Genomic DNA, 72,089 nt, shown 5'->3' on the forward strand with positions numbered 1-72,089 from the left:
TCAGTCCCACTTAACTCTTTATGACTCCTTGTAGGGTTTTCTTGGCAAAGATATTGGAGTGGTTTGCCATTTCTTTCTCCAGCTCATTTTTATATATGAGGAAATGGAGCAAATTGGGTTAGGTGACTTGCTCAGGGTCACACAACTAGTAAGTGTCTGAGGCCAGAACCAGAGCTTTACCCACTGCACTTCCTAGCTGCCCTGGGTAGAACACATATGGGTTATTTTGTTTGTTTACTTCTGGGCTCCACATTTAGTAAGGACACTGACAAAATAGGAAATATACAGAGAGAATGGCAGGAACAGTGAAATGACAGCTTTGAGATAGTGCCACATGGGGAGGAATTAAAGGAAATTGGCATTTAATTCCTGGAATAATAAGATCTTTTCAGGAGTCTGAAAAACTCTTTGACCTCAGAGAGCAGAAGCAATATCAAAAGTTAATGTACAGCAGCCAATTTAAGATTAATGGCAGTAAAATTTTTCAGCTAATAAGAATTCTTGAAATATTGAGATGAGATCCCTGGGAAGGCAGACTTAGGCTTACTGAATGTCCTTCAGCACAGGGCAGGAATGTGGGGGAGGAAATCTTTCTCTGGGTTTGTTTTGCATCAGAGAGCATGATCTCCCTTCTCAAAAACAAATTCTGGATTTCATTTGGTCCAGCTAATAAGTTATAACTGTGAGGACATAATCTAAGTTCTTTAACTCATTTTTGACTCTTTGTGACCCCATGTGGGATTTTCTCATCAGAAACACTGGAGTGATTGACCATTTCTTTTTCCAACCTCATTGTATGGATGAGGGGACTAAAGTAAATAGGAGTAAGTGATTTGCCCAACGTCATATGGCTAGTGTCTAAGGTCAGATTTTAAATCAGGAAGTTAAGTCTTCCTGACTTCAGGCCAAGACCTCTTTGCTATGTCTTTACTATTCTTGGGTATTAATTCTCTTTTAGACATTTTTGTTCTTAGGTGAGACGAGGATAGGACAGCTGATAAAAATCATGGAAGCTAGTCAACCAGAACACCTTCCATGTGGTCAACTAGAAACAGGAAGGACAAATGCAACCATGTTACAATAGATGATAGCCATCCCCACTTGAATTTTATAAACACTTATTCTAGCATCATTCTCCCTATCTCTGCCAAGATTCTTGAGAGAAGGATGATTTGATTTTTGTCTTTGTATACCTAATGCCTAGCATTGTGATGGGGGGTGAACCCTGAATCTGTGTCCCCTTTAATCTATAAAAGAAGGATGATTGGGGTCTCAAGCTCTCTCCTGGGAAAAGCATACCTCTCCCAGACAATGCCCTCTTAAGTGGTCTCATTCAGTTGGAGATATTGGCCTGATATTCCTATTGAGTGGCTTGAAACTCCAAGTACTCTTTTCAACTGGAAATCTAAGCCTGGGGCATTCACAACATTGAGGGATTCTCATTCAATTTTGAATGGAAGCCCCAGTCTCAGACTGCTAATAAAAGACAATCCTGAACTCTAAATCTCTGCAGAAATTGGAAACAGAAATTAGTCTTGCCAAGGAAGCTCTGTTTTGGCAGGACTGCCTGTTAGAACTCTTGCCCACTGTGAAGATGTCCTCTTCTCAGTATTAACCTTTGTCATTTTCCTTGACGGGTTCTTCCTTACCCACTGAGAAGTCTGTCTTCCTAACAAATCTGGCTTTTCAGTGCCAATAAAATTCCCTTTTGCCATTCAGATTTCCGGTTTGTGAATTCTTTCACATTGGACCTGTGCCAACCCGAGGGGATTCTCCACCCCAATTCTCACTCCATTAGCACTGCATCAGTTGGACATAACACATAGTAAAAACTTAATAAATGCTTGCCAACTGACATTTCTACCTTCTTAAATGTCTCTTCTTGCTCTATTTGGACTACATCTGTAGCTTTATTACATTATGCCTTGTATTACAGACATTTAGAAATTTGTCATGTCCTTTTTAAAAAAAGATTATCTAATTTTTGAAGTCAGAGACATAATTTTGTTTTATCTTTGTTTCTCCAGGGTCAATCAATGTGCATGATATATTGATGTGGGAAAAATTCCTTTCTTTAAGATTCTCACCCCCTCCTAGTTAATGTAATTGCCCTTTAACTCACAAATCCTGGTCCCTTTGTATTCCAATAGAAGATCGTCCCAGGCCCACCTGGATCTGAGCCAACACTCAAAAGCCCCTCGAGCTAAATCTCCCATTATAAAAGGGACCGTTGGAACCCCCTCTATGCAGAGGTCCCAAACATGCTAGCCCTGTCAGGACTCTCTGTCCATTGGACCCTCTCTGTCCGGTGCCCTCCTTATCTCTACCTTCGCCTATTTCCTTAACTATGCTTTAACCTTGCTTCCAAACCCAATAATAAACCTCTTTTATCGATCTAGCTTTCAGGCTGATAAATGCTTTTACTGGGGACTCCCGCTGCTACTTGATCTCATTTACGAGAAGAATCCAATGCAGGGGAGCTCCATTTGACTCCTTGTACCCCGAACTTGCCACTAGATCTCAACTAAGCCCTAATTTCATTTAGGTACCCCAAATCTAGACCTCATCAATATCACAGGAGCTTAATCAATGTCTGTTAAATAAATGGATGGCTTTTTAACCAACAATTTATTTATTGTCTCTGTGAAAATGAAATTAGGTGTTATAATAAGTACAGAAGTATACTGCATCCAAATCTTGTCATAAACCTCGGATGAGGTTTTGTTTTGTTTGTTTTTTTTTCCAGTTCCTTACTTCCCTATTTTTATGAATAAGGGATCTTTTTTAGTGGGGGAGGAGAGGCAACACAAAAGAGGAAGTCAGCAGACTCTCCCACTAATATTATATTCGGCCTTTAGTTTCAATTGTTTTTTAGATGACTGATTTTGTGCCCACTAAGCACCAAAATGGGGGATGGAGAGAACAAGTCAAATGCATAGAACCAGCAGATCTTATTAAAGGATTAATTTTATAATCAGTTACCAGAAGACTGTAAATGATATGACATACTTCTAGATACTACATGAGAAGTAGGTCTCTACCAACTCTCTGAAAGATGAAAAAAAAATCTTAAGCATTAAATATTCTAAGTAGAAAAGTTAGCTCACTCTTCCAAAAGACTAGTGGCAGTGGCAGGGGTTTCAGAAGATTTGCAATGACAGGAATGGCTTTCTACCAGCTCTAGGCAACCTCTGGTCAGTGCAAGGGAAGAGAAGTGCTACCACTTATGTTACTTCCAAGTATCAGAACCAAAGATGGTTTACAATCTTTCCTTTTTTTCTATGGGAGAGGATGGGAGGGGAAAGGAGAAGGGAAAAAAGGAGGAGAGGAAGGGGAGAAGAGAGGAGAGAGAAGGACATAGTAAAAGGAGAGAAGGGAGGGCAAAAGGAAGAGTAAATAAGGAGAAAAAAAGGGAAAAGAGAGGAGAGAGAAGGGAGAAGGAGAAAAGGCCTCAGTTTAGCAATTTATATAAAATAATGTTATTTGGATAAGAGAATGCAAACACTATCAATTTCCCTTCATTCACAGAGGAAAACCGACAGAGCTATAAGAATCCTCTTCAGAGAACAGAACCTTCTACATATTAGAAAAGTGATATGGAATAACTATAAATTGACATATAAAACATTTTCAGTAGCCATCATTCTATTGGTATTACCAAAGTGTGTAATCACGAGAAAGTCATCTCAGGATCTCTGTTTTCTTGTCTTTAGATGCCAATCTTCATTGTTAAATAATACAATATTTGTAAAGTGTTTTACAAATCTTAAAGTGCTCCATAAATATTTATTATTGTTATCAATACTATTATTCCAGTCATTTGCAAAATTGTGATCCCAGTGTGGAATCTCCTTCCACCAAATTCAATCTCTATAACAGTACAATCTGTAAAGTACCTGAAAAACATAAAAGGTTAAGAAAGTTTTCTTCCTGTATCATACAATTAATCAGTGTCCAGAGTGATATTTGATCTAAGTTTACCTGATTCCAACTCAAGCAGTCTATATATCCTAACATATTACCTCTGTCTGTTGGCCAAATCAAAAATAAAAAGCCTCAACGGACAGAATTGGGAGCGTGGTAGGACTGAGAATGCTTTGAAAATGGTAAAACTTTCCTTCATGTAGTTGTTTTGTCATTAGTTTCTACAACACATTTTCCCATCTTCCTTTCCTATTGAATGATTCATTGTAGCTCAGTCCTGAGTTTAACGTGCTAGACGTCTCATGGTCTCTATTAGCTCATCAGAATGTGTGTGTGTGTGTGTGTGTGTGTGTGTGTGTGTGTGTGTGTGTTGGGAGTGTGTGAAAACAAACACACCAGTCTTGCCTATAGAACCATGAAAATGACAGACATTTCTCCAGGACCTTGATGTTCCAATTTAGTTTCTTTTTTTCCTTTTCTTTTTCTAGAACTGAGAGTAAGAGCCAGACAGCCTGAATGTCTGAGACAGTGAGGATAAGTGCAAATATAGAGAAATGTATGGACAGACAGGGATAGAAAATAATATGGCTGGGATTCAGGCATGGCACCCTCTTCTCTGAGCTAGGTTTGAATGGGAGAAAAAAAATGTTGACCTTGAGAATTAATGATACCTACCAATGGTAAATGCCCATTTCTTAAAAAAAGAAAAAATAGACTCAAGATGCAGAATTAAACAAATGTGGGGAAATGGCCAAAGTGGGAATATATTTTGATTAATTGTATATATTGGTTGCAGTGGTTTTGGTTTTCTATTTTTTTCTAACTGGTGGAGATAGTGGGGAAGAGTGAAAAATGTTTGTTAAAAATTTATTAAAAATAGAAAAGAGGAAATGATGATTTTGTCTGAATTTTATAGCTTCTGGCCAGCCAAATCTCCTACAGCTTCTTTAAAATCAACCTTACCACAAACAGCAGAGACCATTCCCTGGAGGAACTTCTATCTTGAGGCCCCATTTTCCTAACTGATGACTACCTTTCCCAGAACACTATTTCAGAAAAACCCCAGTTTTGCTTCCATCCTCTCCTTTCTCTCTAATTCCTGCTTCCTTAATAACCATATAACTCTGCCCTTCTTGAATTCTAGAAGCATGAACCTTTGATTAATCTGGATGATTTTAATTTTATTATTCCTGAATAGATTGGGTCAATCTCCTCCCTAAAGACCTATCCTCTGTATTCTGATGAAAGTGGATCTCTTCGATAAAGAGAGCCTTAATTGATCAAAGATGGACAGAAGCAGCTACATCCAGAGAAAGAACACTGGGAAATGAATATAAACTGCTTGCATTTTTGTTTTTCTTCCCGGGGTATTTATACCTTCTGAATTCAATTCTCCCTGTACAACAAGAAAACTGTTCGGTTCTGCACACATATATTGTATCCAGGATATACTGTAACCTATTCAACATGGAAAGGACTGCTTGCCATCTGGGGAAAGGGGTGGAGGGAGGGAGGGGAAAAATCGGAACAGAAATGAATGCAAGGGATAATGCTGTAAAAAATTACCCTGGCATGCGTTCTATCAATAAAAAGATATTAAAATAAAAAATAAAGACCTATCCTCCTCTCATTCCTATAACTTTCTCCCCTTAACAGGAATATGGATTCTTAATTTAGTATATTAGCTCCTCAAGGGCAAGATGTTATTTGCTTTTATTTGTATCCCAACCCTTAATTTGGGCAACTATAGTTAATTACATGCTTTTTCTTTCATGCAAAGATGTGCCTGATGGATTTTAAGATATTTGTTTTTTAATTGAAGAAAAGAAATTTACTTTTACTACAACATGAGCCTGACATGATTGTTTTCTGAATGGATCTAAGAATTTTTCCATAAGTAGGGACTGATTCAAAGTAGATGTTGAATCTTCCCAAGTAATCTCTTAGAAGAACCACCAAGGAGTCCAGGGAGGACTGCACAGATCCTGTCCTCCTCAGCTTCTTAAACTGTGAGTCATGACCCAATATAGGGTATTGTACCTGAATGTAAAGATCATAAAATTATGATTTGTTATCAGTAAATTTATTATCAGAATGTGATTTATCATAAATATACCTATTTTATGTACCTACATACCCAGGGTTATATGATAATTTTTTGGACAGAAAGGGTTACACAAGGAAAACATTTAAGAAGACCCTATCTACTACCAAGAAATACAAGATTTTTTTCAAGAAGAAATTCAGTAGGTAAGTTGTTAAAGAACTAAAGAATAGTCATGTGATTTTTTTCCCCTGTCTTTTAGATAAACAGAACCACAGAATCTCTTCTTTACAGTGAACTTCATAGAATATTGAATATGTATTGACTACATAGAAATTCCCAGCAAAGGTGACTGAGGTCCACATCACATGCATAAAATCAATTTAGTGTCACATATACTTATTTTGGGGTTGATGCACACTCAGCAGAATTATAATAACTAGCACTTTATATTATATATATAATATTATAGAGTTCAAATGTTGGAGTTTGTTCTCAGAGGACAGCCGGTTTAGAGGCTTAGAGCCCTTCGGATGTCTCCAAATCCAAAGGTTCTGTCCTTCAGCCTCTGCCTCTGCCTTCTTCTGCCTCCAACAGAGATGGAAGATCTCTCTTATCTCCTTCTGGGGGGCCCAGGCACCAATTTGCCGCGGAGAGAGGGCTTCTGGCGTAGCTCCACTGAAGTCCGTCAAAAGTGTTCTCTGCAGCAGAGTCGTTTCTCTTGAGTCTAGCGCGATCAGCCAGCCAAGAGGAAAAAATGTATTCTGCCATAGATCCTTCATCGCTGGCTTTTTATCTGCCTCTTCTGAGAGAATGGGATTATGGGTTTTCTCCCATAGTGCTCTCTGGCCCAATGACTTTAAGGGAGGTGTGAACTCTCTTGAAGTTAGAAAGTGTACTTTGTGAAGCTAGCATACTTGTGGAGTCCAATGAGTAAAGGTGGGAACACAAGCCTTGTCTTGATTAGTTCTACTTAGTACCTTGTTTCAGGTTCTGGCCAAAACAACTTCTTGTAAGATTAGATCAACTCTAATTACTTAGCAGTTAGTAAGGATTCCAACATCTCCCCCTTTCTTTTGTTTTAAAACATAGGGGGTTTCTGAGGGGGTACACATAAATCCATCAATATGGGCCAGAACTTTGTAACAGATATACATGGTATACATAAATCCATCAATATGGGAGGCATTATACATAATTTACATGAGCACATAGTAATATAACACAGGCTAGTAGTAATGTAACAAATAACAAGAATCAATCTGAAAATTTACACATGTCCATAAGTCCTAGAAACAGTCCAATAGGATTCCATTGTCCATTAGTTCATGTGCCAGGAATCTAATAATTCTTATGAGCACAATCAGCAACAGAACCACCCGATATTTCTTGGGTCTTCTCCTTTGTTTCAAGGGTCTGCTCCATCTTTCTATGATGGACAAGGCGAATGCGGCTCGTAGGCACCCATCTGATTCCTTCTCCACCTGTAGAGATGCAAGCAAATCCTCTCCCCCAAGCAGTTAGCCTATCTGGTCCCTTCCATTCACCACTTTCTGGGTCTCTCCACATCACCTGGCGATTATCTAAAGATAGTGGAGCTGCTCGCACTGGACACTGCTCTTCTGGTGGGTTATAAAACCTGTCTGCTGGAGCCAGTGCATCTTTATCAAAGATTAAAAAATTAATGGTATAGAGAACTAAATTTAGAAGTTCTCTAGGGTTACCCGTGGCTCCCCCTTTCTTTTGTTTTTGGAGGAGTGTCTTAATGTCTCTGTTTCTTCTTTCTACTATTGCTTGACCTTGAGGATTGAAGGGTATGCCAGTAGTGTGTAAAATCTTATACTGTGCACAAAAGTGTTCAAAATGTTTGGAGGTATATGCCGGTCCATTATCTGTTTTTATTTCTTGTGGCACACCCATAATTGCGAATGCTTGAATGAGGAATTCAGTGACCACTCGGGCTGTCTCTTTTGCTGCTGGTATGGCAAAAGTGAATCCTGAAAAGGTGTCTACCACAACGTGGATAAAAGACAGACGACCAAAAGATTTATAATGAGTCACATCCATTTGCCAGATTTCATTGGGTCTCAAACCACGAGGATTCTTCCCTGGAGGCAGTGTAGGAGCTTGGAAGGGAAGGCAAGCTGTACAGCTTTTCACTATGCTCCTAGCTTCTTCTTTTGTAATCCCAAACTGTAAACGCAAAGCTCGAGCAGCCTGATGGTATTTAGAATGGGATTCCTGGGCCTCCTGAAATAAAGGCGTACTGGCCAACATAGTTAAAAGGCTATCTGCCTTTGAATTTCCATCAAAAATAGGACCTGGAAGTCCACTATGTGAATGGACATGCAGGATATAAATCTTTCCTGGATGCTTTCTCACTTGCTCTTGAAGTTCCTTAAAGAGCTGATATATATTAGAAGCTGCAAATTTTATTTGGGCTGTGGCAATTCTTTGTACCACACCTACTGAATAGGCTGAATCAGATATTATATTTATGTCGCCTGGGTAATAAGTGAGAGCTAGCATGATCGCATATAATTCGTTCTGCTGAGTGGACTGAAAAGGAGTTCTGACTACTCTTTTTACAGTTAGATCATGAGAGTATACAGCACAAATATTTTGTTTGGCTGCGTCTGTAAAAATGGTTGGTCCTTCAAGAGGAACCTTAGAAACCTTCTCCTCAAAAATCCATTGCCAATTATGCAGTAGTCTGGTTATCTTTAATGGAGATCCATGTGCAAAATTTGGAGCCATGGCCAATAAAATCTGCCACTCTGGGATGGTTTCACAGCATACATTAATTTGTGCATTTGTATAGCTTATCAAGATGTCTGTTATTGCATTTTCTCCATTTGTTCTTATGATAGCTGTCTGCAAGCGTCCCACAAAGTCAGCGAAGGGTTCATTTGGCCCTTGTGTTATTTTTGTGAAGGCCCCCCCTTTGTCGTCTTTATTGTGAAGAGAAGCCCACGCTTTGATAGCATTATCAGCAATTTGCTGATATGCTGCTACAGAATAACCAATTTGTGCTGCGACATCTGCATAAGGACCTGTACCTGTTAGTAGGTCACAGGTGATTGCAGTATGAACTCCACTTTGAATATTTTGTTGGGCTTGTATCCTACAGAGCTCACTATATTCAGAAAGCCACAAGTAGTTCTGTCCAGGTTCTAGGCATATTTTTGCTATCGATTTCCAGTCATTAGGGGTCAAGATTTCAAAAGACAAATTTTGTAATAGCATCTTAACATAAGCTGATGTAGCCCCATAAAGAGTGCAAGCTTTTTTCAGGTCTTTGAGGATTTCTATATCAAAAGGTGAGTATCTTCTACTTTCTTGACCTGAAGAATTAAACTGTTGAATTACAGGAAAAATGTGGTGTTGAAATTCTGCTACATTTTTCCCTTCTTCTCTGGCCTTAATTAGTCCCTTTTGCAATCTACTCAAAGGAGCAGCTGGATGCTGGGGGGGAGGTGCTGGATGCCGGGGAGGAGGTGCTGGATGCCGGGGAGGAGGTGCTGGATACTGGGGGGGAGGTGCTGGATGCTGGGGGGGAGGTGCTGTTGCTGTCACTGCCCCCCCCACTACCCCTCCTCCCTCCATCCAGGAGGGTGGAGTTGATGAAGGAAAGTCAATTACCTGCTCCTCAGGTGGGGCTGAGGCTGCCTCAGATTCACCCCACCCTTGAGCCTCACTTAAGTCTCCCTGCCCTGTGGGGATATGGCCATTAATCTGTTCTTTGTCTTCCTCCTTTATCTCAGGCTTCCCCTTTTGGCTATTCCTAGAGTTTTTTCCTTTTTTCCTAGAACAAGTACGGTATTTTAAGGCCATCTGTATCGTATTATATAAAAAGAATACTTCAATGGAAACTGAACGAGGACCGTTTTCATTGTAATATGCGGAGAGCTGTTGACCAATCAATGCCCAGTTTTTTAGAGAGATTTTCTCTTCCTCTAAGAGCCAAGGGGAGGTGCGTTTTAATGTAGCCAGAAGTCTAGCTGCTTGTCCCCAAGTTACAAGTAGCCCTTGATCTTCTATCAGCTTAAGCAGGCTTTCTATAGCACCACTCCTGGGTGGGTCTGGGGTTGGGGGGGTTGGGGTGGGGGATGGAGAATCTTTACCTAGGATCTGTCCCATTTCAGCCAAAAAAGGTTGTACTCACTCAGTTCCTGGTCACTGGAGACTTCTTGTGAAAGTAGGGTCCTTGGTTCCCACGCTTGGGCGCCAAATGTTAGAGTTCAAATGTTGGAGTTTGTTCTCAGAGGACAGCCGGTTTAGAGGCTTAGAGCCCTTCGGATGTCTCCAAATCCAAAGGTTCTGTCCTTCAGCCTCTGCCTCTGCCTTCTTCTGCCTCCAACAGAGATGGAAGATCTCTCTTATCTCCTTCTGGGGGGCCCAGGCACCAATTTGCCGCGGAGAGAGGGCTTCTGGCGTAGCTCCACTGAAGTCCGTCAAAAGTGTTCTCTGCAGCAGAGTCGTTTCTCTTGAGTCTAGCGCGATCAGCCAGCCAAGAGGAAAAAATGTATTCTGCCATAGATCCTTCATCGCTGGCTTTTTATCTGCCTCTTCTGAGAGAATGGGATTATGGGTTTTCTCCCATAGTGCTCTCTGGCCAATGACTTTAAGGGAGGTGTGAACTCTCTTGAAGTTAGAAAGTGTACTTTGTGAAGCTAGCATACTTGTGGAGTCCAATGAGTAAAGGTGGGAACACAAGCCTTGTCTTGATTAGTTCTACTTAGTACCTTGTTTCAGGTTCTGGCCAAAACAACTTCTTGTAAGATTAGATCAACTCTAATTACTTAGCAGTTAGTAAGGATTCCAACAGATGCACACTCAGCAGAATTATAATAACTAGCACTTTATATTATATATATAATATTATATTTTATACTAACTAGTACATGCAATCAGTAATACAAACAGCAAATCCTCTCAGCATAAAACATTATTCAAATTCCTTTTTTTAGGAGAACAAAAATCAAAGTTTCAATTCACAAAAATATTAATAATTCAATTCAATTCACATTTATTAAATTCCCATTGAAAGCTCATCATTGTTCATTCTAATTCCTAAAGATTCCAGTAAACAAGTCTTATACCAGTGCCCATGACAAACTTCCCTCTTTGCCCAAGCAAAAACCATGAGTTTCCCCCGAGGTTGCATTCTGGTAAATCTCCATCAATCCTTCCTAAATGGGGAAAAAAATTTGCTTATACTACAACATAAGGATGATATGATTGTTTCTACCTCCAAACAAACATGTGATTTTCATACTTCCGAGGGTGGGATGCAAGAATTGTCCTTATGGTGACTCAGGAGCAGGCAGATGGCTGCAGTTTCTGTTTGGATTTTGTTTTTGGTTAATGGTGCTTAAAAATTACTTTTAAGTTCTAAAAAAGAAACTTGAGATCAAAGTTAACATCATTAGTATTTGTTGATTGTTTGCCAAATTTAGACAACACAAGTCATTAGTAACAAATTTTAAACCAAATTTGAGGGATTAACATTATATATATAATCATATAATATAAAGGTGAATTCTGCCTTCCTACAATTTGGGACTATTGCTCCTAATTTTATAATTTGATTGTAAACATTCCAAATCTAATGTTTCTTCCATCTTTTCAGATACTTGAAGAAAACAGTAATGGCCACTAACAAGATATTGGAAATTGAAGGGATGCCCATCAGTTGAGTAATGACTCAATAAACTGTGGGATATGAATGTAATAGAATACTATTGTACAATAAAAAATGATAAGCAGGCTAACTTCAGAAAAAAATGGAAATGCAAAATAAAATGTACAAAACTAGGAAAACATTGTACACAGAATCAGCATCTTTGTAAAGATAATTGACTGTAAATGACTTGATTGTTCTCAACAACATAATGATTCAAGACAATTATGAAAGATTCATAAGGAAAATGCTATTCACATCCAGATAAAGAACTAGTGGACTCCAAACACAGATCAAAGCTTACTTTCCCCATTTATTTCATTCTTTTTCATGATTTTTCCCTTTTCATGTGTTTCTTTTTACACAGCTGTGACTAATATGGAAATATACTTTACATGATAGAACCCCTATAATCTAAATTAATTTTCCTACCATTTTAGTAAAAAGATAGGAGAATGAGAAGGAAAATTTGGAATTCAAATTCCTGGAAAAATAAATGCCAAAAATTATCTTGACATGAAGTTGGGGAAAAAATAAAATACTATTTTGAAAAAATAATAATGACCATTAAGTCTTCTCCAGGTCCAGTATGCATAGTTACTCTGATCTATCCTTATTATGTCATGGTCTTCCATTCCCTTAGCTCTGTGTAAGGTAATAGATCATATTTCCCCTCTCCTATAATAAACGGGTTAAAATAGATTACCTCTGAGGTGCTTCCCAAACTCTGTATCTATGATCTAGGATACTAAATAACATCCATTTTTATTATCCTGAACTAGATTTTCTCCAGGTTATACGTGGCCTTTCTGGAGTACCTCTTATCACAGTACTCTAGGTGTGATCTGAACAGGGTATGGTACAGAAAGACAATCACCATTTGTGTTCTCAACACTGTACCTCTTTTAAGCCAGGTGAAGACTTCATTTGTGTTTGGGGCCAGTATCCCACCACGTTGTTGATTTCTCAAGCTTTCCATCCACTAAAACAGATCTTTAGAAGAAAAAAGTATAAGATGATATTTCCCCTATACTCTTCCTTGAGCAACATAAATGTCACATCTAGATTGATCCCAACCTTTAAAAAAATTTTCTCTTTTGGCTAGCTTGTGGCTAAGTAAAATTTGGGGGGAATGTATGGGAAGATCGAGAGAAGATACAAGATATTGAAATATAATCTCTTCCATTCATAACTATGGGACTTAGATGTGGGACAGGGTTGAGCAGATAAGAAACCACTGCCCTCCACTCTATTAATCATGTATTAGAATTCTCTCTTCAGAGTACAGGCAGAGACTTAGGACCCTCAGTTCTAGCCATCCTGTCTTACTGACCTCCATCCATCTATGCTAGATTCAAAACTTATTTGCTCTCTATCTTCTGGATAGGGTGCCCTTAAAATCTTCTGGACATCCAAAGAAGAAGAGATTGTTACAAAGGAGTAAAGAAACTGAATAGTTATATACAGATAAGGATTAATTAAGCAATGCATGTGATTTCAGAAATAACCTGGGCCCAAGTCTCTCAGTTACTGATGATATTGACTTGGTCTCTAAATAGTTAATATACATTTTAGATGGAGGAAAAACAGAAAAAAAAAGCTGTAGGGATTGAGACACCTATTTTCTCCTTGGTGGAGAGGGAGAGGCTTGGTAGAGAGAATCAGGAGATATTGATTTAAGAGGAAGAAGAGAAATTCTGTGAGATTCTTTAAGTTGAATGCATTATAAAGGGGAGTAATCTTTTGACCTCTCAAAATTAGATGATTTACAAGCAGCTGACATTTAACTTCACAAAATGGAGTCACTATTGTTATTTTTAATGTAACAAATATAACTGTGCCCACCTGTGGATCTAACTGGCTGCAGTTTCTCTTCAGGTATCATTTCCCCCTTATCTGACTCAACCAGATCCCACTGAACTCTGATCACAGAATTATTGAATGAGAACACTGGAAGAGCCCTCAGTAGTGACGTGCTCCAACTCTTTCACATAAGAATTTCCTAGTATAACACACCTGACAAATGAAGATTTTTCAAATCTCTGCATCTCAGATGCTATATTCTGGAGAAAGAAGTTTCCCCCATGTTGATTAGTTTCTTAGCTTTCTGAAGTTTTTATTTTTTAACTATAGAAAATTCACTTTACCAAGGATATCTGGTAATGGACGTTTATATCTGACTTCTTAGAGGTCTGTGAGCTCTCCTGAATCCAGAATAGAGGCAAAGGAGAAAATTGAGGTCTGATCTTTCAAAAATTCTGTATTTCTCCAGTCTCAATCTCCTGAGTTTCACTGGGAGAATATTTGTGCTTAATGAGAACAATGGGAATTTGAAAAAGAAGGATGGAGCCTCCTCTTTCTTGTCCTTCTGTACTATGGACCAGCCACATACTGATAACCCCTTAGAAAACAACATTGCTTTGCCCATTTATGTATATGGGCATGCCTTGTTCTGAGATCAAGAGATGAGAGAGACAGAGAGAGGCAGTCAAAGTGATAGAGACATAGAGACAGAAAGAGATAGACACAGAAGGACACACAGAAAGAAAGCCAGACAAGAGATATGGAGATACATGCAGAGAGAGAGAGAGAGAAAGAGAGAGAGAGAGAAAGACAGAGACAGAGACAGAAACAGAAACAGAAACAGAGACAGACAGAGACAGAGACAGAGACAGAGACAGAGAGAACAGATACATGGATTCTGTTCTTTACTCTCTTTAATTCCCAGGAGACCTTCTGTCTTCTGAAATCTTTTTTCCAAAGGTCTTCTCAGATCTTCCTTCAGATCTCTGATATAGTCCTTGAAGCCACTGGGGCAGAACATAAAAATGATTGCCCAGGACCCACTTTTGCTGGTAAGATTGAAGGAGGTAGATAAAGGCAAAATGGAGTCACTATTTTTATTTTTAATGTAACAAGTATAAGTGTGTCCACCTGTGGATCTATCCATGGCTGCAGTTTCTCTTCAAGTATCATTTCCCCCTTATCTTTCCCCTTAAAACTGAACAACAGTTGTGGTGAAAGGAATAACTGTCCCACAGACATGTGCTCAACTTGGCCAATCTGCAGGCCACACTTAGTCATCAGGAAATTGAGAAATCAGGGCCATTTTTTCATTTTGCTTTGTCTTGCAACTTCTCCAAATCCCAGAGAATCCAACATCTACCCTTGGCCAAAATCTCCTCTACTCTAGTGCCATTCAAGGGTTCTTTCTGCATGAACCTCTTGGATACCATATTCAAGGAGCTACATCTACCGGAGATGATTCAGGTAAGAGTCACAAGCCTGACTGGGGCAGGAGAGCAGGGAGTGGGATTAATGGATTGGTGTGAATCCTCATTATAGATAGATCTGTGGAAAGAATTAGGGATGTTTGGCTATACTAAAGTCCCTGGGGATGGGTGGGACATGAGGATTATTTTCAATGGGGAGAGGGGCTGTCAGAGAAAACTTTAAAGACCAGGTTTGTTCTGGGAAGCCCCAAGTTAGAGAATTTGAACTGAAGTGGGGGGAATATGAAGGAGACAGAATCAGCTGAAGGTAAGGAAAAATCTCCTCCCAGTCAGAGTTGTGCAGCCATGGACTAAATTGCTTTATGTAGTACTGAAATCCCTCCCTGTCACTAAAAGCTAAAGGGATGGTGAAAAAAACATCAGAAAAGGCCAGAGCTCTGCCTTCTCTCTCACTGTGCACAGGATTCTGGCTTAGGAACCACTTAGGAGGACATAATCAACTCAATGGGAGTGAGCCCAAGTATAGAGCTGAGCTGATGTGGCGGGGGTGAGTATCTCAAATGTGTCTTACTCCTCTAGAAACTACTTGGCTCCAGGATTCCACTAAACCCTCTCTCCCCCATACCAATCCATCTTGCACACAACTGGCAAAGTGGTTATCCAAAAGAACAGGACTAACCATGTCAACCCCTTCTCAATAAATACCAATAACTCCTTTTAGGACAAGATACAGACCTCTGTGTGTGGCATTTAATACTGTTCACAACTTGGTCCCAATGTCTCTTTCTTTCCTTGAGATGCATAGGGCCTATTCCTGTACTCTAAGGTCTGGATGAAGAAGTCCTTTTCCTCACACCGATCTCCATATATGATCTCCGTGCTTTTACACAGACTCTCTTCCATGGCTGTAATGTACTGCCTCTTGGCTTTGAACTCAGGTCATGGACTCCTGTTCACATGCCATTTGGGACTGAAAGTCTTTCCTGATCTTTCCATTCTCTAGTGCACTCCCTCTCATGCTTGTTTGTATCCAACTATATGTGTGCATTTATTTTGTATTGATTCATTTTATTTTTGCATAATATATATGAATTTTATATCCGTATAAACATACCTGTGAGTATTGTCTCACCTGAGAGAATGGAAGTCCCTTGAGAAGCACTTAGCCATTGCATCCCCTGCAGTTAGCTTAGACCTGGCCAACATGTCATAGACCTTCTGTCCTGCTGCCATGCCTGGGGCTCACCCCTATTTGCTACCTCTTTCACAGAGATTCATAAACACAATGATCTTGCTTTGTCACAGTGACGGGCTGACAACTTCCTCTCCATGCGTCCCTTAAGATTCTGAGCTATGGGATGCCCCAACCAAACTTGCCTTCCTGGTCATCAGACTCTCCTCTATCACATCCATCCATTCCAGCTTCTCTCTCTTCAGTGTTCCTTCAGCTTCTCTCTCTTCAGCATCCCTCCCCCCATTCCCTCTTCCTCATTTGTGCCCCCTGAAAGCCCTGTTCTATTGTTAACAAACGCTTCTTTACATCCAAACTGTGAATTCCCCTGAAATCTCTGCATACATATTTTCCATGACCATATTGTGACTTATATTCTCCCACCCCAAGGGAGCATAAACTCTGTGAAGTCCAAGACTGTATTTATTTTGTCTTTACCCTCCTAGCACCCAGCACAGGGCAGGTCAATGGTGGTTGAATTTGAGTTGGGACTTGATTCAATGGAAGACTACCTGCTTCATGGGCCTCCTGCAAGGAAGTACAGGCAGTCAGCTCTGCTCATACAGAGACTTCCCAGTGTTGGAGTCCAGCTCCTGTAGTGAAATGAAGGGCATGAGATTCAGAGGCCAAGCGAAAGAATTCGATAAGAGCTCTTCAAATTTTATTCATTGGAGAGACAAATATATATACTTGCATTGTTTATAGGCTTAAAATGATTAAATTCTAATCTTGGTTACTTAGATGTAAATAGCTGAGATACACATCAAAGTAAATTTATCATATCAATATCCTGAAGTACCTTTCTCCCAAATGCCTTTAGTCTCTATTGTGAGCTGCTTTTTCTGTCCTAAGATAGAAGGTAAGATATATTTTAACATATTTAGCATGTATTGAATTATCTGCCATGGTGGGGTGGGAGGGGAAGAGGAAGAGAAAAGTTGTAACAGAAGTTTTTGCAAGAATCAAACATGCATAATTTTGATAAATAAAAAGCTATAATAATAATTTTTAAAAGATGAGGCAGGAGTAGATGACCTTTGAAGTAAAAATCCCATGACTTGATGGTAAAGGGACAAAACTGATATCTATTCAAAGGCAAAGGAGCCAAGGTAACAGTGAGTCTATGGGAGAATTAGGACTAGAAACCAGTGTTGTTAATAACAAAGTCAAGGGCTATATAGGTTAGAATTCCTTTGTTGGTTGATGATATCCATTAAGTCCTTTGCTAGGACTTGTTTGGTGAGGGAAAAACATGATTCAGCCACTTAAAAAATCAGAATATAAAGTTAATGTAAAAAGTGTATCCTATCATTTTATGTATATGTCTCCTTTAAAATTTATATAATTTATGTGACTTCAATGCATGTGACTTGTGGAATTAAAAAAAAAAAAGAAAAAGGAAAAAAAAGATCAAAAGTGAGCCTTTGATCCATCATGTAGTAGTTTTACATTTTGCTTCAGTTGCTGATTTCTAATATTCTAATATTATTCTAATATATTTATTATATAATATAGAATACATTTAATTAAGCTAATTTATAATAACTCATAATATAATTATTATATTATATTCATATTATAAATTATAAATATAATAAAATAAATTTAAATTAATTAATTATATTATATCTAATATAATTATTCTAATATAATATTCTAATATTAACAAGTATTTCTCTGCTATTTCAAGGGAGTTTTGGTGAGCCAAGTTACTGTAAGATTCAAGATCTCGAATGGATTCTTACTTCCTGGTCCTCTACACCCAAGGTCAAGAGTTAACTCTGTGGGTAAGTACCATGCAAACATAGCAGCAAACACTATGGTTTGCCATTCCCAGACTGAACAATGCTGCTTTTGGGGAGACCTAAAGAAGATGCAATAATTGGGACATTTAAGTATGGGGAGATTGGATATTTCTTGTCACCACTGAATCCCCACAATACAAGCTGCCAGCTTCATATCATGGCCTACCTTGAAGTCACGAAATCAAATCTCCCCTCATACCTTTGTGAACCTGCTCAAGTCATTTAACTTCAATCTCTCTCAGTTTTCTCATCTGCAAAGGGGTGACAATATTAACAGCTATCTTTTAAGGTTGTTGTTGAGATGAAATGAGTTAATATGAAAAAATTCTTGGCAAAAAATGAAAGTACTAAATAATGCTATAATTATATAGCATATAGTTATAATTATGTTATTTCTTATTATCAGTCAAAAAACGAGGGCAAGGGATGACTCACCCAATAAACAGGGAACAATGTTTATCTGGGATTAAGTTCTGAGGCAAGGCATCATGGTTATCTTTGGTCTTGGTGTCCAGTGTTGGTCCTTTCAAAGCTTCCGTGGTGTAATTTAGACTCTGGTAACCCTTAGATGTCTTCAATACTAGATATCCATCAGTTTCCCCAGTCCTTGCCAGGCCACATTTATCTTAAGCCACCTTGATCCCCTCAGGATTAAGCTTTGAAGGATCATGATCCCTTTCATCAGTGTAAGAGTGGAAGCTGTGGAGTCTTGATATAAAGGTCATGAGGCAGCAGGACTGCCCACCACATCCACCAGTCCTGCTTTTTTCCCCTCTGCACAGCTGAAGCTGGGCAGCCCAGGACAGAGCTAAAGACCCACTATGGATGCCACAATCACTTTCTTGATCTACATTGGTGAGTCTCCAGGGGCAGACCTGGGGAGGGAGGGACATCATGACAGGGCCCAAGCTTTGCTAATTCTGAAGGACAGAAAAGAAGCCTAAAGATACAGAAGTCAGTGTCTGCTCAAAGGACTCTCCCTTCATAAACTGACCAAAGCAGAACCAGAGACTCAGTAACTTTGGCAAGAATTGGAGATAAAATCAGCATGAGCTAGAGGGGATCCATCTGTAACCTGAGGTTCTTTTACAGGACTGTGTCTGCACTGGGAAGTGGAGGCACAGTTGGGTGAGTTGTCCCCAGCACTCTATTTCCCTCCCCCATCTCTTTGTTCTAATAGTGAAGAGAGCCGTCCCCACAGTGATTGGGATTGGGGGAACAGGACATCAGGATGAGTGGGTGGAGTGACTCTGGATGGGGACTCAGGATGCAGAGCTGGGGGGAAAAGTACAACCAAAGCAATCTTGGAAGTCCAGACTGTGTTTCCTCCTCAGACACCATTTCCAGGCCTACCCTGTGGGCTGAACCAAGTCCCGTGGTTCCCAAGGGAGCAGATGTGACTCTCAGGTGCCAGGGCCAAAGGGGAAGGAACAGATTCCAGCTCTGGAAAGATGGAGAGCTCCAAGAGGAGAGAAATACATCCTGGCATCTGGCAGAATTTGTGCTCAGGGAAGTAGATGACTGGAGAGATGCGAGAAGCTACAGGTGCCGCTCCGGGCAGGGACCCTTGTGGTCAGAGCTCAGTGATCCCCTGGCCCTGGTGGTGATGACAGGTGAGAGGTGCTGGTATGTAACTGTCCTTGGTGGAAAGGAGACCAGTCCTGAGAAATGAGTCCAGATCTCTCCCTAGATAGTCAATTCCAAATAGTACAAACCCTCAGACTGTACTGTCTGCCTCCCCTTGTCCCCAAACTCTGGAAAGCCCTGGCACCCCAGCTCACATTTGTAAGGCATAGATATAGTTCTGAAATTTCTCCCTAAATAACACTGTGAGTTAAAGAGAATATGTACCACGATTTCCTTTTTAGAGATGGGGAAACTAAGGCCCGGAGAAGAGGTATGGTGACTTGAAAGAAAGTCACCTGGTCCTTTACTGTCATGTCCAAGATTTCACCAGGACAATCACCTTAGGCAACAATCCAGACATGTTTCTATATTTGGAGGCCCAGCCATGGGAGCTGCACTGCTCCTTTCTCTGAAGATAGATAGCATTTGAGACATGGGGCACTCACACTCTTCGAGGCTTGCTTTTGCTGAACAAAATTTACTCAGCTTCTTTTTCTTGTCTTTTAAGAACCAGACACCAGCCTGTCCACTTGTGTCTCCTATTGTTCCCTCCTGCCCTCACTACATTCGCATCTGCTTGGACGGGTGCCTCCACCACCTCCCATCATGCCCCACCTCTCTGTCTCTGTGGCTCCTGCCTGTCATGCGCTTCTCACTCATCCATCACTTTCCTACATGTGATTAAAACCCATCTGAGACCCTGAGTGACTAAGGAGGCACCAAGTGGCAATGCCCTGGCCATTGGCTCTCCCAGAGTGCTGCCTTCACCTCTCCCACATGCCTTCTCTAGCATTAGAACCCTTCCCCCCACACCAGGCTGCTGTCCATATGGTCTGTTAGACTGCAACCTGCTGAAAGAGGAAGGAGCCTCCTATTGGGAGCCCAGAGGTTTAAAGAGCATTTAAACATGGTCCTTCTTTACTTCTGTGACTGAAGGCAAGTTCCTGACCTTGTGAAGACCTTGATTCCCTCATCCATGACATAAAACTCATGGGCTGGATTGTCTAATGAGGTCATTGGAGTTCAAATTCCTGTGATGTCTACAATGTGAGCCCCCTGAAGGTAGCAGGGGTGGTGCCTCCTCAAAACCTTTGGGGCTCCCCCATCATTGAGCAGAAATGGCTGAGAAGTGAATGATCAGTAATGGCAGGATAACCAAAGAAAATCGAATTCCTCCCAGAATTGCTCCAAGGGAGCTCCCATGGTCCTGTGCTAGCCCCTGCCCACCCAGAGCCACACATGGCTGCCAGCTCTGTCGTGGCTCCCCTGAGGGTCACAGAGGGTGTAGAACAGTGACCTTTTATCATGTAGTAGTGAGGAAATAGGGAGGGCCCATGATTGGGGATGTCAGCTTCGGTCTAGCTTCTCAGTCATGGAAGTTGTTAGGAAGATAGAGCTTTGCAAACCTCAAAGCTTAAAAGAAAGATCTGAAGTTTCCAGTGATGTTGCATTAAGTCCCCACCTTAGGCCAGCAAGCCCAGAATGTAAGACCAGAGCTGGGTCCCTTGGAAGGAATGAGAAGGGCGGGGGGGGAGGGGGAGATTGGTGACCTCCTCTGTCCACGTTTTTCTTCTCCCATCACTTTGTGGTCTCAGCCTTCCTAGACCCAGAACATCCTTCTGAGGGTGACCCCAGAGCCCAGTTACTGAGCCATGAACAGGCCTACAGGATCGGGCAAAGAAACCTATCCTCCCATCAGTGCACTATCCCGCTGCTCAGCTGCTTCAGGGAATGATTTGAGTCCATAATGGTGAGAGATCAAATCACTAATTGTCTTCCTTTTTCACTTTCCAGGAGACTTCCCCAAACCTTCCATTGCAGTCTCACCGAGCCCCTCAGTATTAGCATGGACAACAGTGACCATCCAGTGTCAAATATCATCCCAGCAATCCTCTCCAGATTACAATTTTGCCCTGCTGGAGGCAAAAAGTCTGCAGGTCTTACAGTTACAGAGCCTTTCAAGGAGCCAACCTTATTTCTCACTTCCATTTGTGAGAGCCGAAGACACTGGGAGCTACGGATGTATTTACTACAGGAAGACACCCCCCTACAAAGGATCACATCCAAGCCACACCGTGAAGCTGACTGTGTCTGGTGATTAGAAATGCCCAACATAAAAATCCACAGCAAAAAGGGACAAAATAAAACCCAGGGAATTCTAAAGAAATTATTTTGGGGGGAGGCCAGAGGTGACCCTGAGATCTTCTCCTGTTCTACTAGAATTCAGTTTTAAGCTACAGGGGAAGAGGATGTCCCAGTTCAAGGCAAAATCCAAGCAAGGAATGAGAATAAAGGCACGATTGCTGTTGCCCTCCCAATACGGGATTAGAGGAGGAGGTCTAGAAATGACATCTGATATTGACCTCAGGCACCCCTTTCTCCTCAGGACCACTTCCCAAGCCCACTCTGTGGGCCCAGCCGGGCCTTGTAGTGGCCCAAGGGACCAATATTACTCTCTGGTGCTCAAGGCCCAGTCTGGCTTCATCTGAGGAGGTGACATACACTCTGTTGAAGACGGGAACCTGGCAGCCCTTAAGGAACCAGAACGCAACAGATCTCTGGACTGACTTCTCCCTCCCTTCTGTCAGACCTGAGGACACTGGGAGCTACAGATGTACTTACAAGGACAGGACAGCCTCGGGTGCACAATCAGAGACCAGTGAGGCCCTGGAGCTGATGGTTACAGGTGAGGGGTATGGGGACCCCAGAATAATTTTGAGTGTGATCCCTCTGCCCTCTGTCCAGACAGGGGTCTTACAGAACCAAGGGCAGGGGGTCTACACAACCTGATCTGTTCTGGGGCCAGTCCTGAGTTAGGGATCTTGTAAGAAATGAGATATTTCTATTGTGATCTGGGATCTTAAGTAAAAGTTGATGGTGAGCTCTGAGTTAGGAGGTAGAAGAGGCACAGAGACCCAGAGCTGAAAGGGGCCAAACCCTCCTATTACCAATGATCACATGAGGCCCTGACAGGGGAAAGGACTTGTCCAGGGTCACTTAAAAGTATGGGACAGAGCCCGGAGACAAGCCTTCTCTTTCCTGAACCCTGATCTGAGCTCTGAATTTAGGCCCAGCCTTGAGCCTGTTTGTAATGGCCCCAAAGCTCTCTCTGCCTGTCAGTCATCAGAGACATGAGATCATAGGCTAGATGAGGTCCCTGCAGTGTGACAGTTGCTTAGATTACTAGCTGGCTATGAATAGAATGATAGTAGACATCTTTTATTCATGCCCGCCCTTTACAGAGAAGATAATTTAGTCTCCGACCCAATGAATGAGCCATGGTCGCACAGGAATTGAGAGTCAGAACAGGGACTTAACCTAGGTGACACACACACACACACACACACACACACACACACACACACACACACATTTTTCCCCTCTCAGGATCTCTGCCCAAGCCTTCCCTCTCAGCCCTTCCAGGCCTGGTGGTAGAGCTTGGGAAGCATGTGACTCTCCTGTGCAGGAAGCCCCCTTAGTCAGCACTCTGGACAGCAACATTCACTCTGCTGAAGATGAGCAGCCCTCGGCCCCTGCAGAGCCAGAGGCCAGCTGGGACCTCTGCTGTCTTCCCCCTCCTCTCTGTGAGGGCCCAGGGTTCTGGCAACTACACTGGGACCTTGAAAGACAGGAAATATTTCTCTTGTAATCTAAAATTGTAGAAAAAAAGCTGATGGTGGGACCTGAGTTGGGGCTTAAGAGAAGATGGCCCAAATGAGAAGGGAGGAGCCATGATCTTTTCTCCTCAGTCATCAGATACATGGGAACACATGTGGGGCAAGCCTCTTCAAGTATGAGAGTCCCAGATTCCTGGAATTCTGGAGTAGGAAAGGACTGAGAAATCTTCTCTTTCAACCTTCTCATTTATGTAGGATATAACTGAGGCTCACAGAGGGCCAGGGAATGGGCCACAGTCACAAGCAGCCTCAGCAGCAGAGCAGGAACTTGACCCAGGTGTCCTGACTCCCAGCATCCCATTCTTCCCCTCACAGGATCTCTGCCCAAACCTTCCCTCTCAGCCCTCCCAGGCCAGGTGGTGGAGCCTGGGAAACATGTGACTCTCCAGTGCAGACAGCCACTTCAGCCAGAACTCTGGAGAGCGACATTCATTCTGCTGAAGGTGGGCAGCCTTCAACCCCTGCAGAGCCAGAGGCCTGTTGGAACTTCGGCTGTCTTCCCCCTCCTCTCCGTGAGGGCCCAGGATGCTGGCAACTATACCTGTGTCTATAAAAAGACGTTTTTCCACCAGGTGTCTGAGCCCAGTGACGTCCTAGAAATCTGGGTGACAGGTGAGGGTATAAAGGGCATAAAGCAGAAAATTGGGAGTCTGTATTGAGAAACAGCCTAGGAAAGGCATATTTGGGGCTTTTTTCCACATCATAAGGTCTCTAGAGATTGTGGGGTTCATCCCCTCTATATTTAGAAGAAAGGACTAGCTCAGGAGCTACTCCAAACTCAAGGGACAAGGCCTGAAGGAAGAATACCCTCCCTGTTTCTTAGCAAGCCCAGAAAATATCTGCTTTCCCATTTATCTCTCTCAAGGGAAGGGGACTTTGAAGAATAAAGAACTAGCCAATGAAAGTAGGAGCTAAGGCCCAGAGGAGTCTTCCGGCCCACCAGTGCCTTGCCTCCGTCACTCCATTGTAGAAGGGTCCTTGATGATTTCTGGGCTTTGTTTTGGCTTCCAGATGCATCTCCTAAGCCTTCCCTCTCAGCCTGGCCTGTCTCTGAGATAGCCTCAGGAACCAATGTGACCCTCCTGTGTCAGGGGCCTCCGTGGACTACCAGGTTTGTTCTGCACAAGGAGGGGAGCATGGATATCATTCAAGATGAGGCCAAGTTCTTTTTGACCCGTGTGACTTCCAAGCACTCTGGCCGTTACAGCTGCAGCTACCAGCTCGGCACCAATGGAAGTCTCTGGACACAACACAGCGACCCCCTGCAGCTTACAGTGAAAGGTGAGAAGTAGCCCACGAAACCCAGGGGGTGCCAGTGACCACTCCAGCCCTCAACCTCTCCAAGAAAATAAAACCAAGGACTTGATTCTAAGCACAACATTGAGGATAAGAGCCAACAGATTCTGAGACACTGAGTACCCAGAGTGTGAGCTGGGACATGAGGCTTCTCCCCATACTTTCCCATGACCCTCATGTCCCCCTCCAGGGTTTGGGGTTTCTCATCCTAAGTCTGCTCCTCTGGGCAGAATTTGTGCCAGGCTGTAGGATGTTGCTGGTGATCAGTGATATGAAGAGAAGGTTCAGGGACATTTACAGATAAAAGGTGAGAACCCCCTCAGTATGGTGATTGATGACGATTCTTTTCTCCTTCCACCCCCATCTCAGTGTCCAGTAACACCCTCCTCATCACCCTCAGTTGTGTCATTTTCCTTCTCCTCTGCTTTCTCCTGTTGGTATGCTTCTGTCATCAGTACATCCCTCGAGGTGAGTATGGAGAACAGACAGTGAGACTTCTAGGACTCCATTGCTTCCTTAGGGAACTTCTCTGATATTATTTTCTTTCCTATGTTTCTCTCAGCAGCGGATTTCCGTGGAAATAGCTTTAGGAGGTAAGAAGATTCAGCTCTTACTATGATAGTTCCTTGTTTCTTTCTTCTTATGTATCTCTGGCCCTTTGGCACTGGCTAGAGTACTTGATATGGAAAAGATGGTCAAGGAAATTTCCAGGATGAATTATGTCCTCTTTTCCTATTTCCTCTCTCTCTCCCTACAGGTTCTTCTGCTGCTCTTGTCTTTCTCAGGATGTCTGTCTGTCCCATCATCTTGAGGACCCCAAAGAGGAGACACTGTGTAAGTTATATGATTGGGAAGGGATCAGGAAAGGATACTGTGTTCTGAACTATCTGAACTATTTGAGAGGAAGGACTGGTCCTGGGAGATTGGGGAATGATGGAATCTTTCCTTTACCTCAGATACAGAAGTAGCCAAAGAGAGACCAAAGGAATCTTCGGTGAGTTAGCCCTGTCCTCCACCTGGAGGAATAACCTATCCTGCCCCGGACCCTAACCTTTCCCACAAGCTCTGGCTTCTTAATCATTTATCTATTAATTCTTCTTCTCCCCCAATTCATGGATTTTTAAATTTTCAACAACAGCACTTCAAATATTATTCCTTTTCTTTATAATCTTTTGTAGTTTCTTTAATGTAATTAAAGGCATGAGATTGAAAAAGTATTCATAGGTTTTACCAAATAGTCTTCAAAATTTTCTTGATATACAAAAAAATTAAGAACTTCTATTTCAATATTACTCACTGTTCCCTTATCCTCATCCTTCTTTTAGGTGCCTATAGATAAAGATGTGACTTATGCTCATCTGAACATAAAAAACTTGAATGAGAGGCAAACAAACCCCAAGGAGACATCCACAGAAGCCACCCTCTATGCTACCCTGTCCTTAGACTGAGAGTTTGGGTGCCTTTCAAAAGAAAATTCTCTCCCTTCTCTTCTTCTTTCCCAATCTCACATGTCCACTAGTACATCTTCCTGATTCCCATCGTTGAAAAGCCATGATGCATATTGGGGATAACCACTAGAGTTTTGTATTAAGAGCATCTGTCTATGATGATGAGAAACATAAAAGATAGATAGAGAGGGTAGATCGATGGTAATAATTCCTATCATTAGTAGTTGTGGAGACCAGGATATGGTTTCTGCACTGCATGGTATTAGAACTGGGTTTTAAAGGAAAACCAGGCAAATTAAGAAGCAGATTTGAAGAAAGACAATAGTCCAGGGATGGGGGACAGCCACCACAAAGCCCTGAAGCTGAGAAACTATTTTTTGTAAAGATAAAAAAAAAAAATCAGCTATCATGACTGGCTCCTAGAGTGAAAAGGAAATGATATGCAAAAAGATTGGGAAACAAGAAGCCACTCAAGGTCAAATCCCAGTTGTTGTTGCTTTTTTAAAGGAAAAAAAAAACTTATAACAAATAACATGTTTTTTAATACCGAAGTCTTCTGGAGGCATGGCTGGTCTTTGAATTCTTCAGCAAAACAATGTTTTCCTTGTATAAATTACCCTTCTGATTATGTTCACTTTACTCTGCACCAATTCATATTACCCACAATCCTCTGAAATTATCTCATTTGCAGTTTTATATGATACAATATCATTCCTTCATTTTCATTTGGTACAGCTATTGTCCAGTTTTTTGATGGACAATCTAGGTTCTTGTTCTTTTATCCCCCCCCCCCATAGGCTTATTTTCAGGATTAGGAAGATAGATTTACTAATGAATATTTCACCTCATTACTATTATTCTCTTCCTTACCCATTCCACCCCAATCCCTACTTATTTTCCTACTACTATATTTGATGTGTTTTTAAATGCAATTGTTTATGTGTGTGTTTAATTCTCATTTGTTTATATAAAAATAAGGTTCATTTGGTGCTCATTTAATAACTACCCCTTCCTTCCCCATGTCTATATTAACATATTCCTTCTACCTTTTCTTCTCTTCCACTTCTTAAAACTTTTAAAACAGTCTGCATCCACATACTGTGATTTCTTATTTAGCTCTATCCTTTGAATGCATTAAGCTGCTGAAGAGGCACTTCTTTCCTCTCATTTAAACATCAGTGAGGGTAGGCTCAAGATGATAGAGTGAGAACTAGCAATTGTATCTCAGCTCTCCATCCCCCCAAAAAAATCTTGTCACAATAACCAAGAAAATATGTCAAACCGAAGTCTAAGAAAACTCACAGTGGGCATTTTTTCCCAATATGAAGAGCATGGAATATTAAAACTCCATCACCATAAAATCCCTTGCAATTTCTTAAGTGAATTTGTCCATTTCTCTTTACTCTTGAATTGTTATTCAACTGTTGTTACTGGAGTTTTTGTTGTTTTTATTCTAAAATCTATTTCATTAAAATTCACCATTTTTACTTTATAGGCATATATTTAGTTTTACATGGTAAATTATTCTGAATTTCGGAGTTAGAGATTTTTTGAATAATTTATTTAAAAATCTACTCTTATTTTGAATAGAAGCTCCTATATCTTTTGTGATTCAGACTGATTCCTTAGTATCTCAAGTTCTTCCTTTATTTTCCTTTTTTTATGTTTTATTTAATTTTTAATTTATAAAATTAAACAAGTATTTTCATAAAACACTATAATAAAAATATGATTGTACATGAAATGGTAAGTCTGTTGTATACATTCGTTTTTCCTTTTAAATATCTAATGAAGTTATGTCCTTTTTTTTTTCTCTGCCTTCTATCCTAGAAAAGGCTACCATTAGACATATGTGTGTATTTATGTGTGCATATGTGTAAAATTATTTTATATGTGATCTGTTTATAAATTCTTTGGCTGCATATAGCATCTTTCTTCGTATGCCCTTTATAGGTAATTTTGGTATTTATAATAGTCAAAATGGTTTATTTTTTCTATTTTTTATAATAGTAATAGCTTTTTATTTTTCAAAATACACGTAAGGATAATTTTCAACATTTACTCTTGTAAAACTTTTTGTTCCAAATTTTTTTCTTTTCTTTTCCATCTCTTTCCTCCCTTCAACAGCACGTAATCCAATATTGGTTAAATATGCACAATTCTTTTAAACATATATCCACATTTATCATACTAAACAAGAAAAAAACTGATCAAAATGGGGAAAACAAGAAAGAAAAAAATCAATTGAATAACAAAAAAGGTGAAAATATTATGTTGTGATCCACATTAAGTTTCAATAGTTCTCTTTGGAAGCAGATGGCTCTCTGCATCACATCTACTGGAATAGGCCTGAATCATTTCATTGTTGAAAAGAGCCAAGTACATCACAGTTCATCATCATATAATCTTGTTCTTGCTGTGCACAATGTTTTCTTAGTTCTACTCACTTCACTTGTCATCTGTTTATGTGAGTTTCATCAGGACCTTCTAAAATAAGCCTATTAATCATTCCTTATAAAACAATAATATTCCATTACATTTGTATACCATAACTTATTCAGCCATTTTCCACCTGTTGGGCATCCACTCAATTTCCAGTTCCAATTCTGTATTTGGAGATCAATTTCACCTGTATCATTGAATATCCATCTTCTTCCCTGAAAGATATTGTTCAATTTAGTTGGATAATTGATTCTTGCCTGCAATTCAAGTTTCTTTGCCTTTAAGCCCTTTGATTATTTAAGATAGAAGCTGCTAGGTGCTGGGAAATCATGATTGTGGCTCCTTGGTATTTGAATTGTTTCTTTCTGCGTGCCTGCAATAATTTTTCCTTGGTCCAATAGTCCAATAGTTTTGAAATTTAGCTATGATATTTCTTGGAGTTTTAATTTTGAGCTCTCAGGAGATGATCAGTGAATTCTTTCAATGACTATTCTACCTTCTGGTTCTATGACATCATGGCAGATTTCCTTGATGATGTCTAGGCTCTTTTTTTCATCATGATTTTCAAGAAGTCCAATAATCTTTAGATTGTCTCTCCTGGATCTATTTTCCAGGTCAGTTGTTTTTCCGAAAAGGTATTACAATGAGAAATTACTTCTATTTTTTTTTCTTTTTTTGGTTTTGTTTGTTGTTTTTCTACCTTTTTTAGTTGTATGCCCAATTTATTTATCTTTTTTCTCTGTTTTATTCAAGTAAGAATTTAAAGATAGAAAATTTCCTCCTGCTTTGACTATTCAACAAACTTTGATATGTTGTCTCATTACTCTATTTTCTTGGATGAAATTATTGATTGTTTCTAATATTTGTTGTTTGACCCAACAATTCTTAAGATTATATTATTTATGTTTCAATTAATTTTGGTCTATTTTTTCATGGCCCTTTACTAGCCATAATTTTTGATGCATCATGATTTCAAAAGAATTCATTTATTATTTCTGCCTTTCTGCAGTTGGTTGTAAGGTGTTTATGTCCTAATATATGGTAAATTTTTGTTTAGGTTCCAAGTATCACCGAGAAAAATGAGTATTCCTTTCTATCCCCATTCAATTTTCTTCAGAATTCTATCATACCTAACTTTCCTAAGATTCCATTCACTTCTTTAACTTATTTCTTGTTTATTTTTAGTTACATTTATCTAGTTCTGAAAGAGAGAGGTTGAGATTCTTCATTAGTATAGTTTTGCTGTTTATTTTTTCCTGTAACTCACTCAACTTCTCTGAGAACTTTGTACATATGTGTTTAGTATTGATAACATTTAGTGCATATATGTTCAGCCCTGTTTTATATTGTACTCCAAGGCCAAACTTCCCTGTTTCATTTCCTAGTTTATCGTTCCTACATTTGATTTCCTACTTTAGTTTTCCAATTCCCCGTGATAAATGTGGATCTTTTGGGGAGGGTTATTTCTAGAAGATATTGGAGAGCTGATCAACTTTGGTTTCTTTAACATTAGTAGTTGGAGCATAGAACTGTATGATTATGATGTTGAATAATTTGTCTTGGATTTAAATATATCATTTGATCATTTCTGAGATTGTACCCTAGTACTGATTTTCTTATTTTATTGACTAGTAAGTCTACTTCATTTCTTCTAATGAATTCTTGAATAATCCCCAAATTAAAATCATCCATTCTCATTCACTTAAGTTCACTAAGACCCAAGATATTTGTTTGATTTTTTTTATCTCCTATGTGACCACATCCAACTTACCTTGATTTAAACAGTTTATATTTTATGTTCCTATGCAATATTGTTCCTCTCAATATTTCTCTTTTTTGCTCTTCCAGAGAGCATGTTATATAACAAAAAAATTTAAGTAACAAAACTAATCATTACATTAAAATATCTGAAAATGTGTGCAATGTACGGCAACCACAAGGACCCTCTTCAAAGAAATGAAGGTTGAGATATCTCATTGTTCCTTTTTAATAATTTTGGTTGTTCACTTTTAAAAGTTTTATGGTTATTCTTTCCACTTCCATAGTTTTGCTCAGTTTATATATTGTTCTCTTGGTTTTGATTACTTTATTTTCAATTAAACTAATAAATCTTGTCATGATGATCTGTATTCATCATTTTCATTCATACTCCCCTTCCTCTCCTTCTTTTTTCCCTTCTCCTTTCCCCTCCCATCCTCTCCCATAGAAAAAAAGGAAAGATTGTAAACCATCTTTGGTTCTGATACTTGGAAGTAACATAAGTGGTAGCATTTCTTTTCCGTTGCACTGACCCAAAGGTTGCCCAGAGCTGGTAGAAAGCCATTCCTGTCATTGCAAATCTTCTGAAACCTCTGCCACTGCCACTAGTCTTTTGGAAGAGTGAGCTAACTTTTCTATTTAGAACATTTAATGCTTAAGAGTAGGTTTCCAACCCCAAAGAGACTAATAGCAGACAGTCTCCAGACAGAACCCCAAAGGGGGATGTAACTGGTCCCCATCACACAAAACTCTCCTAGAAGAAATTATAAAAGATCTTAAAAGAGAGCTGGAAGAAAAAATGGGGAAAGGAAAGAGAAGCTCTGCAAGAGAGTATGGGAAAGGCATATAGCTCATTAAAAGAAAGATTTGATAAAGTGGGAAAAGAAAATAACTTCCTGAAATGTGAATTGGAAAAGGTAAAGAACTCCCAGGGAAACAAAATTTGTGAATTGGAAAAGATAAAGAACTCCCAGGAAAGAAGGATTTGTGAATTGGAAAAGGAAAATAACAGTTAAAAAAATAGTGAAAGGAAAAAAATTCCATAGAGCAAAACACCTATTTAAAAACTCAATTGGACATTTACAAAAAGAATTTTAAAAAAAAAGCTAATGAAGAAAATAACTCATTAAAAATCAGAACTGAACAAACGAATGACTGATTCATTGAGACATCAAGAATGAGTCAAGCAAAAACAAAATAAATGGAAAAAACAGAGAAAAATGTTAAATATCTCCTTGGAAAAACAACAGACCTGGAAAATAGCTCTAGGAGAGATTATTTGAGGATTATTGGACTTCCTGAAAATTATGATAAAAAAAGAGCCTAGACACTATTTTACAAGAAATCATCAAAGAGAACTGCCCAGATGTAATAGAATCAGAAAGTAAAATAGGGATTGAAAGAATTCATGGAATATCTTCTGAAAGAAACCCCAATAAAAACTCCAAGGGATATTGTAACTAAATTTCAGAACTATCAGACTAAGGAAAAAATATTACAAGCAGCCAAAACAAAATAATTCATACTGAGGAGCCACAATAACGATCACTCAGGACCTAGCTGCTTCCAAGTTAAAGGATCAAAGGGCCTGGAATCTGATATTCCAAAAGGCTAAAGAACTTTGAATGCACTCAAGAATAAACTACCCAGCTAAGCTGAGCATTTTCTTCCAGGGAAGAAGATGGATATTTAATTAAACAGGTGAATTCCATTTATTCCTAATGACAAAAACAAGAGTTAAACAAAAAAATTTGACCTCCAAATAAGGACTCAAGAGCAGCATAAAAGATAAAAAAAAATACCTTTGGAGAACTGTATTTCTGTTATGGGCATACATAAAGAGTGTGTGTATAATTTGATTTTACTGTTATAATACAAAAAAGGGAAGTAGAAGTGGAAAGGAGATGGTATCACAAAAAGGGAAAGGGAGAGATAAAAAGAGGGAAATTACATCCCAAGAACAGACAAAAGAAACCTCTCATATCTGAAAGAATTTAGGGAAGGGGAGGATCATTTCAATAGATGCAGAAAAAGCAGTTGATAAAATCCAACATCCATTCCTATTAAAACATTTGAGACTATAGGAATAAATGGACTTTAAAATAGTCAGTAGCATCTATTTAAAACTATCAGTAAGCATTATATATAATGGAGATAAACTGGAACCATTCCCAATAACATCGGGAGTGAAACAAGGTTGCCCACTATCATCATAACTATTCAATATTGTATTAGAAATGCTAGCTTTGGCGATAAGAGTTGAGGAAGAGATTTTAAAAATAGAGTAGGTAATGAGGAAACCAAATTATTGCTCTTTGCAGATGATATGATAGTATACTTAGAGAGTCCCAGAGATTCTACTAAAAAGCTATTAGAAATAATCCACAACTTTAGCAAAGTTGCAGGATACAAAATAAACCCACATAAATCATCAGCATTCTTATATATCACTAACAAAATCCAACAGTTAGAGTTACAAAGAGAAGTTCCATTTAAAGTAACTTCTGAGAGTATAAAATATTTGGGAATCTATCTGCCAAAGGAAAGTCAGGAACTATATGAGCAAAACTATAAAACACTTTCCACACAAATTGAGTCAGATCTAACCAACTGGAAAAATATTAAGTGCCCTTGAATAGGTCAAGTGAATATAATAAAGAGGACAATACTACCTAAACTAATCTATTTATTTTGTGCTATATAAATCAGACTCCCAAAAAACTATTTTAATGATCTAGAAAAAATAACAACAAAATTCATCTGGAAGAACAAAAGATCAAGACTTTCAAGGAAACTAATGCAAGAAAAATCAAATGAAGGTGGCCTAGCGTACCAGGTCTAAAACTATACTATAAAGCACTAGTCAGCAAAACCATTTGGTATTGGCTAAGAAATAGACTAGTTGATCAGTGGAATAGTTAGGTTCACAGGACAAAATAGTCAATAACTTTAATAATCTAATGTTGGACAAACCCAATAACCCCAGCTTTTGGGATAAGAATTCACTGTTTGACAAAAACTGCTGGGAAAATTGGAAATTAGTGTGGCAGAAACTAGGCATTGACCCACACTTAACACTGTAGACCAAGATAAGCTCAAAGTGTGTTTATGATCTAAGTATAAAGAAAGACATTATAAACAAATTAGAAGAACACAGGATAGTTTACCTCTCAGACGTGTGGAGGAGGAAGGAATTTGTGACCAAAAAAGAACTAGAGATCATTATTGATCACAAAACAGAAATTGTTTGATTATATCAAATTTAAAAGCTTTTGTACCAAAAAAAACTAATGCAGACAAGATTAGAAGGGAAACAATAAACTGGGAAAACATTTTTACAGTGACAGGTTCTGATAAAGGCCTCATTCGCAAAATATAGAGAGAATTAATTCTAATTTATAAGAAATCAACCATTTTCCAACTGATAAATGGTTAAAGAATATGAACAGACAATTTTCAGATGAAGAAATTGAAACTATTTCTAGCCATATGAAAACATGTTCAAGTCATTATTAATCAGAGAAGGGCAAGTTAAGATAACTTTTGAGATAGTACTACATACCTCTCAGATTGGTTAGGATGACAGGAAAAGATAATTCTGAATGTTGGAGAGAATGTGGGAAAACTGGGACACTGATTGGTGGAATTGGGAATACATCCAGCCATTCTGGAGAGTAATTTGGAACTATGCTCAAAAAGTTATCAAACTGTGCATACCCTTTGATCCAGCAGTGTTACTACTGTGCTTATATCCCAAAGAGATCTTAAAGAAGGGAAAGGGACTTGTATATGCAAAACTGTTTGTGGCAGCCCTTTTTGTAGTGGCTAGAAACTGGAAATTGAATGGATGCTCATCAATTGGAGAATAGTTGAGTAAACTGTGGTATATGAATGTTATAGGAGGATTTCAGAAAGGCCTGGAGAGACTGACATGAACTAATGCTGAGTGAAATGAGCAGGACCAGGAGATCATTACATACTTCAACAACAATACTATATGATGATCAATTCTAATGGACATGGTCCTCTTCAACAATGAGATGAACAAAATCAGTTCTATTTATTCAAAAATGAATAGACCCAGCTACAACCACTGAAACAACTCTGTGAAATGAGTGTGAACCACTACATAGAATTTCCGATCCCTCTGTTTTTATCAGCTTGCATTTTTTATTTCCTTCTCAGGTTAATTTTACCTTATTTCAAAGTCTGATTCTTCTTGTACAGCAAAATTACTGTATGGATATAGATATATTTATTGTATTTAACATATACTTTAACATATTTAACTTGTATTGGTCTACCTGCCATCTGGGGAATGGGGTGGGAGAAAGAGGGGAAAAGTTGAAACAGAAGGTTTTGCAAGGGTCAATGCTGAAAAATTACCCATGCATATAACTTGTAAATAAAAAGTTATTAAAAAAAAGAAATGCTAAGAACTAAGCTTTGAAGAAACCTGGTCCCTTTTATGAATCATAAGAGCGGAAATTGTGGGTCCTGAGTTTAGGGTATAAGGCAGCAGGGCTGGCCACCACATCCTGGGTCAGCCTTCAGTCCTGCCCTTTTCCCTTATGCCCAGGTGAGCTGAGACAGAGCTGAAGATTCACCATGGACTCCACAGTCACTTTGTTGTTCTCCATTGGTGAGTCTCCAAGGTTAATTCTCCAAGGTTAAGCCTGGGGAGGGACGGACATTGTGACAAGGTCCTTGGCTGGTTGAATCTGAAGGACAGGGAGAAAACTAAAGAGGAGACAGAATCATTGGGGGCAGAGCAGGACGCCAGTCTCTGCTCACAGGGATCCCCCTTCATATTCTGATCAAAATGGAATTAGAGTTTCAGTGGCTGTTGCAAGAACTGAGGTTAAAGTCAGCTTAAGCTGGAGGGGAGCTATCTATCACCTGGCCTTATCTTACAGGACTATGTCTGCACTTGGAGGTTGTGGCACAAATGGGTGAGTCCTGCCCCCAACATCACACTATCCACTTTTTGTTCGTTATCCCAAATTAACCCAGGAATCCACCCCCAGGAGAAGTGGGAAGGGTAACAGATAACATTGCAAGGAATAGATGGGGTGATGAAAGGAGGGACTTCAAAATATGGAGAAGGAAATGCTGGGTCTAGACACATTTATGGAAATCACATTTCTTTCCTCTTCAGAAACCCTCCCAAGACCTACTTTCTGGGCTCTCCCAAGTCCCGTGGTCCCCAAAGGAGCAAATGTGACCCTCCGGTGCCAGGGCCAACTGGGGAGTGACAGATTCCAGCTCTGGAAGGATGGAGAGCTCAGAGAGGAGAGAAATGACTCATGGTCACAGACAGACTTTGTGCTCAGGAAAATAGATGACTGGAGAGATGCCAGAAGCTACAGATGCCGCTCTGGGCAGGGTTCCTTTTGGTCAGAGCTCAGTGACCCCTTGGCCCTGGTGGTGACAGGTGAGGGGGTGCTGGGATAATACCATCCTTGGAGGGAAGGAGGGCAGGCCTGGGAGCGGAGCCCCAGATTCATCTGTTGACAGTCAATGAGTAGCAGGGAAAACCTTCAGGCTTTACTACCTGCCTCCTTTCACCAACCATACCTCCCTAGGCTCTGAGACCACTGCCTCACTCACTCACAATTTAAGATTATAAATAAGGTTTTGAAATCTTTCCCTTCAATAATTCTGCAAGTAGGAGAACAAGTATATAATGATTTTTCTTTTACAGATGGGGAAACTGAGGCCTTCAGAGGAAATAAGGTGACTTGAGCAGGTCAGAAGGTTTTTGAGTGTCAGGGACAAGATTAGAAACCCAGAGATCTTCTCCCACCTGCTCTCACAGCTTAGGCTGTTCTCTCAAAGATACACAGCAGCCTTTGGGAGAAGGGGCACATAGCTTTTACAGAGGAAATTTTACTTAGATGAACTTTTCCTTTTTCTCTATGCCCACACCGGCACATCCCACCTGCCCAGTTGTGTCACCCATTGTTCCCTTCTGTCCTCCCTACATTCCCATCAGCCTGGACAAATTCTTCCATCCACCCTCATTATGTCCCACCACTCTGCCTTTGCTCACACAGTTACCCCTGCCTTTCAACTTCATCCATTGCTTTCCTACATATGCTTAAAGCCCAGCTCAGACCCTGGCTGCCCCAGAATGCTGTCCCTGCTGACATGAAGTAGTAATATCCTAGCTACTGGTCCTCCCGCATGCTGTCTTCACCACTCTCATGTACCTACTCATTTGGGGGACCTTCTCACCACCCTGAGCTACTGTCCATCTGCCCTGTGGTACAAGCATCCTGGTGAAACAGGAATCAGATTGAGGGCCTGTGAAATGACAAGGCTGGATGGTATAATGGGTTGTTTGAGCTATAACACTCCTGTGATCCCTTCAGGAGAGCAAGGGTTAAATCTTCCCTAAACCTTTGAGACTCCCTCTTCACTGAGCAGGGAATAACTGACAGAGGATGAACGAGGACAAGAAAAGCAAAGAAAACATAATTCCTCACCACAGAGACCAGAAGTACCCATCCTCCTCTAGCAGCCACTACTCTGGTTTCACTGCAAAATGAGCAAGGGGTGGCAGAAGAGGGACCTGTCACAGTATGGGGAAATGGGTGGGACCTTGGCTTGGGAATCTGAAGATCTGTCTAACCTGCAGTCATGAGTTATTAGGAAGAAAAGATACAGTTTTGCAAACCTCAAAATCTAAGAGAAAGTTCTAAATTTTCCAGTGATTTGCATTAAGGTCCTCGTTGGTCCAGTAGGTCTAAGCTATAGGATCAGATCTGGGCCCCTTGAAGGGGGTAAGAAGAGGGGAAGTTGTGAGAGGATGACCTCTACTTCTCCTCCATCACTTATAGTCTTCCTGGGCCCAGAACATCTGTCTCAAGATGAGCCGAGAGTCCAGTCATAAAGAGGCCTGCAGGACTGTGCAAATGGGCCTGGCCAGGCAACCTCAGCCCACCCTCCCCCTTCTTGGCTCTGTTTCATGGAATGATTGGATGGGATTGGGGAGATCAGATCTCTAACTTTCTTCCTTTCTCCTTTCTCAGGAGTCTTCCCCAAACCCATCATTGAAGCCTCTGCTGACTCCTTAATATCTGCAGGGAAAACAGTGATCATCTGGTGCCAAATGCCCCAACAGTCCTCCACTCAGGACTACAGCTTTGCCCTGCTGGATGCAAAGAGCCTGGAGCCCTTACTGCTACAGATCCCTGCAGAGTCCAGGACCAAATTTTCACTTCCATCTGTGAGGGCCAAGGACACTGGGAGCTACAGCTGTATTTACTACAAGAAGACACCACCACACAGAGCATCCTATCTTAGCTCAGCCGTGGAGCTGACTGTTCTTGGTGACTAGACATGGGAATCCCTAAGTACCCACAAAGCTATGGGGACAACATCAAATCCAGGGAATTGTGAAGGGATGATTTGGGGAGGGAGGCAGGAAGGAACCTTTGTATCCTCTACTGTTCTCTGTAACCTCAGGATACCCAGGATATTGACCCCAGGATAATGGGGGTATTGTCCACACAGACCTTAAGAGAGAAAGTAAGAACAAAAACAAGATTTCTGCTGGCCCTCTCAGGGGGTTAGCAGAGCGGTCTAGAAATGACATCTAACATTGACGTCAGGTACCCCTTTCTCCTCAGGACAACTACCCAGACCCACTCTGTGGGCCCAGCCTGGCCTTGTGGTGGCCCCAGGGACCAACATCACTCTCTGGTGTTCGAGGCCCAGGATGGCTTCTCCTAAAGAGGTGACTTTCACTCTGTGGAAGATTGGATCCCAGGAGCCCTTACAGAAGCAGAGCTCAGAAACTCTCTGGACTGACTTCTCCCTCCCATCTGTGAGACCTGAGGACACTGGGAGCTACAGATGTACTTACAAGGATAAGACAGCCTCTGGTAGAGAACCAGAGTCCAGTGAGGCCCTGGAGCTGGTGGTGACAGGTGAGGGATGTGAGGACCCCAGAATAATGCTGAGTGTGACCCCTCTGCCCTCTGCTCAGACAGGAGCCTCACAGATCCAAGGGCAGGGGGCCTATATAACCTGATCTGTTCTGGAACCGGTCCTGACTCAGGGATCTTGTAAGATATGAGATATTTCTGTTGTGATCTGGGATCTTGTAAAAGCTGATGATGCAACCTGAGTAAAGAGTTAGAAGAGGCACAGAGACCCAGAGATGAGAGGGACCAAACCTTCCCATTACCAAGGATCAGATGAGACCCTGAGAGACAAAAGGACTGTCTAGGGTCACCTGACAAGTGAGTCACAGAGCCTGGAGACAAGCCTAAGCTTTCTCTCTCCTAGACCCTGATCTGAACTATAGATTTAGGCTGATTCCTGGACCTTTCCATGATGTCCCCAATGACAAGGGAGGGGCTGTGATCTTCTCTCCTGTTAGTCATCAGATGCATGACCTTAGCCTGAGTGAGTTCCCTCCAGTGTGGCAATCTCCTTAGATTCCTAGCTAAGTGTGGCTAGAAAGATAAAAAAGATCTTCTATTTCTACTCCCTCCTTTACAGAGGAGATCACTGAATCTCACATGGGCCCAATGAATGAGCAATCATCACATGGAAACTGAGAGGCAGAACAGGGACTTGACCCAGGTGTCCTAACTCCCAGCTTCCCCTTCTTCACCTCACAGGATCTCTGCCCAAGCCTTCCCTCTTAGCCCTTCCAGGCTTGATGGTGGAGCCTGGGAATCATGTGATTCTCCAGTGCAGGCAGCCCCTTCGGTCAGCACTCTGGAGAGCGACATTCACTCTGCTAAAGATGGGCAGCCCTCAGCCCCTGCAGAGCCAGAGCCCAGCTGGGACTAGAGCTGACTTCCCCCTCTTCTCTGTGAAGGCCCAGGATGCTGGCAACTACACCTGTGTCTATTATGAAAGAATGGCTCCCTCCCAGGTATCTGAGCCCAGTGATGCCCTAGAGATCTGGGTGACAGGTAAGGCTTTGTTCAAGCACTCAAGGCATAAATTGGAGGGATGGAGTTATTATTTAAAGACAGCCCAGAAAATGTGGGAGAACACATTTTTGGGCTCCTGTGGACAGCATAAAGTGGAGGTTGGGATAAGGACTGGTTGTCCTGCAAAGTTGGAAGGTTCAAACCAAGTCAAGTACTGCTCCAATTCAAGGGACAAAGAAGGAAGAAATAATTTCCTCTTTCTACGTGGGCCCAAAGAACATCTCAGGCTCAACAGCATTACTTTTCCATGACAGAGATTTTGACTAAAGAATGACCAAAGTGTCAAAGGAAATGAGAATAGGTGATCAGGGCACTTTTCAGAGATCTCTCAGCACTTGCTCCCCTGACCCACTCACCCACATTATAATTGTGGAGTTAGCCTTGAGATCTCTGCTTGGATTTCCTGATATATTATTCTAGCTTTCCCTCTCAACCTAGCCTGGCCCAGAAGTGGTCTCGGGCCAAAGTGATGCTCCTCTGCTGGGGAATCTCAAGGAGGAGTCTTTTTGTTCTCCCTGAGAGAGATGAAAAAAGATCCTGCCAAACATGGATATTATTCAAGATGGGGTCCAGTTCTTTCTGAGTAATGTGACCTCCAAGGACTCTGCTGCCACTACCAGCTTAACACCAACAGAACTCTAATAGAAAGACAATATTCTCTTGTAGCTTACTCTAGCCAAGACACATGGGAAAAGAAACAACCAAAATTTTAACATTTTCCTCCATTCCACGCCCATAGGAAAAAAAAGACTGCAACCTGGGATGTGACACTTTCTGTCATACATCCCTGTACTCCATATTCCTAAACTGGTTTCTTGGGTTTCTGAATGTAATTTCAAGGAATAAAGCCCAGAGGAGCAGCATTTTCATTAAACTTTGGAATGCTCATAGTGGTAGGTGGATTTAGAAGGCGATAAGAGGAGAAAATGCTGGTACAATGTGAGGTTTGCCTAAGGAAAGTGAATTATAAAGATTTTTCTCTCTCACCCACACTAGGTTCAGGTACCAGTGACACCATCATTATCAGACTCAGCTCTATATTTTTGCTTCTCTGCCTTCTCTTGAGGTCATTCCTATGCCATCCCTAAGAATCCCTAAGGATCCATTCCTACAGGTGAGACAACCTTAAACCATTTCATGTCTTAAAAAATAAAAATAGGTTAGAGCTGGGATTTTCATTTTCTGCTTTGTAGCCTCACCTAACTTTTCTTCTTTCCTTCCTTTGTGTCTCACCAGGATCTTGGCAAGAATAAAGGCCCAGGAGATAAATAGACTCATCTCTTCTTCCCATAGTCTCCTAATGTGTAATGATCAACTGTGATGGACTTGGTTCTTTCCAACAATGAAATGATTCAGGCCAATTCCAAAAGACTTATGCTGGAGAAAACCATTTCTATCCAGAGTGAGGACTGTAAGGAATGAATCTGGATCACAACATCTTATTTTCTCTTTTTGTTGTTATTGTGCTTTGCTTGCTTCTGTTTTTTCTTTCTCATATTTTCCCTTTTGATGTGATTTTTCTCATGCAGCATGACAAATGTGGAAATATAGTAAGAAGAATTGGACATATTTAACCTAAATTGAATTACTTGCTATCTGGGGTGGGGAGAAAGGAGAAAACTTTGAAACACAAGGTTTGGCAAAGGTGAATGTTAGAAATTATCTTTGCATCTTGTTATAAATAAAAAGATATTGTTATTTTAAAAAAAGAAATCATTAAGAAAACTGTTCTCATATTCTAGAACCAGAAAGTAAAAAAAGAAAATGTAAGAATCCACCAATCACTTCCTAAATAGATCCAAACATGAAAACTCCCAGGAATATTAAAACCAAATTTCAGAGCTCCCAAGTAAAGGAGAAAATACTTCAAGGAGCCAGAAAGAAACAATTCAAGTAAAATGGACACAAAATCAGACAATTTAGCAGTTTAGACTTTAAGGGACTGGAGGGCTTTGAATAAGATATTCTGAAAAAGCAGTTGGGGAAGGATTAGAACCAAGAATTACCTACCCAGTAAAAGTGATTATAATCCATCAGGGAATGAATCTTCAATAAAATAAAGGATTTCAAAATATTCTTAAAGAAAAGAAAAAAATGATTAGAAAATTTGACTTTTAGGTACAAGACACAAGAGAAGCATAAAAAATTAACAGGAAAGGTAAATCAAAAGGGACTCAACAAGGTTCAACTGTTTATATTCCTAAATGTGAAGGTGATTCTTGTAACTCATAAGAACTTTAACAATAATAGGGCAGTTAGCAGTATAAATAGACAGAAGGCATGGGTTCAATGTGAAAGGATATCTAAAGAAAATAAAATTAAGGACTGAGAGAAGATATACTGGAAGGAAGGGAAAGAGATAGGTAAAAAGAGATAAATTATCTTACAGAAAAAGACAAGAAAAAGATCTTACAGTGGAGAAATGAGAGGGATTGATGGAACCTTACTCTCATCAGAGCTGGTTCAAAGAGGGAATAATACATACACTCAATTGGATATAGAAATCTATCATACCCTATAGGAAATGGGAGAAGGAGATAAGAGAAGAAGGGGAAGTGATAGAAAGGAAGGCGAACTGGGGGAGGATTAGTCAGATATAAAAAACTTTTAAGGAGGGATAGGGTGAAAAGAGAGAGAATAGAATAAACATAAGAGGGATAGGTTGGAGAAAAATACTGTTTAGAAAAAATAATTATGAAAAACAATTGAATTCTGATAAAGATCTCACTCATGTCTCAAACATATAGTCAAATTTATAAAACTAAAAGTGATTCCTCAATTGATAAATGATCAAAACATATATATAGTTTTCAGATGACATAATCAAAGCTATCTACTTACATGAAAAAATGTTCTAATTCACTATTGATTAGAGAAATGCTAATTAAAGCAATTCTGAGAAACTCCCACACATTTATTAGATTGACTAGGAGGACAAAAAAGGAAAATGACAAGTGGTGGAGGGTGTGTGGCAAAATTAGATTTTAATGCCCTGTTAGTGGAGCTGTGAATTGATTCAATCATCCTTTTGAGTGTTTTGGAACTATGCCAGAAAACCATGCATACTCTTTGAGCTAGCAATAACACTTCTAGGTCTGTATCTAAAAAGAAAAAACAACAACAAAATAACTTATATGTACAAAAATTTATATATTAGATCTTTTCTGGGAGCAAAGATTTAAAACTTGAGGGAATGTCCATCAACTGTGAAATGACTGAACCAATTGTAGTATGTGATTATGATGGAATATTATTGTGCTATAAGAAAATGATGAGCAGGATGCTGTCAGAAAAACCTGAAAAGACTTCCATGAACTGATGCAAAGTGACATATACTGTGTACAAAATAATAGCAATAAGATGATCAGCTGTGAATGACTTAACTATTCTCAACAATACAATGATACAAGACAACTCATTTATGATGAAAATTGCTATCCATCCCCAGAGAAAGAACTGGTGGTCTCTGAATATAGAATAGAATAAACAATATTTTACTTGATTTATTTTTCATTCTATGATTTCTTTTAGGACATGACTACTATTTTTCTTGAGAGTTTTTATTATCATTGTGGTGGAAGATTTATGTTTTCTTTCACAACTTGACTTTTATAGGAATATTTTGTATAACTTCATATGTGGTTTCTTAATTGTAGGTGGCAGTACAATAACTTTAATAATCTAATGTTTGACAAACCCAAAGACCCCAGTTTTGGGGATAAAAGCTCACTATTTGACAAAAATTGCTGGGAAAATTGGAAATTAGTATGGCAGAACTAGGCATTGACCCACACTTAACACCATATACCAAGATAAGGTCAAACTGGGTTCATGACCTAGGCATAAAGAATGAGATTATAAATAAATTGGAAGAGCATAGGATAGTTTGCCTTGCAGACCTGTGGAAGAGGAAGGAATTTATGACCAAAGAAGAACTAGAGACCATTACTGATCACAAAATAGAAAATTTTGATTATATCAAATTGAAAAGCTTTGGTACAAACAAAACTAATGCAGACAAAATTAGAAGGGAAGCAATAAGCTGGGAAGACATTTTTACAGTTAAAAGTCCTGATAAAGGCCTAATTTCCAAAATATATAGAATTGACTCTAATTTATAAGAAATCAAGCCATTCTCCAATTGATAAATGGTCAAAGGATATGAATAGACAATTCTCAGATGAAGAAATTCAAACTATTTCTAGCCATATGAAAAGATGCTCCAAGTCATTATTAATCAGAAAAATGCAAATTAAGACAACTCTGAGATACCACTACACACATGTTAGATTGGCTAAGAGAATACAGAGAGGACTGGCGAGACTTAACTGATGCTAAGTGAAATGAGCAGAACCAGGAGATCATTATATACCTCAACAACGTATATATGTAAGAGGATGTATTCGAATGGAAGTGGATTTCTTCAACAAAGAGAACATCTAACTCAATTTCAAGTGATCAATTATGGACAGAAGCAGCTACACCCAAAGAAAGAATACTGGCAAATGAATGTAAACTATTTGCATTCTTTTCTTCCTGGGTTATTTTTACCTTCTGAATCCAATTCTTTCTGTGCAACAAGAGAACTGTTTGGTTCTGCACACATATATTGTATCTAGGATATACTGTGACATATTTAACATGTATAGGACTGCTTGCCATCTGGAAGAGGGGGTGGAAAGAGGGAGGGGAAAAGTTGGAACAGAAGTGAGTGCAAGGGATAATGTTGTAAAAAATTACCCAGGCATAGGTGTTGGAATCCTTACTAACTGCTAACTAATTAGAGTTGATCTAATCTTACAAGAAGATGTTTTGGGCAGAACCTGAAACAAGGTACTAAGTAGAACTACCCATAATACCTGTCTCTGGAAGGAGCATAAATAGGGCAATGGGCCAGTCGGAGAGTTCTTCAGAGGAAGACGCTACAAGTCGAGATTTCACTGGAATGACATGAAGACTGGAGCTGGCTGGAGGCTGAAGAAAGCAGAGGCAGAGGCTGAAGGACCAGACCTTTGGATTTAAAGACATTTGGAGAGAGCTCTTGGAACCAAGCAGAGAGATAGGTCTCTAAGCTAACCGGGCTATATTGGAGATAATAAAAGATCTGAACTTTTATCACCTGGCTGCGTTTTGAGAAGAAAAAGATTACAACACTTTGGCGCCCAACGTGGGGCTAACAGACCCCCCCCTCCCCCCTCAGTGGATTTCAGCTGGAGCTGGCTGGAGGCTGAAGAAAGCAGAGGCAGAGGCTGAAGGACCAGACCTTTGGATTTAAAGACATTTGGAGAGAGCTCTTGGAACCAAGCAGAGAGATAGACCTCTAAGCTAACCGGGCTATATTGGGATAATAAAAGATCTGAACTTTTATCACCTGGCTGCTTTTTGAGAAGAAAAAGATCACCACATTTTGGCGCCCTGAACGTGGGACTAACAGATCCCTCAGTGGATTTCAGTGGAAAAGCTACGATCCTGATTCAAGTGGAAAAGCCTCTGATCCTGATCCAGTGGAAAAGACTCATCAACCCAGAAATTAGGGTGAGTGCAACAAAGAAATTTTGTTAGAAGAGTTAAAGTAGAATTTCAGCTAAGATGGGACAGATATTTAGAAAACAGCCTGTTTCTGTTCAAAGGAAAATGTTTAGAGAGCATTGTCAAAGTTATGGAAAGCCAAGGTTTAATTATAAGTTTACAGCAAATCACTGAACTTTTACAAACTGTAAAGGACATATGTCCTTGTTTCTCTCTTGATAAGGAATTAGATCTAAATGAATGGAAATTGGTTGGAGAGGATCTTTGTCAATTCTATGACAAAAATGGGCCTAACTCAATAATTAATACATATAATGTAATACAATTGGCTATAAGAAGTTATTTAAATGATAGAATGATGAAAAGGAAAGTACAGGAGGAAGAAATGCCAACTTTACTAGGTGAAAAGGAGGACGAATCAGATGAGAATGGAGTTAATTACAATTCTGAGTATGATACTTCACAGCAGGAGGAATTAGGTGATTCCACATCTCATGACCCTCCCTCCGCAATTAACCCTTCATGGGTGGAACAAGGGGGAGGGAGAGAGACAGAAACACAGTCAGCTTCTCCTGTAAAGCAGAATTTAACAAGATTAGAAAAAGCATTAATTAAGGCAAAAAATGAAGGAGAAGATATATCTGATTTTATAAATGCATATCCTGTGATTGAAGAGCTCAACTCCTCAGGTCAAAAAGAGAGAAAATACACTGCTTTTAATTTGGGAAAAATTAAAGATTTGAAAAAGGGTTGCACTCTTTATGGGGCTACATCATCTTATGTGAAGATGTTACTAGATAATTTGTCTTATGAAATCCTAACCCCGAATGACTGGAAATCCATAACAAAAACTTGTCTAGAACTGGGACAAAATTTATTGTGGCTTTCGGAGTTTCATGAATTATGTAGGATTCAAGCCCAACGCAATAGGCAAACAGGAGCTATTGTACAAGTTGCTTTTGACCAACTAGCTGGTGAAGGTCAGTATGCAGAGAGTTCAGAACAGATTTATTATCCCATAACAGTGTATGAGCAAATTTCTAAGGCTGCAATAAAAGCTTGGAATTCTCTCCCTGGACAGAAAGATGGAAATAATGCTTTCACAAAAATAGAGCAAGGTCCCAATGAACCTTTTGCAGATTTTGTGAGACGTTTACAAACAGTTGTAATAAGAACCATTGGAGATAATGCAGCAACAGAAATAATGACCAGACATCTGGCTAAAGAAAATGCCAATGAGATTTGCAAGAGAATTATATGGGGGCTAGACAAAGATGCTCCTTTAGAGGAAATCATAAGACACTGTGCCACAGTGGGCACAAATGCTTATTATGCCCAGACTATGATGAACATGGAAAGACAAGGTCCTTCTTGGCAGAGGAATTCTAGAGAAACTTGTCGATGTTTTCAGTGCGGAAAAATTGGACATCTAAGAGCCCAATGTAGATACAGAGATACAATGAGAAGACAGGGTGAGAGAAAACCCAAAACCCCATGTCCAAAATGTAACCGAGGCTTTCACTGGGCCTCTAAATGTATATTGACCCAGAGGAATGAGAGGCAGGGCCCAGCTCTAAAGTATCAATCAAAGGACAGGTGGGGCATGATAGCAGCTGAGGTTACACCCAGAGAGACTTTAGAAATTCAGAACCCTGATGTCATCAACCAACAGAAAAGCAATCAGGATTACAGTTGGGAAGAATACAGGCCTTTTAAGACAACAAGATAATATCCAATGCAAACAACTCCAATGTAATTACCAGATGATGAGGAGAAATCCCAAACTTGGTAAATAGAAGGGAATTAGATTAACTGCTTGGGGAAGAGGATCTGCTTATATTTCCACAGATGAAGAAAGAATCAGATGGCTGACAATGAGACTGTCAAAAGGACTCTTAAAATCTTCAGAAATCATTGGGTTCCCTGAGATGAAAAATTGTTGATGAGACTTTTTGCAGTACTTCAGAGCTTACAGGAATTATTAGATTCCTGGCACATGAACTAATGGACAATGGATTGCTTATGGACTATTTCTAGGACTTATGGACATGTGTAAATTTTCAGGTTGATTCATGTTGTTACATTACTACTAGCCTGTGTTATATTGCTATGTACTTATGTAAATTATGTATAATGCCTCCCATATTGATGGATTTATGTATACCATGTATATCTGTTACAAAATTCTGGCCCATATTGATGGATTTATGTGTACCCCCTCAGAAACCCCCTATGTTTTAAAACAAAAGAAAGGGGGAGATGTTGGAATCCTTACTAACTGCTAACTAATTAGAGTTGATCTAATCTTACAAGAAGATGTTTTGGGCAGAACCTGAAACAAGGTACTAAGTAGAACTACCCATAATCCCTCTCTCTGGAAGGAGCATAAATAGGCCAATGGGCCAGTCGGAGAGTTCTTCAGAGGAAGACGCTACAAGTCGAGATTTCACTGGAATGACATGAAGACTGGAGCTGGCTGGAGGCTGAAGAAAGCAGAGGCAGAGGCTGAAGGACCAGACCTTTGGATTTAAAGACATTTGGAGAGAGCTCTTGGAACCAAGCAGAGAGATAGGTCTCTAAGCTAACCGGGCTATATTGGAGATAATAAAAGATCTGAACTTTTATCACCTGGCTGCGTTTTGAGAAGAAAAAGATTACAACACTTATAATTATGAAAAAAAAAAGAAATTTTTTTTAAATTTTTAAAAAATTGTAGGTGGCAGTAAAGGAGAGAACCTAGAACTCAAAAATTTTAAAAACAGATTTTTAAAAAATGTTATGATGTACCTGGGGAAATATAATAAACAAATTCAGAAAAGCAATATTACTGTCTCTTCCACTTAGGCACATGACCTCATAATACCGGATTTGGATATGTCTTGGGAATAGTCATGATAATAGGTAACAGTGATCACTACTTCCCCAAATTCCCTGAGATTCACTGAGGTAGGAGAACATCATGATTCTTTAAGGATCCAGGAAGAAATTTTATATAATACTTAAAGGACATTATATGAGAAATGGAAATAGAAAAAGTATATTTCTGATAAAGGGGGATTGCATTATACCTTTTGGGATAGGAGCTCTCTAATCTAAAACTACTTTCCCTTGTACCCATTGTATACAGATAAGAGGGTTTATCAAAGATGGTTAGGATGTGGTGATATTTTGAGCCAAATATTAACACTTTCACCTGGACAAATACATTTTCCACAAAATTCATTATCTTTACTACATTATTTTATATCCACTGATAGAATGGAGACATACTTGAAAGGGACTCATAAACAATGTTAGTAGAATCCTCTTCCTCCAAACTACACTGCACTAATTACATCTCTCAAATTCTTTGGTGACATTTATAGACTTGGAATATTCCTTTCTATCTCATCTTCAGTTTTAAAATTATCTCCTGCTCCTCCGAGATTCACAATATTCAAAGAATTTCTCAATTAAACTAATTATTTTTCTCTACTAATTGTTAAATCCTTACCATCTTTCGCTTTTTCTCAATTATCCAAGACAAACATTATTAAGGTAAAAAATGATAAGATATTCATAGCTCACTCCTCTGCAACAGGGAACTCCATGAGTTTGAAACACTAAATGTATTTCAAGTTTCTATGAGGGACTGACTAAGTTTGATAATTTTCCTCTTCATTTTTCTCTTTTTCCCTTTAAAATATCATTAGTTTAAACTGTAGTCAATGAGGCAGTTTTGGTTAAAGTCAACTTTGACCTTCAGGGATCTGTGAATTATTTACATGTTTTTACTGAAACTTGAATATATAAATCAAGAAAGTATTAAAGAATGAATTTTTTAAAATAAATAAATAAATACTAAAATATCATTAGTTTTATGAGAAAATGCTCTGTGAAGAAGTACCAAAGGAATGATGGAAGAAATTCTGAGAAGGCAAACCATCAAAAAAGATTAATAAAAACATATTTCAAAAATAAAGAAACCAGTGATGTCTCCCAGTTCATTAATAAATGGGCTAAATATATCTCACTTCTTTTAACCTAGCCTCAAAAGAAATGAGCTTTCCTTTCCTAACACTTAATATCTTACTGAAATTTCCAGTATGTCGGTTGCCTTATCCATGACTATCATAAAGAATCATTTATATGAGAGTTGACTCTTAACCTGCAAATTCATCATGCATAAATGTTTGTACTGAAATATATTGTTGCCCTTGCCAGTAAAGTATAAGCTCCATAAGGATTGGTCTATTTCTGTTTTCTCTTTGAATTCCCAAGGCAACATGGCAGAAGCCTGATAAATAGTCATTGAGTTTGAACTGGGGTCTTTCTAGGTTGGATGTCACCTGTCTCATGGGACTCTGTGCCAATAGATTATTGACTGATGATGTACAAGACAACCCAGAACAGTAAGCTACTGTCCCAATTAACTCGATATGTCCTAGTCAACCAGTTATTGAAAGCGTATGCAAAAGGGTTGAGCAAAGGGCAAGCAGAGCAGCCAATACCAATGCTGGCCATTTTGGCATCCTACAGCAAATGGAGTTACTGAGGCATTTATATCCTTGGAGATTAAGGGCAACAAATGCCTACATCATCTGCATTTTGATTCATGATTTTAATCGATTAGAAACCAGGAAATGCTGAGTTCAAACATGACTCAGAGAATCTGGAGAGGGAATGTCTACATCAGCGATCTCATCTGTAAAATCTGGATAGTGAGATACCTACTATTGTTGATTGTTCGGAGGCTCAAATGAGAACACATTTGTAAAATATTTGCCAAGCTGAAAGTACTTTAAAATGATATCCACTTTTGTTGTTACTGTGGGTGTGGTGGCTGCTGGTGATGATGTTCATACTAAGACCCAGAGGTCATATCAGGCATGAAATATGTGCTCATCCACCCCCCAAGTGAAGGAAATGAAGTCAGCCTTCCCGGGCTGTGGGGTTAAGAGTTTGTGCTCAATCTTGATGATTACATGGTCAGGCTTTTTATGATGGATGTTGTTACTTTCACAGAACAAGGATGCACCTGTGCAGGCCACAGATCACCTTCTTTTGTCTTTAACACTTAAATGCCCATCATATTCCACAGTCCTTTCCTGGTTCCATTTACTTTAAATCATTCTTATTCATTCAGAAATAAGCCTTGGAGAACCATGGTCCCTTTGATCAGTATAAGAGCGGAAACTGTGGGGCCTGAGTTTAGGGGATGTACGACAGCAGGGCTGGCCACCACATCCTGGGCCAGCCCCCAGTCCTGTAACCTTTGGTCCTCTGCACAATTGAGGTTGGTACAGAGCTGAAGACCCACCATGGACTCCACACTCACTTTGCTGCTCTCCATCGGTGAGTCTCCAAGGTTAACCCTGGCGAGGGAGGGACATTGAGCCAAGACTCTTGGCTGACTGAGTCAGAAGGATAGGAAGGAAAACTAAAGAGGAGACAGAATCAGTGGGGGCAAAGCAGGACCCAGTCTTTGCTTACAGGAATCCCCCTTCATATTCTGATCAAAGCAGAATTAGAAGATCAGGAGCTTTGGCAAGGGCTGGGGAAGAAGTCAGCGTGGGCTGGAGAGGAGCCATCTATAACCTGGTCTTATCTTACAGGGCTGTGTCTGCACTGGGAGGTTAGGGCACAGACGGGTGAGTCCTGTCCCCAAAAGCACAAAGTTCTCTTTTCACTCTTTGTCTCAAATCAATGCAGAAATCCACTCCCAGGATAAGCAGGGAGGAAAACAGGTGACATTACAAGGAATGGAAGGGGTGATGAAAGCAGGGACTTCAGGATGTGGAGGAGAAACACTGGCTCCAGAGGCATCCCTAAAAATCAAATTTCTTTCCTCTTCAGAAATCTCTCCAAGACCCACCCTCTGGGCTCTCCCAAGTCCTGTGGTCGCCAAGGGAGCAGATGTGACCCTGAGGTGCCAGGGCCGACTGGGGAGTGACAGATTCCAGCTCTGGAAGGATGGAGAGCTCAGAGAGGAGAGAAATGACTCGTGGTCACAGACAGACTTTGTGCTCAGGAAAGTAGATGATGGGAGAGATGCCAGAAGCTACAGGTGCCGCTCTGGAAAGGGGCCCTTGTGGTCAGAGTACAGTGAACCCCTGGCCCTGATGGTGACAGGTGAGGGGTGCAGGTATCAAAACATCCTTTGGGAAAAGGCCAGTCCAGGGAGAGGAGCCCCACATCCATCTCTAGAGAGTCAATGGGTAAAAGGAAAACTGTTGGTCTTTATTAACTGTCTCCACTCACCAATGACCTCCATATGCTCTGAGACCACCTGCCTCACCCACTCAGAGTTTAAGATTATAAAGCTTAGAAATAGTCCCCCTCAATAATTCTGCCAGGAGGAGAGCTCACATGTGATGATTTTTCTTTTAGAGATGGAGAAACTGAGGCCTGGAGAGAAGGTAAGGTGACTCGAGCAGGTCAGTGGGACCTTAAGTCTCAAGGACAGGATTAAGAGCCATGTCTCCTAGCAGCAAACTCAGGGATCTCCCTTCTTCTGCTTAGGGTCCCTTGGTGACTCAGCCATATAACCCAGGATGCTCCTCCCTCAGACATACACAGCCACCTTTGGGAGCCGGGGCACCCAGCTTTTGCAGAGGAAACTTTCCCTAGATGAACTTTTCCTTGCTTCTCTATGCTCACACCACCAATATCTCACCAGCGCAGTTGTGTCCCCCAGTGTTCCCTTCTGTCCTCCCTACATTCCTATCAGCCTGGACAGATGCTTCCCCCAACCCCCATCATGTCCCACCTCTCTGCCTTTGCTCACCCTGTTTTCTCTGCCTGTAATGCCCTTCTCACCTTCACCCATAGCTTTCCTGTACATGCTTAAAGCCCAGCTCAGACGCTGGCTGTCCCAGGATGCTGTCCCAGCTGGCATCAAGTGGCAAAGTCTTGGCCCTTCTCAGGAGGAAGTCTTTACCTCTCTCCTGGATCCATGCTAGCTCTGGGCCCTTGTTGGCACTCCAAGCTTCTGTCCACTTGGTCTGTGATAGAAAATAGTTTGGTGAAGGTAGAAGGAAGAAAGATTTGGTGGCTGTGAAATAACATTCACACACCTGCCCCCCAGATGCTGGTGAGGTGATCATGGGAATGTCCTGCCCTTCTGGAACTCAGTTCCCTCCTTCATGACATGAAGCTCATATTCTAATGGTCTGAATGGTCTAATGGGGATGCTTGAGCTCAAATCCTGTCATGCCTGGGACTGTGACCATCTTCAAGTAGCAAGGGTGACCCTTTCCCTCAATCTTTGGGGCTCCCCCTTCACTGAATAGTAAATGACTGATAAATGATGAATGAGTGAAGAAAAAGCAGAGCTCAGAAGGAGCCCCCATTCTCCTCTAGCAGCTGCTGCTCTGGTTTCCCTGCAGTAGGAACCCTGAGTGATAAGACGAGGACCTGCCACTGTGTGGGGAAATTGGGGCCTGGGAATCTAGAAATCCTCTCTATCCCACAGTTATGGAGTTATTGGGAAGAGAAGACAGACATTTTCAAACCTTAAAATGCAAAAGAAAGGTCTGAATTTGCCAGCCATGTTGTATTAGAGTCCATACTTGGTCCTGCTGGCCTGGCTGTAGGGTCAGACATGGGCCTCTTGAAGGGAGTAAGAAGGGGGACAGATATGAAAGGGTGACCTGCTCTCTCCTTGTTCCTTGTTCTTCACTGTTCTGTAGATTCACAGCCTTTTGGGGCCCAGAACATCTTTCTCAAAGGGACCAAGGAGCCCATATACCAAGTACCCCAGGCCTGCAGGACTGTGCAAATGGGCCTGATGAAGCACCCTTGCCCCATGCTTTCACTGCTTGGCTCTTTTCATGCAATGATTGGATGGGATTGGGGAGATCAGACCATTAACTTTCTTCCTTCCTCCTTTCTCAGGCGTCCTCCCCAAACCCAAAATTGCAGCTTCACTTGGACCCTTGATATCTCCAGGACAAACAGTGACCATCTGGTGCCAAATGTTTCCACAGCCCACCACTCAGGACTACAGTTTTGCCCTGCTGGATGCAAAGAGCCTGGAGCCCTTACACCTACAGATCCCTGCAGGGTTCAGGGCTAACTTTTCACTTCCATCTGTGGGGACCAAGGACACTGGGAGCTACAGCTGTATTTACTACAAGAAGACACCCCCCCACAGAGCATCCCATCTTAGTCCGGCTGTCGGGCTGATTGTGCTTGGTGACTAGTCATGGGAATCCCTAAGTACCTATTCCATGTCCCCACATAGAGGCCCACAAAGCTAGGGGGACAGCATAAGAACCAGGGAATTCTGAAGGGATGATTGGAATAGAGCTGGAAGCAACCTCTGGGCCATCTCAGTTTAGGCCCCAGGATAATGGAGGTGTTCTGCACTCAGATAGACCTTAAGAGAGAAAGTGAGATCAAAAACAAGATTTTGGCTTCTCCTTTCAGGGCGTTAGCAGAGGGTCTAGAAATGACATCTGATATTGACCTCAGGCACCCCTTTCTCCTCAGGACAACTACCCAGACCCACTCTGTGGGCCCAGCCGGGCCTTGTGGTGGCCCCAGGTACCAATATTACTTTCTGGTGCTCAAGGCCCAGTCTGGCTTCTCCTGAGGAGATGACATACACTCTGTGGAAGACGGGAACCCAGCAGCCCTTGCAGAACCAGAATACAGCAGATCTCTGGACTGGCTTCTCCCTCCCTTCTGTCAGACCTGAGGACACTGGGAGCTACACATGTACTTATAAGGATAGGACAGCCTCTGGTGCACAATCAGAGTCCAGTGAGAACCTGGAGCTGGTGGTGACAGGTACGGGGTGTGGGGACCCCAGAATAATTCTGAGTGTGACCCCTCTGCTCTGCGCCCAGACAAGGGTCTCACAGAGGCAAGGGCAGGGCGCCTACACAGCCAATCTGTTGTGGGGCCGGTCCTGAGTCAGGGATCTTGTAAGATTTAGATATTTCTGTTATGATCTGGGATCTTAGCTAAAAGTTGATGGTGAGCTTTGAGTAAGGAGTAGAAAAGGCACAGAGATCCAGAGCTGAAAGGGGCCAAACCCTCCCATTACCAATGATCACATGAGGCCCTGACAGGGGAAAGGACTTTTCCAGGGTCACTTAAAAGTGAGGGACAAAGCCCAGAGATAAGCCTTCTCTCTCCTGGACCCTGACTCATACCTGAGCCTGACTGTGATGGCCCCAATAAAAAGGAGGAGACCATGATCTCCCTGCCTGGCAGTCATCACAGGCATGAGATCATAGACTAGGTGAGGTCCCTTCAGTGTGACAGTTGCTTAGATTGCTAGCTGGCTGTGAATAGAATGATAGCAGACATCTTTTATTCATACCCGCTCCTTAACAGAGGAGATAACTGAGTCTTGGATGGACCCAATGAATGAGTCATGGTCACACAAGAATGAGAGTCAGAACAGGGATTTGACTCAGGTGTCCTGACACTCCTCCATTCTTCCCCTCTCAGGATCTCTGCCCAAGCCTTCCCTCTCAGCACTCCCAGGCCTGTTGGTGGAGCCTGGGCAGCATGTGACTCTCCAGTGCCGGAGGCTCCCTCAGTCAGCACTATGGAGAGTAACATTCACTCTTCTGAAGGTGGGCAGCCCTCAGCCCCTGCAGAGCCAGAACACATCTGGCACCTCAGCTGTCTTCCCCCTCCTCTCTGTGAGGGCCCAGGATTCTGGCAACTACACCTGTGTCTACTCTGAAAGAATAGCTCCGTACCAGGTGTCAGAGCCCAGTGATATCCTACAGATCTGGGTGACAGGTAAGAATGGCTTCAAGTTCTCCAGGGGAAAAAAATAGAGCCATGGAAGTTAAGATTGAAAGGTAGACCAGAAAATGTGTCCTCCGTTTAACAGTATAAAGGAGAGGTTGGGATAAGGACTGGTTATCCTTTAGGAAGTGGAAAACATAGTTGGAAGAATGGACCAACTCAGGAACTGCACCAAGCTCAAGGGACAAGAATGGAAGAAGAAACAACCTTATTTTCCTAGACAGCACCAAAGACCCTTTGGAGTTTAGTGTCTACATCTATTAAGGGGAAAAAAAGGTACTTAGGGCAATGAATGGTCAGAATCAGTGAAATAGTTGGTCAGGAAATTCTTCAGATCTTGGCTCCCCTTAAACTGTGGAGGGGATCTTGAGCATCTCGGGTCTTTGTTTGTGTTTCCAGATGCACTCCCCAAGCCTTCCCTCTCAGCCTGGCCTGGTCTAGAGGTAGCCTCGGGGACCAATGTGACCCTCTTTTGCTGGGTATCCTCATGGATACCTAGGTTTGCTCTGTATAAGGAGGGAGTTGAAGGAATCCTGCACAGCATGGAAGCCCATGAAGACCAGGGCAGGTTCTTCTTGACTCATGTAACCTCCAAGGACTCTGGCAATTACAGCTGCAGGTATCAGCTGGGCACCAATGAAAGTCTCTGGAAGCAGTCTAGTGATGCCCTGGAGCTTCTAGTAAGAGGTGAGAGGAACCCAACAGGAAGATACTGGTAATTGCCCTATTCCTCTGCCCCTACAAGGAACTGAAAGCATGGCCTTGCTTCTGTCAGGAACATAGTGTAAGAATCTATAGAGACTTCCACCCAGTCCTCACTTCCTGGCTAATGGGGACCCAATGTGTGAGCTGGGACATGAAGCATTCCTCCTTATGTCATATTTGACAAATATATCTTTATTCGGGTTTCTGTCTATCTCACTCTTATTCCAAGAGATAAATCCTCCCTCAGCCTGATTTGTACCAAACTGTTTGATGGTGATGGTGATGAGAAGCTGTAGAAGAAAATTATAGGGGAAATGTGGGCATTGCTTAGCACAGTCATTCATGATGACTCTTGTCTCTCCCCTCACCTAGATTCCAAGCCAAGTAAGAACCTCATCATCATCCTCAGCTGTGCTTCCTTTCTCTTCCTCCTCCTCCTCTGCCTTTTCTTGCTTGCACTACTGGGTAAGTTTGGGGAAAAGAGGATGGAACAGAGATGGGTAAGGACTAAACCTTCTTCCTCTAAGATCTTCCCTGACCTTGTTTCTTTCCCTTCCCACATGTGTCTCACCAGGACCTTTGCAGGGATACATCCCAAGAAGGTGAGGAAACTCAGCTCCTCCTCCCATTCGGCCCTTTTTCCTCTTTCCATGTAACCCAGATTCTCTGAAGCAGACAGAGATTCTGGTGAGGGGAAAATGCTAGCAGAGAATCTGAGAGTGAACTCTAGCCTCTTATCCCATTTCCTCCTTTCCTTCCTACTGTAGCTGTTTTTGTTGCTCTTGTCTTCCTTGGAATACCTGCAAGACCCATCATGCTGAGGCACCCAGAGAGGAAAGGCCATGTAAGTTATCTGTTCAGGGAGATGACAGAATCCTGGCCCAGGGGGGAGAGGAATAATAGAAGAGAATCCTGGTCCTGGGAGCTTGGGAATGATGGAATCTATTCTTCACTTCAGATGAAGAAGAGACCAGAGAAACAAGGGGACCATTGGTGAGTTAACCCCATTCTGTCTTCTACCCCCAGGAATGCCATTCAATGACTCTAAAATAAGAATATCTTAAATTATTGTGAATATTTGTATAACATTTCAATGACAGTATTTCAATGCCCTTTATTTCCTTCATAATTCTATGAAGTATATTTCATGTATCTAAAAGTATGAGAATGAGACGGCATCTATTGCTTTCAGCAGATGAGTCTTCAAAGATTTCATGACACAGAAATAGATTAAGAACATCTGTTCCTAATTCATCACTGTTCTCTCCCTCTTCTATTTCTCCTTCAGGTTCCTGTGGCCGACGATCCACAGGGAGTGACTTACACTGAGCTGAACATAAGAACCTTGAATAAGAGGAAAACTGAAACTAAGAAGACACCAACAGAAGCCACTCTCTATGCCAACATAAACTGAAGGTTTAGGCCCTTTTCGCAAAGGAATTCTCTTCTGTCTCTTCTCCTCTCCCTCACCCTTCTTTCATCTGTCAGGTACTCCTGACTTCAGTCTGGTGCTCTATCACTGTACCACCTAGCTGCCCAGGAATAAAATATTTTGAAAAGCAAAGCAGATAAGATTAAAACCAAGAATCACCAAACTCACAAAACTGATTATAATCCCTGAGTGGAGCATGAATATTCTGTGAAACAGAGGATTTCCAAATATTCTTGAGGAAAAAAAAAGAGCTGATTAGAAAATTTGGCTTTCAGATACATTATAAGAAATGTAAAAAAAAAAAAAGTCACCAGGAAAACCAAATCAAGAGGGATGTCACAAGATTAAACTGTTTATGTTCCTATATGGAAGATGATACTTATAACTCATAAGAACTTTCTCAAATTAGGGCAGTTTTGCGTATATACATATATACCAAAATTATTAACTGAATATGAAGAGATGATATCTAAAGAAATAAAATTAAGGACTGAGAAAGGAATATGGTGGGAGAAAGAAAAACAGTAGAATAAAGGAAATTATCTTAAGTAAAAGTGACAAGAAAAAGCTTTTACAGTGGAGGAGAAAAGTGGGAAAGTAAGAAGGAGTGACTGAACTTTATTCTCTTTAGAACTGGTTCAAAATGGGAATAATACACACACTCAATTGGATATAGAAATCTATCATGTCCACAGGAAATGGAAGAAGGGAATAAGAGAAGAAGGGGAAGTGATGGAAAGGAAGGCAGACTGGGGAAGAGTCAGTCAGACAGAAAACAATTTTGTGGAGGCATAGGGGGAAAGGAGAAAAAGAATAGAATAAACAGGAGATATAGATTACAGAAAAATACTGTTTGCAAATATAATTGTAAAACCATTTCAAAGCAATTTTCTCTGATAAAGGTTTCATATCTCAAACATATAGAGAACTGCATCAAATTTATAAAAATAAGAGCAATTCCTCAATTACTAACTAATCAAAAATATGGATAGATCAAATGACATAATCAAAGCTAACTAATCATGTGAAAAATTGTTCTATCTCACTATTGAATGGAGAAATGAAAATTAAAACAATTCTGAGGAATTCCCCCTTATCTATGATATTGACTGATAGGACAGAAAAGGAAAAAGACAAGTGGTAGAGGCCATGTGGGGAAAGTGAGATATTAATGCCTTGTTGGCAGAGCTGTGAATTGATTCAACCATTATATCGAGTGATTTGGAACTTCTTCCAAAGGGCTACAAAGCCATGCATACCATTTGAGCTGGCAATTACACTCCCAGGTCTGTATCTAAAAGAGAAAACAAAAACAAAAGAACTTTTTATATCAGATCTTTTCTGGGAGCAAAGAATTAGAAATTGAGGGGATAGCCATTAACTATGGAATGGCTGAACAAATTCAAATATATAATTTTGATGGAATACTATTGTACTATTAGAAAATGGTAAGTAGGATGCTGCCAGAAAAACCTGGAAGGACTTCTATGAACTGATGCAACATGAAATGTACTGTGTACAAAGTAACAGCAATAAGATGAACAAAAGTGCAGGACAACTATTCTCAACAATAGAGAGATACAAGACAACTCTGAAGGATTTATTTTTTAAACTTGCTATCCATCCGCAGAAAAGACCTGGTGCTCTCGGAATAGAAAATAGAGAAATTATTTTTCCTTACTTTATTTTCTGAAGGGAATTTTTGGTCTGTTTTCTTCTAGAACATGACTATTATGGAAATGGTTTACATGACTGCATATGTGTATCTTATACTAAATTACATGGCTTCTCAGTGTGAGGGGAGTTGTGGTCAAAGGAAAGGAAATAATTTGTAATACAATGTTTTAAAACTAAATGTTTAAAATGTTTCTACGTGTAACTGTGAGGAAATAAAATACAGGATAAGAGAAATGGAGAAAAAATATTCATCCTATTTTGTCCCTTAAAAGAATGAGCTTTAAATTTCATTAATCATTTCTAGGGATTGTTTTTGTTTCCACTTTATGTGTTCCACCTCTGTCTTTTATGTCTTTTCTTTTATGGCTTTTAATATATGTTGATTTTATATTTTTAATCTTTAATGAATATTCATTTAGTTAATCCTTTTTTCCCCTATTTTGTTAAGGTATCTTTAAAGACACATGCCTTTTCACATACAGACTGCTTTAGCAGTACATTTTGGTATGGCTTTTCATCATCTTCTTTTATAAAATTATTACTTCCCTGATTTGTTCCTTGACTCCTCATAATTTAGGATTTCATTATTAAGGCATTATGTGAATCTGGGTCTTTTTCTAACCCTGAACCAATTTATAATTTTTATTGTTACAATCTATAAAAAATACATTTTACTACTCTTGAATTTTTGCAAGAATTTTCCACATGTCTAGGGATTTATACAAGGTAATTTTTGCATGATGTGCACATACATTTGAAATTTCCTTTTGAAATCACCATATGTATTTTAGCTGTAGCTTCTCCAGCAATGTCTTTGGGTCTATATTTTCTCTTTTGTTTCATTTTTGTTTCCATGTATCCAAAACAGACAGAGCAAGAGACAATGAAATTGCCTGATGTTACTTTATTACTGACAAGAGATTCTTATCATTAGATCAATAGAATTTAGGAATTTCGGATCTAAGACATTTAGGGTAATAATATTGATATTGATATGGATTTGTTGTCTATGAAGTTCTTTCAGTTTAATGTAGATTATTTAATAATTTTTGTTACAGACGTTTCTTATGGATATTTCTTATGGTAAGACAAGAGCTCCTGTTTTTTTTTTTGATTCACTAAATCATTCATGTTTTTAAAATGTTTTTCTTCTAAGGAATAAATTATGGGTGGCTGGCTGATTTACTTATCCACACTCTCATTCTTATTCTCCAAATGAAATTTTAACCTTTTGAAAAATAAATACAAAATTATGTATCTTCCATTTCATTACCTTAATCTTTTTGAATGCATTCCATTTTTTACCAGTTCCCTTTGCTTTATCTTCCACACCTCTCCCAGTACAATGAATAGTTGGGAACATCTTGTCCTGATTTTAGAGTTTTGCTTTTTACTTTTCTTTTTTCCTTGCTTTTATAGAATTATTTAATTTCCCCCCTCTTTTCCCCTAAGATAAGTAATTAGAGAGTGATCCATTATTCTGCTGTCAACTTCTTTTTTTCATTACATCAAATCTTATTTTCTGGAAATTTTTCTAAAATATGATATACTTTTCTCATCTTCTTTATCATTAATAATATTCCTGACAATGTTCTTAAGACCACCTATAATTGACTTTGCTATTCACAGCAGAACAATCATTGATGATTACCCAGAAGGATTTAGGAAAAAATCCTATCCATACCCAGAGAAGGAACTGATGATGTCTGAATACAGATTGAAGTGTCTTTCTCTCACTATCTCTCTCTTTGAAAAAAAAATTTAAATTTTCTAGAGCCTTTTTTATTTTGACTAGGGTGGGAGATGTATATTTTCTTCCACAATTGACTTTTATAGAAATGTTTTGCATAACTATTGTTTCTTAATTGTGGGTGGGGATAAGGGAGAGAACCTAGAACTCAAAAAGTTTTAAAACAAATTTTTAAAACATTCTCTTTTGAACATCGTTAGAGAAATATTAAATAAATAAATACAGAAAGTATAATAATATTTCTGTCTCTTACTCTTGGGCATAGGACCACATAATACCAGATTTGGACATTTTTATTCACTTTCTACCAGTGTTCTGGGATTAGTGTGATCATGGTGATAGGTGAATTTGATATTTACTACTCATGACTCCTCAACATGCACTGAGGAAGGGGAGCTTCAGGTCTCTTCAAGGATCCAGGAAATAAAATTTAGAATACATAAAGGGAACTATATATGAATCTCTGAAATGGAAATATATATATACATATGAATACATATATCTACCCACATATCTCTTTCTGGTAACTGGCAGAGATATGTGTTCTCTAATTTTAAACCTATTTTACATTGAAGCCTGTATATACATATGAGAGCGTTTTTCAAAGATATATGGGTTATGGTGATATAATACTCTTTCACTTGAACAAATACATTTTTTCACAAAGTTAATTACCTTTATCAGAGTGTTTGATATCAACTGATAGTATGGAGACACACTGATGAGGACTCATGAACAGTGGTAGTAGAATCATCTTTTTCCAAGTTACACTGCATTAGTTTTGTCCCCCAAATTCTCTGGTCATATTTACAGATATTAATGATCCTTTCTATGATTTTTCACTTTTAAAAACATCTCCTCCTCTGAGATTCATAATATCCAAGTAATTTCTCAAGCAAAACTGGTTATCCTTCTTCACTAATTAGCAAAATGTTAACTTTCCTCAATAAATTTAATCCTGACCACTTTCCTAGATTTCTCAATTATTCCAGTAAAAAAAAATATTAAGGTAAGAAATGAGAAGACACTCATAGCCTACTCCTCTGCAAAGGGGGAACTTCATGAGTTTGATACATTGCACATATTTTCAAGCCTCTATAAAAGTATTGACTGGGTTTGATACTCTTCCTCTTCACTTTTTGCTTTTGTCCTTTAAAGCAACATTAGCTTTATAAGAAGATGCTTTTTGAAGGAGAGCTACTAAAGGTATACTGGAAGAAATTAAAAGAATGCAAAACTTCAAAAAGATTAATAAAAATCTATTTTTAAAATAAAGATCCCAGTGATTTCTCCCAGTATTTTATTGAGTAGTGCTAAATACATCACATTTCTTTTATTATCCTCAAAGGGAATGGTCTTTCATTTTCTAATAGTGAACATGTCATTAAAATTTGTGAACTAGAGTTTCCTCATCTATCCATCATCTAATGAGGAAATTGCAATAGATCACCAGTGTGCTCCCTTTTGGCAGGAGATGTCTGTTCAATGATAGAATGATTTAAATAGATCAACCTGCTGAAGCATTTCCCACATTTTTCCCACATTCTTCCTACAGTATCACACTTCCCACTGACCAAGGTACTTTGTGTCTGCCCAGATCTAGGCAAGAACAGCAGCATGATGACAGCCTAAGTCTGCAACATGTTTTCCTCAAATGAAGGTCACAATCTCAGCAATGTCTGGTACTATTGTTTCACCACATTGTTTTCACCTCAAGCTTCCCATTCACTAAAACCACCAGGTGGTTAGATGAGAAATTGACGCTGATATTTTTACCATGCTGTGATATGTGTGTATGCATACACATAGATCTGTATCTATGTAGGATATACCTTTGGGCCATCTGTCATATCTGTAATGCCCTCCTCCTCCCAAACTTTGCTTCACAGGGACCTTCCATTCATTGAAGAATCTGCTTATATACTATCATGAAGATAAAATTCTTCCCAACAGTGCATGAACTAGTAATTTATTTCTTAAATTTCACATCTACCCACAGATGTAGATTTACTTTATATTGACCCCACATATATTTATTCTGCATAAACATAACCCATGTACATGCTGTCTAACCTGGGACAGTGAAACTCATGGAAAATTTTTTTCTAAAAACAATAATGACAAATCTTGGAGGGGATGTGGGAAAATTGGGGCAATAATACATTGTTGGTGGAATTGTGAGTGTATCCAACCATTCTAGAGAGCAATTTGGAACTATGCCCCAAAAGTTATCAAACTGTGCATACTGTTTGACCCAAGTGTTATTATTGGGATTATATCCCAAAGAGATCTTAAAGGAGGGAAAGGGACCCACATGTGCAAAAATATTTGTGGCAGCTCTTTTCATAGTGGCAAGATACTGGAAACTGAGTGGATGCCCATCAGTCGGAGAGTGGCTGAATATGCTATAGAATACTATTGTTCTGTAAGAAACAACCACCAGGATGATTTCAGAGAGGTCTGGCAAGACTCAAATGAACTGATGCTGAGTGAAGTGAGCAGAACCAGGAGATGATTGTACACAACAACAAGAACTATATGATGGTCAATTTTGATGGACATGGTTCTCTTCAACATTGAGATGATTCAAACCAGTTCCACTTGTGCAGTGAGGAAGAGAGCCATCTACACCCAGAGAGAGAAGCATGGAAACAGAGTATGGAATACAAAACAACATTCTCACTTTCTCTGTTGTTTTTCACTTGTATTTTGTTTTCTTTCTCACTTTTTCTTTTTCTTCCTTCTTCATCGGATTTTTCTTGTGCAACAAGAAAACTGTATGTATACATATATTGGATCTAACATGTATTTCAATGTATTTAACATGTATTGGACTACCTGCCAGCTAGAGGAGGGAATGAAGGGAAGGAGGAGAAAATTTGAAACAAAAGCTTTTGCATGGGTCAATGTTGGAAAAAATACCCATGCATATATTTTATAAATAAAAAGGTTTAATTACAAAAAAAAAAAAAAAAGAATGAACCTTAAATCGATCTTACTTTGTGCCAAAGTAAAGTCTAATAATTTCTTACTACCCAGGGCCTCCAATCAGAATTCTGATTCTAAGGTTACCCAGGAAAAAGTTATCTCTCTAATAATCAGACTGTCTCCTATTATTTCCATCTGTTTCACATTTAGTCCCTCCTGTGACCAACTCACTTTCCCCAATTTTCCTGTCTGTCCTCTGGAATCCCATTTCTATTATTAACAAGCTTCCATTCAAGGCAGCTCTACCTTCCATCCTAAACTCATTTTGCATAGATATCTTGTATTGCTTGGTATACTTCAATAGATTTTTGTACTTTTTTTTTTAATTTTTATTTAATAATTACTTTATATTGACAGAATCCATGCCAGGGTAATTATTTTTTTTACAACATTATCCTTTGCACTCATTTCTGTTCCAATTTTTTCCCCTCCCTCCCTCCACCCCCTCCCCTAGATGGCAAGCAGTCCTTTATATGTTGGATATGTTGCAGTATATCCTAGATACAATACATGTTTGCAGAACCGAACAGTTCTCTTGTTGCATAGGGAGAATTGGATTCAGAAGGTATAAATAACCCGGGAAGAAAAACAAAAATGCAGATAGTTCACATTCGTTTCCCAGTGTTCTTTCTTTGGGTGTAGCTGCTTTTGTCCGTCATTTATCAATTGAAACTCAGTTAGGTCTCTTTGTCAAAGAAATCCACTTCCATCAGAATATGTCCTCATACAATATCGTTGTCGAAGTGTATAATGATCTCCTGGTTCTGCTCATTTCACTTAGCATCAGTTCATGTAAGTCTCGCCAGTCCTCTCTGTATTCATCCTGCTGGTCATTTCTTACAGAACAATAATATTCCATAACATTCATATACCACAATTTACCCAGCCATTCTCCAATTGATGGGCATCCATTCATTTTCCAGTTGCTAGCCACTACAAATAGGGCTGCTACAAACATTTTGGCACATACAGGTCCCTTTCCCTTCTTTAATATTTCTTTGGGATATAAGCCCAATAGAAACACTGCTGGATCAAAGGGTATGCACAATTTGATAATTTTTTGGGCATAATTTCAGATTGCTCTCCAGAATGGCTGGATGTGTTCACAATTCCACCAACAATGCATTAGCGTCCCAGTTTTCCCGCATCCCCTCCAACATTCATCATTTTTTTTCCTGTCATCTTAGCCAATCTGACAGGTGTGTAGTGGTATCTCAGAGTTGTCTTAATTTGCATTTCTCTGATCAATAATGATTTGGAACACTCTTTCATATGAGTGGTAATAGTTTCAATTTCATCCTCTGAAAATTGTCTGTTCATATCCTTTGACCATTTATCAATTGGAGAATGGCTTGATTTCTTATAAATTTGAGTCAGTTCTCTATATATTTTGGAAATGAGGCCTTTATCAGAACCTTTAACTTTAAAGATGTTTTCCCAGTTTGTTGCTTCCCTTCTAATCTTGTTTGCATTAGTTTTGTTTGTACAAAGGTTTTTTAATTTGATGTAATCAAAATTTTCTATTTTGTGATCAGTAATGGTCTCTAGTTCATCTTTGGTCACAAATTTCTTTCTCCTCCACAAGTCTGAGAGATAAACTATCCTATGTTCCTCTAATTTATTTATAATCTCATTCTTTATGCCTAGGTCATGGACCCATTTTGATCTTATCTTGGTATATGGTGTTAAGTGTGGGTCCATGCCTAATTTCTGCCATACTAATTTCCAATTATCCCAACAGTTTTTATCAAATAATGAATTCTTTTCCCAGAAGTTAGGGGCTTTGGGTTTGTCAAACACTAGATTGCTATAGTTGACTATTCTGTCTTGTGAACCTAGCCTTTTCCACTGATCCACTAATCTATTTCTTAGCCAATACCAAATGGTTTTGGTGACTGCTGCTTTATAATATAATTTTAGATCAGGTACAGCTAGGCCACCTTCATTTGATTTTTTTTTCATTAATTCCCTTGAGATTCTCGACTTTTTATTGTTCCATATGAATTTTGTTGTTATTTTTTCTAGATCATTAAAATATTTTCTTGGAAGTCTGATTGGTATAGCACTAAATAAATAGATTAGTTTAGGGAGTATTGTCATCTTTATTATGTTTGCTCGGCCGATCCAAGAGCACTTAATATTTTTCCAACTATTTAAGTCTGACTTTATTTGTGTGGAGACTTTTTTTATAATTTTGCTCATATAATTCCTGACTTTCCTTTGGTAGATAGATTCCCAAATATTTTATGGTATCAACAGTTATTCTTAATGGAATTTCTCTTTGTATCTCTTGCTGTTGGGTTTTGTTGGTGATGTATAAAAATGCTGAGGATTTATGGGGATTTATTTTGTAGCCAGTTACTTTGCTAAAATTATGAATTATTTCTAATAGCTTTTTAGTAGAATCTCTGGGGTTCTCTAGGTATACCATCATATCATCTGCAAAGAGTGATAGTTTGGTTTCCTCGTTGCCTACTCTAATTCCTTTAATATCTTTCTCGACTCTTATTGCCAACACTAGTGTTTCTAATACAATATTAAATAATAATGGTGATAGTGGGCAACCTTGCTTCACTCCAGATCTTACTGGAAAAGGATCCAGTTTTTCCCCATTGCATATGATCCTTACTGATTGTTTTAAATATATGCTCCTGACTATTTTAAGGAAAAGTCCATTTATTCCTATGCTCTCAAATGTTTTTATTAGGAATGGATATTGGATTTTATCAAATGCTTTTTCTGCATCTATTGAGATGATCATATGGTTTTTGTTTGTTTGGTTATTTATATAGTCAATTATGCTAATAGTTTTCCTAATATTGAACCAGCCCTGCATTCCTGATATAAATCCTACTTGGTCATAGTGTATTATCCTGGTGACGATTTTCTGTAATCTTTTTGCTAATATTTTATTTAAGATTTTAGCATTAATATTCATTAGGGAGATTGGTCTATAATTTTCTTTCTCTGTTTTCAGCCTACCTGGTTTAGGTATCAGTACCATGTCTGTGTCATAAAAGGAGTTTGGTAGGACTCCTTCAATCCCTATTTTTTCAAATAGTTTATTTAGCATTGGATTTAATTGTTCTTTAAATGTTTGGTAGAATTCACATGTAAATCCATCTGGTCCTGGGGATCTTTTCATAGTGGCAAGGCACTGGAAACTGAGTGGATGCCCATCAGTCGGAGAGTGGCTGAATATGCTATAGAATACTATTGTTCTATAAGAAACAACCACCAGGATGATTTCAGAGAAGTCTGGCAAGACTCACATGAACTGATGCTGAGTGAAGTGAGCAGAACCAGGAGATGATTGTACACAACAATAAGAACTATATGATGATCAATTTTGATGGACATGGTTCTCTTCAACATTGAGATGATTCAAACCAGTTCCACTTGTGCAGTGAGGAAGAGAGCCATCTACACCCAGAGAGAGAACCATGGAAACAGAGTATGGAATACAAAACAACATTCTCACTCTCTCTGTTGTTTTTCACTTGTATTTTGTTTTCTTTCTCACTTTTTCTTTTTCTTCCTTCTTCATCGGATTTTTCTTGTGCAACAAGAAAACTGTATGTATACATATATTGGATCTAACATGTATTTCAATGTATTTAACATGTATTGGACTATCTGCCAGCTAGGGGAGGGAATGAAGGGAAGGAGGAGAAAATTTGAAACAAAATCTTTTGCATGGGTCAATGTTGGAAAAAATACCCATGCATGTATTTTATAAATAAAAAGGTTTAATTACCAAAAAAAAAAAAAAAAAAAAAAAAAGAATGAACCTTAAATCAATCTTACTTTGTGCCAAAGTAAAGTCTAATAATTTGTTACTACCCAGGGCCTCCAATCAGAATTCTGATACTAAGGTTATCTTTCTAATAATCAGACTGTCTCCTATTATTTTCATCTGTTTCACATTTAGTCCCTCCTGTGACCAACTCACTTTCCCCAATTTTCCTGTCTGTCCTCTGGAATCCCATTTCTATTATTAACAAGCTTCCATTCAAGGCAGCTCTACCTTCCATCCTAAAATCATTTTGCATAGATATCTTGTATTGCTTGGTATACTTCAATAGATTTTTGTACTTATTTTTTAAATTTTTATTTAATAATTACTTTATATTTTCAGAATCCATGCCAGGGTAATTTTTTTTTTACAACATTATGATTTGCACTCATTTCTGTTCCAATTTTTTCCCCTCCCCTAGATGGCAAGCAGTCCTTTATATGTTGGATATGTTGCAGTATATCCTAGATACAATATATGTTTGCAGAACCGAACAGTTCTCTTGTTGCATAGGGAGAATTGGATTCAGAAGGTATAAATAACCCGGGAAGAAAAACAAAAATGCAGATAGTTCACATTCATTTCCCAGTGTTCTTTCTTTGGGTGTAGCTGCTTTTGTTCATCATTTATCAATTGAAACTCACTTAGGTCTCTTTGTCAAAGAAATCCACTTCCATCAAAATATGTCCTCATACAATATCGTTGTCGAAGTGTATAATGATCTCCTGGTTCTGCTCATTTCACTTAGCATCAGTTCATGTAAGTCTCGCCAGTCCTCTCTGTATTCATCCTGCTGGTCATTTCTTACAGAACAATAATATTCCATAACATTCATATACAACAATTTACCCAGCCATTCTCCAATTGATGGGCATCCATTCATTTTCCAGTTTCTAGCCACTACAAATAAGGCTGGTACAAACATTTTGGCACATACAGGTCCCTTTCCCTTCTTTAGTATTTCTTTGGGATATAAGCCCAATAGAAACACTGCTGGATCAAAGGGTATGCACAATTTGATAATTTTTTGGGCATAATTCCAGATTGCTCTCCAGAATGGTTGGATTCGTTCACAACTCCACCAACAATGCATCAGTGTCCCAGTTTTCCCGCATCCCCTCCAACATTCATCATTATTTTTTCCTGTCATCTTAGCCAATCTGATAGGTGTGTAGTGGTATCTCAGACTTGTCTTAATTTGCATTTCTCTGATCAATAATGATTTGGAACACTCTTTCCTATGAGTGGTAATAGTTTCAATTTCATCCTCTGAAAATTGTCTGTTCATATTCTTTGACCACTTATCAATTGGAGAATGGCTTGATTTCTTACAAATTTGAGTCAATTCTCTATATATTTTGGAAATGAGGCCTTTATCAGAACCTTTAACTGTGAAGATGTTTTCCCAGTTTGTTGCTTCCCTTCTAATCTTGTTTGCATTAGTTTTGTTTGTACAAAGGCTTTTTAATTTGATGTAATCAAAATTTTCTATCTTGTGATCAGTAATGGTCTCTAGTTCATCTTTGGTCACAAATTTCTTTCTCCTCCACAAGTCTGAGAGATAAACTATTCTATGTTCCTCTAATTTATTTATAATCTCGTTCTTTATGCCTAGGTCATGGACCCATTTTGATCTTATCTTGGTATATGGTGTTAAGTGTGGGTCCATGCCTAATTTCTGCCATACTAATTTCCAATTATCCCAGCAGTTTTTATCAAATAATGAATTCTTTTCCCAGAAGTTAGGGGCTTTGGGTTTGTCAAACACTAGATTGCTATAGTTGACTATTCTGTCTTGTGAACCTAACCTTTTCCACTGATCCACTAATCTATTTCTTAGCCAATACCAAATGGTTTTGGTGACGGCTGCTTTATAATATAATTTTAAATCAGGTACAACTAGGCCACCTTCATTTGATTTTTTTTTCATTAATTCCCTTGAGATTCTCGACTTTTTATTGTTCCATATGAATTTTGTTGTTATTTTTTCTAGATCATTAAGATATTTTCTTGGAAGTCTGATTGGTATAGCACTAAATAAATAGATTAGTTTAGGGAGTATTGTCATCTTTATTATGTTTGCTCGGCCGATCCAAGAGCACTTAATATTTTTCCAATTATTTAAGTCTGACTTTATTTGTGTGGAGACTTTTTTATAATTTTGCTCATATAATTCCTGACTTTCTTTTGGTAGATAGATTCCCAAATATTTTATGGTATCAACAGTTATTCTGAATGGAATTTCTCTTTGTATCTCTTGCTGTTGGGTTTTGTTGGTGATGTATAAAAATGATGAGGATTTATGGGGATTTATTTTGTAGCCAGCTACTTTGCTAAAATTATGAATTATTTCCAATAGCTTTTTAGTAGAATCTCTGGGGTTCTCTAGGTATACCATCATATCATCTGCAAAGAGTGATAGTTTGGTTTCCTTATTGCCTACTCTAATTCCTTTAATCTCTTTCTCGACTCTTATTGCCGAGGCTAGTGTTTCTAATACGATATTAAATAATAATGGTGATAGTGGGCAACCTTGCTTCACTCCAGATCTTACTGGGAAAGGTTCCAGTTTTTCCCCATTGCATATGATGCTTACTGATAGTTTTAAATATATGCTCCTGACTATTTTGAGGAAAAGTCCATTTATTCCTATGCTCTCAAGTGTTTTTATTAGGAATGGATGTTGGATTTTATCAAATGTTTTTTCTGCATCTATTGAGATGATCATATGGTTTTTGTTTGTTTGGTTATTGATATAGTCAATTATGCTAATAGTTTTCCTAATATTGAACCAGCCCTGCATTCCTGGTATAAATCCTACTTGGTCATAGTGTATTATCCTGGGGATGATTTTCTGTAATCTTTTTGCTAATATTTTATTTAAGATTTTAGCATCAATATTCATTAGGGAGATTGGTCTATAATTTTCTTTCTCTGTTTTCAGCCTACCTGGTTTAGGTATCAGTACCATGTCTGTGTCATAAAAGGAGTTTGGTAGGACTCCTTCAATCCCTATTTTTTTTCAAATAGTTTATTTAGCATTGGAGTTAATTGTTCTTTAAATGTTTGGTAGAATTCACATGTAAATCCATCTGGTCCTGGGGATTTTTTCTTAGGGAGTTGATTGATAGTTTGTTCTATTTCTTTTTCTGAGATGGGAATGTTTAGGATATTTACTTCTTCCTCTGATAGTTTGGGCAAGCTATATTTTTGGAGGTATTTTTCTATTTCATTTAAGTTGTCAAATTTATTGGCATAAAGTTGGGCAAAGTGACTCCTAATTATTGCTCTAATTTCCTCTTCATTACTGGCGAGTTCTCCCTTTTCATTTTTAAGACTAACAATTTTATTTTCCTCTTTCCTTTTTTTAATCAGATTTACTAAGGGTTTGTCTATTTTGTTGATTTTTTCATAGAACCAACTCTTAGTTTTATTAATCAATTCAATAGTTTTTTTACTTTCAATTTTATTGATCTCTCCTTTTATTTTTAGAATTTCAAGTTTAGTGTTTGACTGGGGGTTTTTAATTTGTTCCTTTTCTAGCATTTTTAGTTGCAAACCCAATTCATTGACCTTCTCTTTCTCTATTTTATACAAATAGGCCTCTAGAGATATGAAATTTCCCCTTATTACCGCTTTGGCTGCATCCCATACATTTTGGTATGATGTCTCATTATTATCGTTTTCTTGGGTGAAGTTATTAATTATGTCTATGATTTGCTGTTTCACCCAATCATTCTTTAGTATGAGATTATTTAGTTTCCAATCATTTTTTGGTCTACTTCCCCCTGGTTTTTTGTTGAATGTAATTTTCATTGCATCGTGGTCTGAAAAGGATGCATTTACTATTTCTGCCTTACTGCATTTGAGTTTGAGGTTTTTAATGTCCTAATATATGGTCAATTTTTGTATAGGTTCCATGAACTGCTGAAAAGAAAGTGTATTCCTTTCTGTCTCCATTACATTTTCTCCAGAGATCTATCATATCTAAATTTTCTAGTATTCTATTTACCTCTTTGACTTCTTTCTTATTTATTTTGTGGTTTGATTTATCTAATTCTGAGAGTGCAAGGTTAAGATCTCCCACTATTATAGTTTTAGTGTTTATTTCTTCTTGCAGCTCTCTTAATTTCTCTTTTAAGAATTTAGATGCTACCTCACTTGGTGCATATATGTTTAATATAGATAGTGCTTCATTATCCATGCTACCCTTTAGCAAGATATAGTGCCCTTCCTTATCTCTTTTAATTAGATCAATTTTTGCTTTAGCTTGATCTGAGATCAGGATGGCTACCCCTGCTTTTTTGACTTCACCTGAAGCATAGTAGATTTTGCTCCAACCTTTTACCTTTAACCTGCATGTATCTCCCCGCTTCAGGTGTGTTTCCTGTAAACAACATATTGTAGGATTCTGGCTTTTAATCCATTCTGCTAACCGCTTCCTCTTTATGGGGGAGTTTACCCCATTCACATTTATGGTTAGAATGACCAATTATGTATTACTTGCCATCTTGTTAACCCCGGTTTATGCTTTTCTCCCTTCTTTCCCCTTTCCCCCCTTCCCAGTATTAAGCTTGTGAGCACCACTTGCTTCTCACAGCTCTCCCTTTTTAGTATCCCTCCCCCCACTTTAGAGTTCCTCCCCCTATTTTACCCCTTTCCCTCCCAGTTTCCGTATTCCCTTCCACTTAGCTTATTCCTTCCCTTTTCACTTTTCCCTTCTCACTTTTCAATGAGGTGGGAGAAGTTTCACCATAGATTGAATATGTCTTTAGATTTTTCACTTAAAGCCAATTCTGAAGGCAATAAGATACCCACTATATTCATCCCCCTCCATTCTTTCTCTCAGATATAATAGGTTTCCTATGCCTCTTCATGAGATGTACTACCCCCACTTTACCCTTTTTCTGATACAATGTCCTTTCCACATCAATTTCTAGAACAAGGTATACATGTATTCTTTATACATCTATCTAGTCGAAATATAGTTCCCAAGATTAATCTTTACCTTTTTAGATTTCTCTTGAGTTCTATATTTGTAGATCAAACTTTTTGTTAAGTTCTGGCTTTTTCATCAGATATAGATGAAATTCGCTTACTTCGTTGAATGTCCATCTTCTTCCCTGGAAAAAGATGCTCATTCTCGCTGGGTAAGTTATTTTTGGTTGCATACCAAGTTCCTTAGCCTTTCGGAATATCATATTCCAGGCCCTTCGATCTTTTAATGTGGATGCTGCCAGATCCTGGGTGATCCTTATTGTGGCTCCTTGATACTTGAATCAGGTTTTTCTAGCCTCTTGCAATATTGTTTCCTTCGTCTGAGGGTTCTGGCATTTGGCCA

General features: G+C 39.4%; 2 protein-coding genes across 5 annotated transcripts; both read left to right on the forward strand.

Moving 5' to 3' along the window:
* Positions 1–14,805: 14,805 nt before the first annotated feature.
* On the forward strand, positions 14,806–30,538 carry LOC127556471 (immunoglobulin superfamily member 1-like). Of its 4 annotated transcripts, XM_051989647.1 has the most exons (15): positions 14,806–14,921; positions 15,347–15,431; positions 17,806–17,902; positions 18,570–18,775; positions 19,013–19,533; positions 21,341–21,640; positions 21,933–22,232; positions 23,539–23,835; positions 24,235–24,334; positions 24,431–24,504; positions 24,889–24,987; positions 25,082–25,112; positions 25,277–25,353; positions 25,476–25,513; positions 25,845–30,538. In XM_051989647.1, exons 5-15 carry the CDS (start codon positions 19,152–19,154, stop codon positions 25,965–25,967), a joined length of 1,821 nt encoding a protein of 606 aa, XP_051845607.1. In that variant the 5' UTR covers positions 14,806–14,921; positions 15,347–15,431; positions 17,806–17,902; positions 18,570–18,775; positions 19,013–19,151; the 3' UTR covers positions 25,968–30,538. The 4 variants fall into 4 exon arrangements, with proteins under 4 accessions (XP_051845607.1, XP_051845604.1, XP_051845606.1 ...); XM_051989644.1 differs by having other exon boundaries at positions 24,235–24,504; XM_051989646.1 differs by having other exon boundaries at positions 24,235–24,504; positions 25,085–25,112.
* Positions 30,539–34,682: 4,144 nt separating this feature from the next.
* Positions 34,683–58,217, forward strand: LOC127556472 (immunoglobulin superfamily member 1-like). Its single transcript, XM_051989648.1, has 12 exons — positions 34,683–34,809; positions 35,084–35,119; positions 35,326–35,601; positions 37,202–37,501; positions 37,802–38,101; positions 54,092–54,391; positions 54,800–55,087; positions 55,478–55,570; positions 55,680–55,707; positions 55,873–55,949; positions 56,064–56,098; positions 56,394–58,217. The coding sequence occupies exons 1-12, from the start codon at positions 34,776–34,778 to the stop codon at positions 56,517–56,519; spliced, it is 1,893 nt and encodes a 630-aa protein (XP_051845608.1). The 5' UTR covers positions 34,683–34,775; the 3' UTR covers positions 56,520–58,217.
* Positions 58,218–72,089: the final 13,872 nt, after the last annotated feature.

Source organism: Antechinus flavipes, chromosome 3 (genome assembly GCF_016432865.1).
Source record: "Antechinus flavipes isolate AdamAnt ecotype Samford, QLD, Australia chromosome 3, AdamAnt_v2, whole genome shotgun sequence".
NCBI lineage: Eukaryota > Metazoa > Chordata > Mammalia > Dasyuromorphia > Dasyuridae > Antechinus > Antechinus flavipes.

Excerpts from the sequence above, each read along its gene's own strand:
- LOC127556471 (XM_051989644.1), top strand. The coding sequence starts at position 19,152 with ATGAGTGGGTGGAGTGACTCTGGATGGGGACTCAGGATGCAGAGCTGG. Across the intron at positions 19,534-21,340 it reads GGCCCTGGTGGTGATGACAG|GAGACTTCCCCAAACCTTCC; the intron begins GTGAGAGGTGCT and ends TTCACTTTCCAG. Across the intron at positions 22,233-23,538 it reads CCTGGAGCTGATGGTTACAG|GATCTCTGCCCAAACCTTCC; the intron begins GTGAGGGGTATG and ends TTCCCCTCACAG.
- LOC127556472 (XM_051989648.1), top strand. The coding sequence starts at position 34,776 with ATGGACTCCACAGTCACTTTGTTGTTCTCCATTG. Across the intron at positions 55,088-55,477 it reads CCTGGAGCTTCTAGTAAGAG|ATTCCAAGCCAAGTAAGAAC; the intron begins GTGAGAGGAACC and ends CCCCTCACCTAG. Across the intron at positions 55,708-55,872 it reads CAGGGATACATCCCAAGAAG|CTGTTTTTGTTGCTCTTGTC; the intron begins GTGAGGAAACTC and ends TTCCTACTGTAG.